We start from the raw sequence: 72089 nt of genomic DNA, 5'->3' as shown, positions 1-72089 counted from the left end.
ATTGGTCATTCAAAATTAATGTTTAGCAAAACTCTTAACATAAATCATTCTAAATTAATGCTTAGCAAAACTCTTTGCCTACCCACAATCGAGCATAACCCAAATTGAACTCCAATTGGCTATGGGACACACTCTGAGGCTTGATCAACCACGGGAGGGCCTTCCTCAGGCGAGGGTGTCTAGTGATAATGGTCAAACACCCCATGGTCCTGGGGTCCACTACTGATGATGTGTCCCAAAAATTCAGACCCAATCCTGATACAGAAATACAGTTTCAAAACTGATTTAAAAGCCAGATTAAAAAAATCAGTTCCAATACAAACACAGAAATACAGTTAAAAACCAACTTAAAAGCCATACTAAAAAATTTAGATGCAACCAAAACACGGTTGTTCTGCCTCCCGGTGCGCCCCCCGCGCAGTCAGTATTGCAACATCATAACATTTGGATGATAGTATAATAATATAATAGTAAAATCAGAACAGGCATAAACAGATCAAGGCACACTCAGCCAATCTGATCATGTCCCAGACCCGGATTAACATCTCTTCCATCAGCCTCTTCACTGCCCTTGAGAAAGCACAATTTGTGAGATAATTCATGTTATTGTTGTATGTATACAATGTGGGAGCTATGACAACGTATTAACACGTTATCTACATCTGCATAGAGATTGATCGTTTATCTGCATATTTCTCTACTGTTCCACAGTTTTACACCGCTTTCATTAACGATACCAAAAGTGCGCTCCTGTCTCTGGGTACTTATTGCAAGAGTGTTTAGCTCGCTGTATAGCCAAGTACAGCTACATGTGGTGAGGGCTTAAGAGTAAAAAGATTGGCCTCACCTCAAGGCATTGCTGAGAGCAATGATGTCAGAACACCCAGGGCCCACGGAACCCTCAGACCCCTCGGAAGGCTGAGGCTCCACAGAACTCGTGGGCCCAAACAGACAGCCAGGCTTGGAGGAACAGGCAAAAGGCCTGGACCGCAGTGGCAGTACAACTTTGAGTGCGCAAAGCGGGCTTGGCAACGCATCCAGCAGGTCCTTCAAGTCGGCCAACAAGGCCATTAAGTCGGGCCAATAAGACCCTTAAATTAGCCAGCAGGTCTATCAAGTCCAGAAGGTGAAACGTCAGTGCAATCACAGTGGCATGCGCTAGAGCCGCAGTTGCACGTATGTAGGCTGTGAGAGAAAAATGCACATGATCAACTATTTGAATGAGGTTTTACATGTTTTATACAGGACAACAGCCTTTTGTATGTTACTTAGTTATAAAACTCATTGTCTATGGGTTTTTATGAGTCACTCAGAGTTAATATAAAGAGACAAAAAAATTGTCTGTGTGTGTCTGTGTGTAAAAACTGTCTAAAACATTTCAGTTGTAGTATTGGAAAAACCAGACCACATTCCATCCTTTACTTAACCTTGTGTGGAGATAAGGATAAGGACAAGAGGGACTTAAAAGAGCGTTGTGTGTTTGTTTTATGGTACAGTAGGATTGTGTCTGTGACCGAAGTTTGACTGTTAAATCACTGTTTGGGGAAACACCCAGGGATATGACTGAGGATCAGAGTTGTAAATGACACCTGACACACAACCTCTCTTTGGTATAAAGCCCTCTTCGTCAGTAATAGGGGTAGACTGATCAGAACACTGCTTTGAAGCATGACGGTATCTTTCTCTTTATTTTGCAGAATAAATATCTTTAATACTCTCAGTTTTGTTTTCCTGTAGCGGGCAGATTAACCTCACCGACCACCTAGGATAATTTATCCAACAATCTGGCGACGATGATGAGACTCTCTTCATGTCCAGGTTGTGTGCCCAGCGGCAGTCAGAGACCGGCCGTAAGATATCCAACAAGGAGTCGTCTGGACAGGTCCAGCAAAGGCAACACAAGATTCCCGAAAAGTGAAGGTGACGACTCACTGAGATATTGTTCCGATCAGGGAAGATCTGAGTAAGCTTAAAGATTGAATCAATCTAGAGCAGGGGTCGGGAACCTATGGCTCGCGAGCCAATTACGGCTCTTTTGATGACGGTATATGGCTCGCATACAATTTTGAGCTAAAATTTTTCATCACAATTAACAAGTAATAAATTATTATTCTGTGTCATTTTAAAGTAAAACAGGTAAGAGAAATTACAACTTGAAAATAAAATTCAAAATATAAATGTGGCGGACAAAGTAGTCAAGCACCGGCTGCGGACAACATAAAGACTCCGGGGCGCCATTTACTCGGCGCCCTGCCCCTACCGGGTCTCTGCTCAGGCGCAACTTGTGGAAGTCTCTGCCCACAGGTAAGGGCTTAGGGAAGGAGATGGCTGTGGTGCGCCGACATGGCGAAAGTTTTACTGTTCATTTCAACTTGCGGCACGCAGGCCACAATTATATGTATCACTGAGGATCATTATAATAATTGTGGATAATAATGATCCTCTTGGGAGCAGGAGGAATGGCGTTCCACTGCTGGACTGCTTACGAGCCCATGCGCCGATCCCCTCTGTAAGACAGACAAACATTAAGAAAACTCCCTGCCTCGAGTCGGACCAATCAGCTGAACAAAAGTGGACAGAAGTCGAAAAAACTTCAATATGTATGTGACAAATAATCTCTTGAACTTGAACTTGAACTTGAAACTGAAGACCAGCTGATTCTTAAAACTTGGAACGAGCGTCCCGTCACACAGCACACAATGCAGCGTGTGAGTAATGCTGTATTGACCATGTTTGGCTTTACAAATGCATGTGAGCAGTCTTTCTCGCATCTGAGAAACATTAAGACCATCCTACGCTTAAGTTTAACTGATGGAAGCCTCAACGCCTGCATTAAGCTTAACCTCACAACGTATGATCCAGACTAGAAGGCCATCAGCAAAACGAAGGAGCACCAGAAGTTGCATTAATGGTAAAAAGTATTTCATTTATTATTGGTTAGCTACAGTATAAGAACAATATTATGAAGAAGAATAAAGAGAAATGTATTATATAGAGGGCTTTTTTAAGTACTCAGAGATGTGTTGTACATTAAAAATGTATGCCTTACTTATGAAGTAGCCAATTTTGCATTGATCAAGAGAATCGTGGTTTTTGTCTGTTTATTTGCTTTATGTTATCCAATAATAAAATCGACATTATTAAATACATGATTATTATAGATTATTCTTGACCCATCCTAGCAAAAGCGTTGAATGAATGAATCCTTGGGTGATTGAAATGGTGTTTGAGGCGTGTGACCGCCTGGCCGATGGATCACTCTGGAGCACGTATGGATGAGATGAGTTCGGAGACATTTTATCAGTGTCTCGGGGTATGTTTAGCTACAAGGCTGATGAAAATCGCGATTAAAAACAAGCAAATGTATAAATGTGAGATACAGTAAGCATAGTATGTGTGTTGTACACAACATGTCAAACTAGTTTCCCACATGAGTCCTTGGTTTAAAAGTAGCGTTATAATCTAAATATCTGGTAGGATTTCTGGAAAGGATACTGTAAGGCTTTAAATTTATTTGAAAAAAATATAACAAGGCGAGAGAGCTGTAAAGTTAGTTGACAGGCTGAAATGATTATGGAAGTTGATGTGAAAGACAATGAAAGTGGGAAAGTTAGCAAATGATGCATTTGGGATTCTTTGTTAAGGATGGAAGTTGGAGCAAAGAGAGTTGTAAAAGTCATTTTAGTAAAATATTGGTTCAGCAGAGGAAGCTAGCTAACTTATGAGTTAACCCGGACTAACTTCCGGGTGCGCCGTAGTATGGACACACCGGCTCTGCATTCAACTCTTAGTTTTGTGTTTATTACTATTTGTATTGTTCTTATTTTTGCATGCAGTGCACTGTCGCTATTACAATATGAACGACAAGCACTCCTGGACGTCTGTTCGACACCTCATACGGACTTTTTCGCAACTTACCGGAGTACGTACTAAGATCTCTTTGTCCTGCCGCCACTGTGTTTACCAATACGCCGACGGAGGAGAAAGACAAGAGGAAAACCTGCCGGAATTCTATGCAGATCTCGGAGGAGATACTAAAAAAGTGAATAGGTTTGATCTTGAGTGTGTAAAGTTTTGTGATTTTTCGAGTTTCTTAAGGCCCCAAAAGTCAGGTTAACACTTCAATTCAACACAGTGCCATGCCCACATTGTGTGACGAAAACCCAATGTTTTAATAAATTTAATCCCCAAAGTGTCTTGTAGACACTCACAAACTTTGAAGTCGATCTGATGAATCCCCTAGGAGTTTGCGCACATTAAATCCAATATGGCCACCTTCCTGTTGGTTGGGTGTCGGTCATGGCGGCAATATAATTTTTTTTGAGTCTAGTGATGTTACATTAATATACCCAATTTCATGTTAAAAAGTGAATAGGTTTGATGTTTTGAAATTTTCAACAGGGCGTGTCCGGTCATTTTGCCATGCCCAAGCACGGAACCCATAGAATATCAATTGCCACACTGGGACTGACGAGTGCACAAAGTTTCGTGAATTTCCAAGTCTCTTTTGGAACATGAAATTGAACGTGTTGCCACGCCCACACCGTGTGCCAAAAAATATATATATTTTGATAATGTTAAGCTGTGAAGGTGTCTTGTAGACACTCGTCAAGTTTGAAGCCGATCCGATAAATCGCCAAGGAGGAGTTTCGCTAAAGTACAAAACATAAATATGACTAAAAAGTCAGGAAAATTAAAAATGGCCGACTTCCTGTTGGGTTTTGTGAGAAAAAAAAAAAAATATATATATATATACATATACTATAACTATTACGTACTACATATAACTATACTACTATAACTATAACATTACAGATTGAACTAATCCTCGATAGCAAAACTATATGTGTGTATACTACAGTATACATTACATAAATTTATTCATGTACATTACTATCATTCATATAGTGGGTAATTATGAAATACAGTTTTATTGATCAGTCAGAGCCAAAATTAAAACATGTCTAAAGACACTGGGTGTAACTACGCAACCAGTTAGAAACCAGCACTGAAACGGTTAATCTGGCGCACACACAGCGGGGAGTCTGAAACTAGATACTCGGGAGATGGGAAATAACAAAGGCGGGACCGCCTCGCAAAGGGGGGTCTGTCGTTTGTAACAAAGTGACGAGGAAACAAAGTTTCTGCAGACTCCTGGGTGAAATGTATGCTAGATGAGACACGCAGCTTAGGACTAACCACGTCGACGTAAAACGTTTTTTATTTTTTGGTAGATTCTCAAACCGTCCTATAAACTCTCCGTAGCTCAAAGTTCCAGTTTCATCCCATCATTCCGGATTTGGGAATTTTGAACACAACAAATTGGTGACCCCGACGTGATCCCATTACAAGACTGCAGAGGAGTTCCGAAAGCCTGAACGGTTGCGATACTTCCATGGGTACCCGCTAAAAGGTGAGCAGAGCCATTTCATGAAGTCTGCATAGATTAGATAGGAATATTTTAGGTGGAAGTGTTGTACTGTTTAAGGCTGGACGAACAACTTTGTGGTTTTGGGGATGTATTGTTGAATGATGCATGAATAATTAAAAAAAAAAAAAAAAAATTAGTCATTTAGCAGACGCTTTTATCCAAAGCGACTTACAATTGTTCAAACACCGACGGACGCAGCCATCAGGAGCAATTAGGGGTTAAGTGTCTTGCTCAAGGACACTACAGCATGCTAGCAGGAGGAGCCTGGGATCGAACCAGCAACCTTTAGATCACTAGACCACCAGCTCTACCGCCTGAGCTACCATCCCCATCCCCAGCCCCTGAGCTACCATCCCCATCCCCATCGCCATTATTTAACAATAATAATTGTTAAATATTGTGGAGAGGAGAAATTGGATTGTTTGATGAGAACGGTAGTAAGGTAAGTCAAGGGAACGGGTTAGGAAACCCCCCTTCGAAGCGGCTGTGTGTTTAAATTGCGTAGTAATTCCACGTAACGTTTGGGCCCGTGTGTAGAGAATACATCCAGTATGCCTAAACTGAGCGACGTTTTGGTGATGAACAATGTTTAACTCGTGAAGTAATTCCGAATCCCGTTTAGGCCCGGTTGTTGAAAAGACCTCCGAAATGCCTAAACTAAGTGATGTCTGGCGATGAAAAATGTTAAACTCAGCCTTCAGAAGGGTAGTCGATAGTCGGTAATTTCATTTAAGGGTGAAAGGCCCGGAATCATTTTTAAAGTAAAAAGGAAGCCAAGCATTTAGGGGTTAAAGGCCCGGTTCTTAGAGAAACCAAATATTAAAGGGTTAAAGGCCCAATTCACGTGACTTAGCGTAAAATTGTATTGCCGGCTGTGTGAGTGAGAGTGTGCGCAACGAGGTACCTTGTGTGTGTGGAAAGAGAGGTACCATGCGTGTGTGTGAATGTGAGAGAGACCGCGGGCGTGTGTGTGTTTGAGACAGTCTTTGTGTTTAAGAGAGTGTGTGTTTGATAGAGTCTGTGCATGTGTGCTAGAGGTTTTGTGTGTGTATGTGTATGAACAACCTCCTCAAATTGCCCTAGATAAAAGGGCAATATATAAAAAAAAAATACAAATAAAAAAAAAAGTTGACCTGTAATAACCTAAAAGACCACTAGTGGCGTAGCTGCACCAGAAACACATTGAGATCCGAACATTTGAGGTTTCCCCCTCCCACTTCTTCCCATGTCTTTTGTTCTCCTGCCATTCAAAAACATAATGGAAAAGACCCCATCCCCCAGACCCGGCACCAGTGAGATTCGTATTGAAGCTGTAGCTGAGCTCAAGAACAGAACAGAGCCAAAGTTCCATGCTTGAGAAACTTGGAAATTCCATAAATATGAACAAAAATGGATCAAAGCAGGGTGGTGGTCGAAAGACACTACCCCGACAGCAGAAAACCGCACCAAGGTGATAGAGGAAGAAAAAAGACTGCTGGCTGAAGCAGGAGTGGATGCAAAAAACAACCCTGGATTAATGGGGGCTTGAAAGCGCAAGTTAAACAAGCAACGTGCACAATGGGCGCTGGTTCAGCACATAATGACGGCATGGATTAGAGCGGAAATGATTGTCGAACGTCGCAATAAAATCAGAAATGCCGCAACCAAGGCAGTGGTAGAAGCCCAGAAGGAACCCTACCCCCCACAAGAAGACAAGTTACAACCCCTCCCCGAACCCATCCACCAAGGTCACACCCCACTCCAACCACACACCACCCCATCCCTCTACCCCTCCCTGCTGGCCGATGAAGAAACACATCGGCACCCCCCCTCTCTGTACAACCCTAAGACCGAGCACACACCTGAAGCAACAGCGCCCCCTGTGCTGAGCAACCAGAAAATAGCCACCCCACCCCCGCCAGAAATACAAGCACCCGTATTAGTAATGGAAGGCCCGATCCAAATCCATTTCCGAGTACAGCCCTCCCCAAAGCCATCTGACAGTGAGAACAAGGACAATGATCAGACATCGCCCCCTAACGATCAAACAGACACAAAGAGTTTCTCTCCTCTAATACAGAGGACGACGAATGCACTTGCCAGTCCTACAAACCACAAAAAGACATCAAGAAAGGAAAAAGAAATGTACCACAAGGGTTAGCCACGCAACTGTCACACTGACTGGACAATGTGGCCCACTACCAGAGGATGCCAACACAACCCATGTTCATCTCATAGCACCTCCTGCAGACGCTACAGCCAAACAACAACCCAAAGAAAAACAAAAGACCCGAAGCCAGCCCACACCTTCACCTACCCCTGTAGTCCCCAAATACACCTTTAAGAAAACAAAACAAAGACACCCCACCCCCCTCCGCTCCTGGGAAGAAGAATCCATGTCAGACCACGAGACTAAGACAAAAAAGTGGTCATTCAAAAACAGTGGCAGCTCCCGGGGAGAGTACACAAACGACAACAGAAGAAAAGGAACCCTTATAGCATCATCCAAAAGCCAGGCCAGAAGATCGTCAGCAATAGGGATAGTTACCCGCTCGAAAATTAGACAACGAGAGGAGGAACAAAAGCAGTCCGCCAAAAGAGAAACATTTGTTCCCTGGTACCACCGCGACATGCAGGCCCTCAAAGGCAACCTATCAGCGTTGGACAAAGGAGCTGCAGCATGGATCCGAATCTTCGAAAAACCACACAGCGGCTGACACACTAGCCCTAAGAGATGTGCGAGCCATTCTCCGCGCCACAGCAGGAAACATCACCCTGACCTCCCTGGAAAGAGAAGTTAGAACCCTCACCATGGCACACGAGCACCCATTCGACCACATGCGGAATGACATATGGACAGCCATGAGAGAAACCTGGCCGACCAGACGCAACACAGTGGCCCTGGCAGGCCTGAGATTTAAAAATGGGGAAGAACCACACGCCTATCTCACATGAGCAAAGGAGCTCTGGAGTGATAGCACTGTAGAACGTCATGACCCCTGCCTAGTGGGTCTCCCCATGTACATGCAGATGCCAAATGCCAAAATGGCCTCCCAGGAGATGTCAGGCTGTAGCTCGCAGACACAGTTTGACTGTCAGACATGACCGAGAGACAGTGGGAGAGCCATCTCATCCATCACCTGGAAAGACACATCAAAAAGCAAGAAGACGAATTCCTGGAGAAAGATTCCATACAAACCAGACTACTAAAAATGCAGGTAAAAAAACTGGAAGATGAAGTCAATACGGACAAAAAGAAGAAAGCAACTGTGCAAGCAGTAGTCACCACCCCTGAAGCACAGGCCCCGCCCCAAACCGCGCCACTACAATGGACAGGACCACAGCCCCTAACTGTAACCCCCGCCTACCCACCAGCCCAGCACCTACCCCAATGGCAGCAGGCCTGGACTCCCTATGAATATCCCCAGCGGCAGTATCCCGGGGCCCCCGCACCCTCATACCCCCAAGGCCCCCCCCAATGGCAGCAACTGAGAGGGAGAGGACAATTCCAATCCTCTAGAGGATGGGGAGGACCCGAGAAAACTACAGGATGTTTCATCTGTGGCCAAAGTGACCACTGGGCAAGGGAATGCCCCCAGAACCAACAACCCCAGCAATTATATAGAGGATCCTACCGCCCCCCTCAGAGAGGAAGAGGAGCTTCCTCGAGAGGAAAGGGAGGACCCCGCATGGACACCCCGCCATGGCATGGAGCATAGAGGCGCCCAGGGGACATGGAAGTGGTGGTACAGACAAAAATAAATGCCGAACCAGTAGTGCCATGTACAATCCAAGGAATCACTGTCAATCCAAGGAATTACTGTCACTGTCACTGTCACGTGTCTTGCTTGAAGAACCTGGCCGCCAACATACTACGTACTACATACAACTATCCACTCGGAAATTACGGACTGTTGGATTCTCTGGGACGACACAAGTCCAACCCTTCACCGCACCCCTCCCTACCAAGATAGGTCCTCACAAAGTCAGACACCAATACCTCTACTCACCAAGCTGCCCCACCAACCTAATGGGAAGGGACCTTCTCCGAAGAACAGGGGCATCTGTGATATGTAACCTCCACGGTCTGGAAGTTAGTTTCTCTGAGCCAAAAGAAGAGCTAATACCCCTCGAACGTATACTCGTCTTAGGTGGAACTCCTGATACCACCCCCGACCCCACACTCACCGGCTGGTGGCATTTTGTAAACCTACCAACTCTGGAAAAAGTCGATGCTGGACCCGTACACTGCACTCTCTGTTTCACACGCCACCGTGATGACATCTATGACGAAGGCTGGGAAGCGAAAAAGGAGGGACGACAAGAACGACTCCAGACAACAGACTTCTATCTGGGCCACGAAGGAGTTGCAGCAGCGGTCCGCCTGACACCAGACCAACAATCCTGGTATCTACTTCACGACACCGCAGTTCCACATGTGACCCTAGCCGTAGAAGCCAACCATGCAGCCAAACAATTGGGCCCCATGGTCAAAAGAGCCCTCGCCAACCCACCTGGGTCCCCACAACGAACCCCCTGTTGCAACACACGCCAGACAAATCGGTTTGGAGAATAGGACACAACAGCTACGAACAAGGCATATATGAAAGAAATGTCCTGGAAAGAACTTATCAAGGAACCATCGAAGAACAACCCCTGGCAGCAGAAATGTTCGCCCAACTACCGCCAACCCTCTGGACCACCGGCCCCTATCACGTTGGCTGCACACCACACCACAATATACACATCAAAGTGAAAGCCCACGCTGTGCCCATTTGGCAAGGTCAGTACAAGGTCAAGCCCGAGGCAGCTGCTCGAATAGACTCCAGCATTGAAGGCCTCTTACAAGCAGGAGTTCTACGACCAGCGGATTCACCGTGGAACACACAAATTCTACCAGTACCCAAGGCTGGAGGACACTCATGGCGCCTGGTCCACGATCTGCGACGTATCAACCAGGTGGTCCAACCCATTACTGAAAAAGTGCCCAACCCCCATGTCGCCCTGCATGCAGGCTCCCCGAGTCATCAATTTTTCACCGTCATCGACCTGGCCAACGCATTTTTTTGCCTCCCCTTGGCCAAAGAAAGTCAAGATATGTTTGCATTCACATTTAAAAAATGCTCTTAGACCTACACAAGAATGCTACGAGGATTCACATGCACGCCAACCATATTCAACGCCTGCCTGAAGGCAGATCTCAAGGAACTCCTACTCATCCAGTATGTCGACGACATCCTCATGGACATCACCACAGTAGAAAATTGCCTCACGGCCACCAAATCCCTGCTACGGCGCATCGCAAAATGTGGCTACAAAATCAGGAAGGAAAAAGCACAGGTCTGCCGCACAGAAGTGGTATTCCTGGGAAAAAGGATCACGGGAGATAAGAGATACATCAACCCGGAAAGACAACAGGCAATGCTCCAGTACCCTAAACCCACCACCGTGCAGCAAATGCTAGCATTCCTGGGACTCACTGGCTATAGCAGACACCACATAGCTGATTATGTGGACCACACTGTTCCCCCACGCGAACCCATTGCGGAAGCTGGCCATCGGAACGTCAAGGCACCACTCAACTGGACCACAAGTGCGGAGGAAGCGTTCATAAGATTGAAACAACTCATGGGGAAGGCCGAACACCTATGCACCCCAGACATCTCTTCCTCGTTCCATTTGGACGTTACTGAAAAGCACGGAATTGTCAAGCTGTGCTCTGGCAGCCTCGACACGGTGAGCACGCGATCCTGGCTCACCACAGTTGCAAACTCGACACAGTGGAACATGGACTCTCCGGATGTGGACGACACACGGCTGCCATCGCACACGCCCTACGAGAACCGACCACATTACTTTCTACCACCCCACCATCGTGCATACCACTCATGGAGTCAAATCCTATCTCGATCAAACGGATTTCACCTTTACCACACCAAAACACAAGATGCGCTTGCATGTCACCCTGGAAAGAGACAATGTCTTGTACACAGCCGATGGAATCAACTTGGCCGGCGGACTACAGTATGCAGATGGCACCCATGACTGCGTACAGCTCATGAAACTGGAAGCAAAGGGCCGCACAGACTTGGATGGAACATCTGACCCCGATGCAGAAATTGTCCTGTTTATAGATGGTTGTTGTTTCAAAGAAGAAGAGGGAAATAGAGCATCATACGCAGCCATTCAACAAATTAATGGACACCACGTCACCCTAAGAAGTGGGATGATAGAACAACCAGCATCAGCACAAAAAGCAGAACTCGACGCCTCGGTGAAAGCATTAAAAATCTCAAAAAACAAAAATGCAAACATATTCACCGACTCAGCATACGCACACGCTGCAGCTCACGTGGATGTAGCCATATGGATGAAAAGAGGACTCCAAACGTCAGCAGGAGCCCCGGTAAAACACAAAGACCTCATACTCGCCCTCCTGGAAGCTATACATCTCCCCCGAAAAATCCAGATCATCAAATGCAAAGGACACTCCAAAGGAAATTCAAACGCAGCCGACACAGCAGCAAAAGAAGCAGGAGGGAACCTAAAAGAAAGCGCAGCAATGATGATTGTATTTACTGAAGACAACGCCCTCAATTTGTCAGAGGAACATCTGAAAGAAGTGCAGAAAGAAGCGAAATGGAACGAACACTCGCAGTGGCAGAAGAAAGGAGCCACATTCACCAGCGGCCAATGGAGAAGCCACGATGGGCGCCCAGTAGCACCAGCCGCACTCCTGGTCTACCTCATCAAGGATGCACATGGACAGACTCATGAAGGACCCAAAAGAACCACCAACAGGCTCAAACAGGACTGGTGGCATCCCTACCTGGAGGAAATGGTGGCCAACCATATTGCAGAATGCGTCGTCTGTCACGAGCTAAATAAGAAGACAGTCTACCAAAGACCTTTGGGAACATTCTCAGTGCCCCCCTACCCCTTCAGAGAAATATGCATAGATTACACCGGCATGGGCAGGGACAACAGAGTACAAGGGTACAGATACCTACTCGTGATGGTAGATCGATTCTCCAAATGGGTAGAAGCAGTCCCTTGCAAAAGAGAGGATGCAGTATCTGTGATTAAATGGTTATGGAAAAAACGCATTCCTCGGTGGGGTTACCCCACAGTTATCTGCTCGGACAATGGATCTCATTTTACCAGCGATAAAAAACTCAGCCAGGTAGAACAGGCATTAGGTATCTCCCATAGATCTGGTTCAGTCTATCACCCCCAGTCAAAAGGCCTAGTTGAAAGTGCAAACCAGACGTTGAAAGAAAAAATGGCCAAGGTGCTGATAGAGACAAAACAGCAACTCAGTATGTCTCTACAGAACATCACAAAAAAGACTAAACTAACGTGGGTAGATGCCCTACCCCTAGCATTAATGTCCATGCGAGACCTCTCCCCATAGTCAAACACATCTTAGCCCACACGAGATATTAACAGGCCGCCCCATGCCAGGTCCTCACAACCTACCAGCTAAATCACCCGCTTTTGATGATTTCCAGGAAGGTTTACCTGAATATGTCAAAGCACTAACCGCAGTATCTCGAGTTTTGTATTCACAGGTCAAGAACACTGCCCCAGACTGCCCCACACCCTGGTGGTCAGCCCCGGAGACTGGGTCCACATCAAGGTCCACAAACAGAAGTGGCCTGAGCCAAGGTGGACTGGACCTTGGGAGGTAGTGTTGGCCACCTCACATGCAGTAAAGCTCAAAAATAAAACTGGTGCTCCCTGTCACCACCTCTCCCACTGCGCCCCTGTCACCCCACCCGCAAGAACTCTCACAGAAACAAGGATCCAGCTGAAAGACGTAAGCATTCTGTAATTAACCATGTAAAAAAAAAATAATATTTTTTTTGTTTACCCTAGGAGAAGTCCTGGACCCTACACAGTATACATATTCTTACCAAGTGGGACCCCAATTATCGTATGACCAGTATATGACAAAGGTCAAAGAGTGGGGCCGAATGAAAGAAACAGTTCTTGTCATTTATGCCTATGAAGGACAAATCCTGGCATTCAATGTTGATTTCTGTTCCATAATAAAGTGTGATTCCACAGGGTAGGAGCAGTACCAGTGGAATGAGAAATATGCGTGGTCCACCAACCCTAGACTAACAAGTGACTGGTGGCTGGACGAGGTTTAAGGTACCCATATTGATTGTGGGGCATGGAGTAATGTGCTTATAAACACAGGAACCAGTAGGAGGAATTGCTACTCCACTCACGGAGCGTAGAACTAAAAGAAAATGCAGGAATGGATGATCACATCACTGGTTGGTTGGACTCTATGTTTTCCAAATGAAAAGGCCTCATTTTATCATGCATAATCAACGTTGCTATCATTGCTGCTCTGTTAATTGTATGTGGATGTTGTTGTATACCATGCATTTGTACTCTAGTGAAAAATGCATCATGACTACGTTGGGAAAACCAGAAATACAAGCGTACATGGCATTGAGACAGAAGGAATGTGGCGACACCTATGTTGCTATAGGTATGGGCCTCCTTTCCCCAGCACCAGGACCCCGACATCCTCATCCACGACAACTGCATCTAGTTGATCATTTTGACACGCCCATGTATAGGACCCATAGAATATTAAATGCCACACTGGGACTGAAGAGTGTGCAAAGTTTTGCAATAATTTTGTAGTTTCTCAAGGCCCCAAAAGTCACGTAAACTGTTTTTTTGAACATAAAATTCAACGCGTTGCCACACCCGCATCGTGACGAAAAAAAAATGTTTCAATAACTTTTAATCCCCAATGAGTCTCAATCCAAAAAATCCCCCAGGAGAAGTTCACGAAAGTACAAAGCATAAAAAGTGGATAAAATATTACAAAAACACACCTTTTTTTGGAACACGAAATCCAACGCTTTGCCACGGCCACATCGTGTGACAATTATTATTTTTTTTAATATCTTTTAATCGTGAAGGTGTCTTGTAGACACTCGCCAAGTTTGAAGCCAGATAAATGGCCTCGGAGGAGTTTACGAAAGTACAAAGCGAGAAAATGAACGGAAAGTGACTAAAATTACACATTTAATCCAAGAAGTTACAAAAGTGTCCCGAATTTTGTGAATTTCATGGTAAAAAGTGAATAGGTTTGATGTTTTGAAATTTTCAACAGGGTGTGTCGGGCCATTTTGCCACGCCCATGCAGGCAACTCATACAATATCAATTGCCACACTGGGACTAACAAGTGCGCAAAGTTTCGTGAATAAGTATCTTTGGAACATGAAATTTTACGTGTTGCCACGCCACCCTAGAAAATAAAATAATAATTTTCTGACCTATTCACCTTTTTCCACGTAAACTCCCAAAATTCGGTACACATTTGTAACCTCTCTAGACTTGGAAAAAATATATATTTCCGCCATGACGGAAACCCAACAGGAAGTCGGCCATTTTGAATTTTCCTGACTTTTTAGTCATATTTATGCTTTGTACTTTCGCGAAACTCCTCCTTGGCGATTTATCGGATCGACTTCAAACTTGACGAGTGTCTACAAGACACCTTCACAGCTAAAACTTATTAAAATACATATATATTTTGGCACACGGTGTGGGCGTGGCAACACGTACAATTTCATGTTCCAAAAGATACTTGGAAATTCACAAATCTTTGCACACTCGTCAGTCCCAGTGTGTCATTTGATATTCTAGTGGTGCCATGCATGGGCGTGTCAAAATGGCCGCCTATTATCTCCTACATATTAGACATTGTGATAATATTATTCTGTTGTTACACGAGTGTGCATACATTCATTTTTGTACTGAGCCTGTAGTCTGCTATTCAACTATTTAACGCCCATTTAACAATCTTGGACCTATACCAAACAATGTTGTCAAAATGTGTCTCTCACCCAAGTGTTTAAGTCTATGTGCCCAGGTCAAAGCAGCCCTACCCGTCCCACTTGAAGGACCTCTACACGGCCGCTGACCAGGTGAATGGGTGGTGATCGCGACTTACAGAGGAAAAGCTGGAACTCTGCCAGATTCCTAGGACCTTTCCAGCAGGGTTAGGGACCACTGCAGCAGCAGTTAAGGTGGTAGAACGACCAATATGGATACACGTATCTCATCGCAAGAAAGTTCCTACTCCCCTCTAGGTACTCGTTGAGGAGACAACGTGAGTGTACGCTGAACGCTGCTCACCCTGCAACTGCGATGGATCCACTTCAACCATACCTACATAGGCTACTTGGGTTACTGCCATTCCCCTTACCACAGCCGAAGAAATGTGTGTTTTGGAAGCAGTTATCGAAGGGGCTTTCTACACCAACATTGGCGCCCCACAGACGGCTCCACCGCTGGACTTCTGCTTCACATTTGATTACACCTGGCCACTTCCCACCTTGTTATATGGTCATCATTTTCCTTGGCCCCTCCATCAAAAGGACACAGATAAAACAATATCTCTGTATAAATGTATTGTACTCAATTTATACATCATTTTCTGATCCCTTTGCCTCAATTATATTATACTTAAGCATTATTGCATTTTCCTTTTGTATCATTCCACTGGGAACAACAGAAGGGAGTGTGAGAGAAAAATGATGATCAATGTTAATGAATGATATAATTCTACCACCAAGTGATGTCTGAATGCTGAGGCATATGTTTGTTTGGTGACGCCCGACTCTTTCACAGGAGATCTTACATTCCTGTATATCACTGTCACGAAAGTTTTAGTCGTTATCTCAGTTTTTCTAGATCGTAAAAGGACCATTTGTGTAAACACTCAACGTATGCTTTCCCGGCACTGAAAGTGTTCTACGTTTTTCTTTGTTAAAAAATGTTCTCAGCTATCACCTGTTCCGCTGATAGAAGTGACATCAATTGTTCCCATGACAGAACTGCTAGCGTCAAGCTCTGCTGCAACATCAGAAAACACTGTAGCACTCTCCATATCAGGATAATAAGGAGCAGCATCACTCTGACCTTTGACAAATGTTTGAGAGCGCTGCTATTCCTTCACAAGAACTGGCACATCACTGGCAGGTGTGGCTTTGAAGACACCTCCACAACGGTTGGTGCTGCCTTCCCCTAAAAAAAAGCAAGAGAATGAAATGCATGGACAAAATAAAACTAAAATGAAGTACTACTATCAAAAATGTCATTGAAAAAAGAAGAAAAACAACGAACAAAGCAAACCTGCTCCGTTCCCAGTGTCCTCTTGGAGGCAGTAGCTTTCTGCCAATGTCCCACCGTGGCTTTCCCATGTAAGCAAAGCAAAATTTTCTTGATATAAAATTGATATACAATTGTTGATATAAAAACAATATAAAATTCTCCACACTGGACAGCGCTAGAAAGATGCGATGGAACAAGTTGATAACGGGATGGATCATTCCGGCGACGCTACTGGTGTTGTGTCCACCTGTGAAATCATAGAGCAAAATGTCGATTTAAGACAATGTCTTGACAAAAGGCCAACTACACACATAACAAACATATTAAAATTGTTTAATGAAAATTGGTACACTTTGAGTGAATATCAGAGACTATCACAGTTTCCAGAGGGTCTTACCCCAACAATAACAGTGTGCAACTGATTATCTTTCTGCCCCTTCCAACCAGTCTCCACTCAAAAGGGTTAGGTGAAGGATGAGGCACGATGAGCTCTCCCTTCACAACCACTTTTGGAGAGAATGTTGGAAGTGACCTGCCGGGAGAAACCTTTGACTTTCGTGCTGTTGGCGGCGCTGTTGTCTCCAGTTGGCGATAAGCAGCATTTCACAGCAATGTCACAGGGCCATGGTTTCACAACATAGCAAAGTTATTCATAAAATAGCCATCACGTGACATGACAACAAATTGTACAATTGTACTTACACCATCTCTGCTTCACAGCTCTGGGTGGTTCAATGGGAAGTGGTTGGCTGCAGAAAAGTACTTGATGCCTTAAAACAACGATTAGGACGAATAGAAATATGCATACATAGATGTCAACTTTGTTCATTAGAAATATTTATTGAATTGGTTTGTCTAAAAATATATACTCCGTTATACATTTAACTGTACTAAAATTAAAATATGCTTCCCATGCATGCCGCCACAGGATGGTATTCCTCACGGAGCAAATAGTCAGACGCGGAAGGAAGTCCAGGACAAACACCTATACAAACACACAAAAAAAAAAAGGTGTTTATTACAGTACATTTGTTTTCAAAATGTAAAATATGTTCTGCAGAGCTCACAAAGCAAAAGTATTAATAGTACCAATACTACCAAAAATGTACTAAACATGAAGCGTAACTTTGGCCAGCGACTGCAGACACTGACCAGGAGGCTGCGAAAGTCTACTGCTGCCTCGTCGATGGTCCTGCTGGCCGTCAAGTCGCTGCTAGGGGCTACAACACAAACTGCGTCAGGTCTCCGAGACAAAAAAGCATTCAGTACCTCGGTCCCCTGGCATCTTCACAAATCCATCCACAATGCTCCGTAGATGGGAGTCACCAACAAGAAGTACAAACTAGAAACATAGAAAGTCTTTTTTTTTCATGAAAATCACAACTTTTGTCTTCAAGTATTGTTCATAAATAATCAAACAAAAATACCTTCTTATCTGGAGACTCTGCTGTAATGACCAGCTTGTGGCTTCGTCCAGTCACGGTGGAAATTGGCTACAGGCGCACTTTCTGGTGATCACCTGTTTCTTAACAGACAAAAACCCAAAATAAATACTACTGACTTTCCACGAGGCTTCTAAAAGTGTTGAGGCACAATAGATAAATAAGAACAGCACAAGACACTAATTCGACAATAACATTTTGAAATGGCTCCATAACTTAGAAACTGATCATTTTCTAGAACAAGTGTACTGCAATTTAAAGCATCCAAAAACCTTACTGCTGGCTGTAAAGGTGAAACTATTTTTTCTATTGATTGGTCTATAGACCATCATATCGGTTAGTCAATTAACTCTACAAGTACCAGCAGAATGTAGAGAAATAGCTGTAGCTTGAATGTTATTCTCCCTTGTAAGTCGCTTTGGATAAAAGCATCTGCTAAATGACTAAATGTAAATGTAAATGTAAATAACAAGAATATAAACAATTAACAAAATGCGGACAAATAATAGACAGGAATACGAAGGTACGCCCCCCATTGCATGCTGGGGTTTTCACGTGGCATAGCCCATGCTAACGCGTCCTTGTGTCTCGTAAAATGTTTAGTGTTGAGTACATAAATCACGGATCATTTTTTGATGATACAAAAACTACTTTAAAAAATGATAACCCTCAAAAAGATTTTAGACCTGAATTTTTGAGCCTCATGGGAACCCCACCTGACTTTTTGATTACACAGGGGACCCACCATGTTATGGTCTATTGACATGCAAACTTTGACACTGAACACTTTTTTTAATCAATAGGTCAGATTCTGATTGAAAAATATAAACCTTCCAAAAGTATAATTATTAATTTGAAAGGATATACAACCAATTTAAGAAATCAGGCCTCAGGCCAACACCACTTAAACATATCAAAAATTGGAAAGTAAAGATTATTTTTCTACCTAAGCACGCTGTAAGTAAATGTAGTAAATTTGAGCATATTATGCAGATCATTTTCGACTTAAATACCGGTTCATCAATTGATTTCCAGATAAGTATGACAAATACCACATATACTTTAAAAGAGAGCACAGAATCAATTGTTATTGAATTTGATGGTTTTGACAGTATAATATTTTCTTCCAAACTTAATCGAACGGGGAATAAACCTACACCCACTGTACAAAAGGTAGATAAAAAATTACAATTATTTATTATAAAATAAAAAGGAGCAGATGGCACAAGAAAACAAACAAGGGCTCACACAGGGCTTAGTAAGTCTCCTGATATGCTTTGTAACAAAGAAAAAGTGCAATGTATTCACGCGGGGGAAGAGTAGTATGGTGGTAAACCCTGACCTTTGGCCTTTGCCTGCACCTAACTATCCATTTTCAATTAATCTGCTGATAAAAACCTACCCAACGGTGGTCGGCACGAAAACTCAAATCCATTTCCGAGTACAGCCCTCCCCAAAGCCATCTGACAGTGAGAACAAGGACAATGATCAGACATCGCCCCCTAACGATCAAACAGACACAAAGAGTTTCTCTCCTCTAATACAGAGGACGACGAATGCACTTGCCAGTCCTACAAACCACAAAAAGACATCAAGAAAGGAAAAAGAAATGTACCACAAGGGTTAGCCACGCAACTGTCACACTGACTGGACAATGTGGCCCACTACCAGAGGATGCCAACACAACCCATGTTCATCTCATAGCACCTCCTGCAGACGCTACAGCCAAACAACAACCCAAAGAAAAACAAAAGACCCGAAGCCAGCCCACACCTTCACCTACCCCTGTAGTCCCCAAATACACCTTTAAGAAAACAAAACAAAGACACCCCACCCCCCTCCGCTCCTGGGAAGAAGAACCCATGTCAGACCACGAGACTAAGACAAAAAAGTGGTCATTCAAAAACAGTGGCAGCTCCCGGGGAGAGTACACAAACGACAACAGAAGAAAAGGAACCCTTATAGCATCATCCAAAAGCCAGGCCAGAAGATCGTCAGCAATAGGGATAGTTACCCGCTCGAAAATTAGACAACGAGAGGAGGAACAAAAGCAGTCCGCCAAAAGAGAAACATTTGTTCCCTGGTACCACCGCGACATGCAGGCCCTCAAAGGCAACCTATCAGCGTTGGACAAAGGAGCTGCAGCATGGATCCGAATCTTCGAAAACCACACAGCGGCTGACACACTAGCCCTAAGAGATGTGCGAGCCATTCTCCGCGCCACAGCAGGAAACATCACCCTGACCTCCCTGGAAAGAGAAGTTAGAACCCTCACCATGGCACACGAGCACCCATTCGACCACATGCGGAATGACATATGGACAGCCATGAGAGAAACCTGGCCGACCAGACGCAACACAGTGGCCCTGGCAGGCCTGAGATTTAAAAATGGGGAAGAACCACCCGCCTATCTCACATGAGCAAAGGAGCTCTGGAGTGATAGCACTGTAGAACGTCATGACCCCTGCCTAGTGGGTCTCCCCATGTACATGCAGATGCCAAATGCCAAAATGGCCTCCCAGGAGATGTCAGGCTGTAGCTCGCAGACACAGTTTGACTGTCAGACATGACCGAGAGACAGTGGGAGAGCCATCTCATCCATCACCTGGAAAGACACATCAAAAAGCAAGAAGACGAATTCCTGGAGAAAGATTCCATACAAACCAGACTACTAAAAATGCAGGTAAAAAAACTGGAAGATGAAGTCAATACGGACAAAAAGAAGAAAGCAACTGTGCAAGCAGTAGTCACCACCCCTGAAGCACAGGCCCCGCCCCAAACCGCGCCACTACAATGGACAGGACCACAGCCCCTAACTGTAACCCCCGCCTACCCACCAGCTCAGCACCTACCCCAATGGCAGCAGGCCTGGACTCCCTATGAATATCCCCAGCGGCAGTATCCCGGGGCCCCCGCACCCTCATACCCCCAAGGCCCCCCCCAATGGCAGCAACTGAGAGGGAGAGGACAATTCCAATCCTCTAGAGGATGGGGAGGACCCGAGAAAACTACAGGATGTTTCATCTGTGGCCAAAGTGACCACTGGGCAAGGGAATGCCCCCAGAACCAACAACCCCAGCAATTATATAGAGGATCCTACCGCCCCCCTCAGAGAGGAAGAGGAGCTTCCTCGAGAGGAAAGGGAGGACCCCGCATGGACACCCCGCCATGGCATGGAGCATAGAGGCGCCCAGGGGACATGGAAGTGGTGGTACAGACAAAAATAAATGCCGAACCAGTAGTGCCATGTACAATCCAAGGAATCACTGTCAATCCAAGGAATTACTGTCACTGTCACTGTCACGTGTCTTGCTTGAAGAACCTGGCCGCCAACATACTACGTACTACATACAACTATCCACTCGGAAATTACGGACTGTTGGATTCTCTGGGACGACACAAGTCCAACCCTTCACCGCACCCCTCCCTACCAAGATAGGTCCTCACAAAGTCAGACACCAATACCTCTACTCACCAAGCTGCCCCACCAACCTAATGGGAAGGGACCTTCTCCGAAGAACAGGGGCATCTGTGATATGTAACCTCCACGGTCTGGAAGTTAGTTTCTCTGAGCCAAAAGAAGAGCTAATACCCCTCGAACGTATACTCGTCTTAGGTGGAACTCCTGATACCACCCCCGACCCCACACTCACCGGCTGGTGGCATTTTGTAAACCTACCAACTCTGGAAAAAGTCGATGCTGGACCCGCACACTGCACTCTCTGTTTCACACGCCACCGTGATGACATCTATGACGAAGGCTGGGAAGCGAAAAAGGAGGGACGACAAGAACGACTCCAGACAACAGACTTCTATCTGGGCCACGAAGGAGTTGCAGCAGCGGTCCGCCTGACACCAGACCAACAATCCTGGTATCTACTTCACGACACCGCAGTTCCACATGTGACCCTAGCCGTAGAAGCCAACCATGCAGCCAAACAATTGGGCCCCATGGTCAAAAGAGCCCTCGCCAACCCACCTGGGTCCCCACAACGAACCCCCTGTTGCAACACACGCCAGACAAATCGGTTTGGAGAATAGGACACAACAGCTACGAACAAGGCATATATGAAAGAAATGTCCTGGAAAGAACTTATCAAGGAAGCATCGAAGAACACCCCCTGGCAGCGGAAATGTTCGCCCAACTACCGCCAACCCTCTGGACCACCGGCCCCTATCACGTTGGCTGCACACCACACCACAATATACACATCAAAGTGAAAGCCCACGCTGTGCCCATTTGGCAAGGTCAGTACAAGGTCAAGCCCGAGGCAGCTGCTCGAATAGCCTCCACCATTGAAGGCCTCTTACAAGCAGGAGTTCTACGACCAGCGGATTCACCGTGGAACACACAAATTCTACCAGTACCCAAGGCTAGAGGACACTCATGGCGCCTGGTCCACGATCTGCGACGTATAAACCAGGTGGTCCAACCCATTACTGAAAAAGTGCCCAACCCCCATGTCGCCCTGCATGCAGGCTCCCCGAGTCATCAATTTTTCACCGTCATCGACCTGGCCAACGCATTTTTTTGCCTCCCCTTGGCCAAAGAAAGTCAAGATATGTTTGCATTCACATTTAAAAAATGCTCTTAGACCTACACAAGAATGCTACGAGGATTCACATGCACGCCAACCATATTCAACGCCTGCCTGAAGGCAGATCTCAAGGAACTCCTACTCATCCAGTATGTCGACGACATCCTCATGGACATCACCACAGTAGAAAATTGCCTCACGGCCACCAAATCCCTGCTACGGCGCATCGCAAAATGTGGCTACAAAATCAGGAAGGAAAAAGCACAGGTCTGCCGCACAGAAGTGGTATTCCTGGGAAAAAGGATCACGGGAGATAAGAGATACATCAACCCGGAAAGACAACAGGCAATGCTCCAGTACCCTAAACCCACCACCGTGCAGCAAATGCTAGCATTCCTGGGACTCACTGGCTATAGCAGACACCACATAGCTGATTATGTGGACCACACTGTTCCCCCACGCGAACCCATTGCGGAAGCTGGCCATCGGAACGTCAAGGCACCACTCAACTGGACCACAAGTGCGGAGGAAGCGTTCATAAGATTGAAACAACTCATGGGGAAGGCCGAACACCTATGCACCCCAGACATCTCTTCCTCGTTCCATTTGGACGTTACTGAAAAGCACGGAATTGTCAAGCTGTGCTCTGGCAGCCTCGACACGGTGAGCGCGCGATCCTGGCTCACCACAGTTGCAAACTCGACACAGTGGAACATGGACTCTCCGGATGTGGACGACACACGGCTGCCATCGCACACGCCCTACGAGAACCGACCACATTACTTTCTACCACCCCACCATCGTGCATACCACTCATGGAGTCAAATCCTACCTCGATCAAACGGATTTCACCTTTACCACACCAAAACACAAGATGCGCTTGCATGTCACCCTGGAAAGAGACAATGTCTTGTACACAGCCGATGGAATCAACTTGGCCGGCGGACTACAGTATGCAGATGGCACCCATGACTGCGTACAGCTCATGAAACTGGAAGCAAAGGGCCGCACAGACTTGGATGGAACATCTGACCCCGATGCAGAAATTGTCCTGTTTATAGATGGTTGTTGTTTCAAAGAAGAAGAGGGAAATAGAGCATCATACGCAGCCATTCAACAAATTAATGGACACCACGTCACCCTAAGAAGTGGGATGATAGAACAACCAGCATCAGCACAAAAAGCAGAACTCGACGCCTCGGTGAAAGCATTAAAAATCTCAAAAAACAAAAATGCAAACATATTCACCGACTCAGCATACGCACACGCTGCAGCTCACGTGGATGTAGCCATATGGATGAAAAGAGGACTCCAAACGTCAGCAGGAGCCCCGGTAAAACACAAAGACCTCATACTCGCCCTCCTGGAAGCTATACATCTCCCCCGAAAAATCCAGATCATCAAATGCAAAGGACACTCCAAAGGAAATTCAAACGCAGCCGACACAGCAGCAAAAGAAGCAGGAGGGAACCTAAAAGAAAGCGCAGCAATGATGATTGTATTTACTGAAGACAACGCCCTCAATTTGTCAGAGGAACATCTGAAAGAAGTGCAGAAAGAAGCGAAATGGAACGAACACTCGCAGTGGCAGAAGAAAGGAGCCACATGCACCAGCGGCCTATGGAGAAGCCACGATGGGCGCCCAGTAGCACCAGCCGCACTCCTGGTCTACCTCATCAAGGATGCACATGGACAGACTCATGAAGGACCCAAAAGAACCACCAACAGGCTCAAACAGGACTGGTGGCATCCCTACCTGGAGGAAATGGTGGCCAACCATATTGCAGAATGCGTCGTCTGTCACGAGCTAAATAAGAAGACAGTCTACCAAAGACCTTTGGGAACATTCTCAGTGCCCCCCTACCCCTTCAGAGAAATATGCATAGATTACACCGGCATGGGCAGGGACAACAGAGTACAAGGGTACAGATACCTACTCGTGATGGTAGATCGATTCTCCAAATGGGTAGAAGCAGTCCCTTGCAAAAGAGAGGATGCAGTATCTGTGATTAAATGGTTATGGAAAAAACGCATTCCTCGGTGGGGTTACCCCACAGTTATCTGCTCGGACAATGGATCTTATTTTACCAGCGATAAAAAACTCAGCCAGGTAGAACAGGCATTAGGTATCTCCCATAGATCTGGTTCAGTCTATCACCCCCAGTCAAAAGGCCTAGTTGAAAGTGCAAACCAGACGTTGAAAGAAAAAATGGCCAAGGTGCTGATAGAGACAAAACAGCAACTCAGTATGTCTCTACAGAACATCACAAAAACGACTAAACTAACGTGGGTAGATGCCCTACCCCTAGCATTAATGTCCATGCGAGACCTCTCCCCATAGTCAAACACATCTTAGCCCACACGAGATATTAACAGGCCGCCCCATGCCAGGTCCTCACAACCTACCAGCTAAATCACCCGCTTTTGATGATTTCCAGGAAGGTTTACCTGAATATGTCAAAGCACTAACCGCAGTATCTCGAGTTTTGTATTCACAGGTCAAGAACACTGCCCCAGACTGCCCCACACCCTGGTGGTCAGCCCCGGAGACTGGGTCCACATCAAGGTCCACAAACAGAAGTGGCCTGAGCCAAGGTGGACTGGACCTTGGGAGGTAGTGTTGGCCACCTCACATGCAGTAAAGCTCAAAAATAAAACTGGTGCTCCCTGTCACCACCTCTCCCACTGCGCCCCTGTCACCCCACCCGCAAGAACTCTCACAGAAACAAGGATCCAGCTGAAAGACGTAAGCATTCTGTAATTAACCATGTAAAAAAAAAATAATATTTTTTTTGTTTACCCTAGGAGAAGTCCTGGACCCTACACAGTATACATATTCTTACCAAGTGGGACCCCAATTATCGTATGACCAGTATATGACAGGTCAAAGAGTGGGGCCGAATGAAAGAAACAGTTCTTGTCATTTATGCCTATGAAGGACAAATCCTGGCATTCAATGTTGATTTCTGTTCCATAATAAAGTGTGATTCCACAGGGTAGGAGCAGTACCAGTGGAATGAGAAATATGCGTGGTCCACCAACCCTAGACTAACAAGTGACTGGTGGCTGGACGAGGTTTAAGGTACCCATATTGATTGTGGGGCATGGAGTAATGTGCTTATAAACACAGGAACCAGTAGAAGGAATTGCTACTCCACTCACGGAGCGTAGAACTAAAAGAAAATGCAGGAATGGATTATCACATCACTGGTTGGTTGGACTCTATGTTTTCCAAATGAAAAGGCCTCATTTTATCATGCATAATCAACGTTGCTATCATTGCTGCTCTGTTAATTGTATGTGGATGTTGTTGTATACCATGCATTTGTACTCTAGTGAAAAATGCATCATGACTGCGTTGGGAAAACCAGAAATACAAGCGTACATGGCATTGAGACAGAAGGAATGTGGCGACACCTATGTTGCTATAGGTATGGGCCTCCTTTCCCCAGCACCAGGACCCCGACATCCTCATCCACGATAACTGCATCTAGTTGATCATTTTGACACGCCCATGTATAGGACCCATAGAATATTGAATGCCACACTGGGACTGAAGAGTGTGCAAAGTTTTGCAATAATTTTGTAGTTTCTCAAGGCCCCAAAAGTCACGTAAACAGTTTTTTTTAACATAAAATTCAACGCGTTGCCACACCCGCATCGTGACGAAAAAAAAATGTTTTAATAACTTTTAATCCCCAATGAGTCTCAATCCAAAAAATCCCCCAGGAGAAGTTCACAAAAGTACAAAGCATAAAAAGTGGATAAAATATTACAAAAACACAGCTTTTTTTGGAACACGAAATCCAACGCTTTGCCACGGCCACATCGTGTGACAATTATAATTTTTTTTAATATCTTTTAATCGTGAAGGTGTCTTGTAGACACTCGCCAAGTTTGAAGCCAGATAAATGGCCTCGGAGGAGTTTACAGAAGTACAATGCGAGAAAATGAACGGAAAGTGACTAAAATTACACATTTAATCCAAGAAGTTACAAAAGTGTCCCGAATTTTGTGAATTTCATGGTAAAAAGTGAATAGGTTTGATGTTTTGAAATTTTCAACAGGGTGTGTCGGGCCATTTTGCCACGCCCATGCAGGCAACTCATACAATATCAATTGCCACACTGGGACTAACAAGTGCGCAAAGTTTCGTGAATTAGTATCTTTGGAACATGAAATTTTACGTGTTGCCACGCCACCCTAGAAAATAAAATAATAATTTTCTGACCTATTCACCTTTTTCCACGTAAACTCCCAAAATTCGGTACACATTTGTAACCTCTCTAGACTTGGAAAAAATATATATTTCCGCCATGACGGAAACCCAACAGGAAGTCGGCCATTTTGAATTTTCCTGACTTTTTAGTCATATTTATGCTTTGTACTTTCGCGAAACTCCTCCTTGGCGATTTATCGGATCGACTTCAAACTTGACGAGTGTCTACAAGACACCTTCACAGCTAAAACTTATTAAAATACATATATATTTTGGCACACGGTGTGGGCGTGGCAACACGTACAATTTCATGTTCCAAAAGATACTTGGAAATTCACAAATCTTTGCACACTCGTCAGTCCCAGTGTGTCATTTGATATTCTAGTGGTGCCATGCATGGGCGTGTCAAAATGGCCGCCTATTATCTCCTACATATTAGACATTGTGATAATATTATTCTGTTGTTACACGAGTGTGCATACATTCATTTTTGTACTGAGCCTGTAGTCTGCTATTCAACTATTTAACGCCCATTTAACAATCTTGGACCTATACCAAACAATGTTGTCAAAATGTGTGTCTCTCACCCAAGTGTTTAAGTCTATGTGCCCAGGTCAAAGCAGCCCTACCCGTCCCACTTGAAGGACCTCTACACGGCCGCTGACCAGGTGAATGGGTGGTGATCGCGACTTACAGAGGAAAAGCTGGAACTCTGCCAGATTCCTAGGACCTTTCCAGCAGGGTTAGGGACCACTGCAGCAGCAGTTAAGGTGGTAGAACGACCAATATGGATACACGTATCTCATCGCAAGAAAGTTCCTACTCCCCTCTAGGTACTCGTTGAGGAGACAACGTGAGTGTACGCTGAACGCTGCTCACCCTGCAACTGCGATGGAACCACTTCAACCATACCTACATGGGCTACTTGGGTTACTGCCATTCCCCTTACCACAGCCGAAGAAATGTGTGTTTTGGAAGCAGTTATCGAAGGGGCTTTCTACACCAACATTGGCGCCCCACAGACGGCTCCACCGCTGGACTTCTGCTTCACATTTGATTACACCTGGCCACTTCCCACCTTGTTATATGGTCATCATTTTCCTTGGCCCCTCCATCAAAAGGACACAGATAAAACAATATCTCTGTATAAATGTATTGAACTCAATTTATACATCATTTTCTGATCCCTTTGCCTCAATTATATTATACTTAAGCATTATTGCATTTTCCTTTTGTATCATTCCACTGGGAACAACAGAAGGGAGTGTGAGAGAAAAATGATGATCAATGTTAATGAATGATATAATTCTACCACCAAGTGATGTCTGAATGCTGAGGCATATGTTTGTTTGGTGACGCCCGACTCTTTCACAGGAGATCTTACATTCCTGTATATCACTGTCACAAAAGTTTTAGTCGTTATCTCAGTTTTTCTAGATCGTAAAAGGACCATTTGTGTAAACACTCAACGTATGCTTTCCCGGCACTGAAAGTGTTCTACGTTTTTCTTTGTTAAAAAATGTTCTCAGCTATCACCTGTTCCGCTGATAGAAGTGACATCAATTGTTCCCATGACAGAACTGCTAGCGTCAAGCTCTGCTGCAACATCAGAAAACACTGTAGCACTCTCCATATCAGGATAATAAGGAGCAGCATCACTCTGACCTTTGACAAATGTTTGAGAGCGCTGCTATTCCTTCACAAGAACTGGCACATCACTGGCAGGTGTGGCTTTGAAGACACCTCCACAACGGTTGGTGCTGCCTTCCCCTAAAAAAAAGCAAGAGAATGAAATGCATGGACAAAATAAAACTAAAATGAAGTACTACTATCAAAAATGTCATTGAAAAAAGAAGAAAAACAACGAACAAAGCAAACCTGCTCCGTTCCCAGTGTCCTCTTGGAGGCAGTAGCTTTCTGCCAATGTCCCACCGTGGCTTTCCCATGTAAGCAAAGCAAAATTTTCTTGATATAAAATTGATATACAATTGTTGATATAAAAACAATATAAAATTCTCCACACTGGACAGCGCTAGAAAGATGCGATGGAACAAGTTGATAACGGGATGGATCATTCCGGCGACGCTACTGGTGTTGTGTCCACCTGTGAAATCATAGAGCAAAATGTCGATTTAAGACAATGTCTTGACAAAAGGCCAACTACACACATAACAAACATATTAAAATTGTTTAATGAAAATTGGTACACTTTGAGTGAATATCAGAGACTATCACAGTTTCCAGAGGGTCTTACCCCAACAATAACAGTGTGCAACCGATTATCTTTCTGCCCCTTCCAACCAGTCTCCACTCAAAAGGGTTAGGTGAAGGATGAGGCACGATGAGCTCTCCCTTCACAACCACTTTTGGAGAGAATGTTGGAAGTGACCTGCCGGGAGAAACCTTTGACTTTCGTGCTGTTGGCGGCGCTGTTGTCTCCAGTTGGCGATAAGCAGCATTTCACAGCAATGTCACAGGGCCATGGTTTCACAACATAGCAAAGTTATTCATAAAATAGCCATCACGTGACATGACAACAAATTGTACAATTGTACTTACACCATCTCTGCTTCACAGCTCTGGGTGGTTCAATGGGAAGTGGTTGGCTGCAGAAAAGTACTTGATGCCTTAAAACAACGATTAGGACGAATAGAAATATGCATACATAGATGTCAACTTTGTTCATTAGAAATATTTATTGAATTGGTTTGTCTAAAAATATATACTCCGTTATACATTTAACTGTACTAAAATTAAAATATGCTTCCCATGCATGCCGCCACAGGATGGTATTCCTCACGGAGCAAATAGTCAGACGCGGAAGGAAGTCCAGGACAAACACCTATACAAACACACAAAAAAAAAAAGGTGTTTATTACAGTACATTTGTTTTCAAAATGTAAAATATGTTCTGCAGAGCTCACAAAGCAAAAGTATTAATAGTACCAATACTACCAAAAATGTACTAAACATGAAGCGTAACTTTGGCCAGCGACTGCAGACACTGACCAGGAGGCTGCGAAAGTCTACTGCTGCCTCGTCGATGGTCCTGCTGGCCGTCAAGTCGCTGCTAGGGGCTACAACACAAACTGCGTCAGGTCTCCGAGACAAAAAAGCATTCAGTACCTCGGTCCCCTGGCATCTTCACAAATCCATCCACAATGCTCCGTAGATGGGAGTCACCAACAAGAAGTACAAACTAGAAACATAGAAAGTCTTTTTTTTTCATGAAAATCACAACTTTTGTCTTCAAGTATTGTTCATAAATAATCAAACAAAAATACCTTCTTATCTGGAGACTCTGCTGTAATGACCAGCTTGTGGCTTCGTCCAGTCACGGTGGAAATTGGCTACAGGCGCACTTTCTGGTGATCACCTGTTTCTTAACAGACAAAAACCCAAAATAAATACTACTGACTTTCCACGAGGCTTCTAAAAGTGTTGAGGCACAATAGATAAATAAGAACAGCACAAGACACTAATTCGACAATAACATTTTGAAATGGCTCCATAACTTAGAAACTGATCATTTTCTAGAACAAGTGTACTGCAATTTAAAGCATCCAAAAACCTTACTGCTGGCTGTAAAGGTGAAACTATTTTTTCTATTGATTGGTCTATAGACCATCATATCGGTTAGTCAATTAACTCTACAAGTACCAGCAGAATGTAGAGAAATAGCTGATGCTTGAATGTTATTCTCCCTTGTAAGTCGCTTTGGATAAAAGCATCTGCTAAATGACTAAATGTAAATGTAAATGTAAATAACAAGAATATAAACAATTAACAAAATGCGGACAAATAATAGACAGGAATACGAAGGTACGCCCCCCATTGCATGCTGGGGTTTTCACGTGGCATAGCCCATGCTAACGCGTCCTTGTGTCTCGTAAAATGTTTAGTGTTGAGTACATAAATCACGGATCATTTTTTGATGATACAAAAACTACTTTAAAAAATGATAACCCTCAAAAAGATTTTAGACCTGAATTTTTGAGCCTCATGGGAACCCCACCTGACTTTTTGATTACACAGGGGACCCACCATGTTATGGTCTATTGACATGCAAACTTTGACACTGAACACTTTTTTTAATCAATAGGTCAGATTCTGATTGAAAAATATAAACCTTCCAAAAGTATAATTATTAATTTGAAAGGATATACAACCAATTTAAGAAATCAGGCCTCAGGCCAACACCACTTAAACATATCAAAAATTGGAAAGTAAAGATTATTTTTCTACCTAAGCACGCTGTAAGTAAATGTAGTAAATTTGAGCATATTATGCAGATCATTTTCGACTTAAATACCGGTTCATCAATTGATTTCCAGATAAGTATGACAAATACCACATATACTTTAAAAGAGAGCACAGAATCAATTGTTATTTAATTTCATGGTTTTGACAGTATAATATTTTCTTCCAAACTTAATCGAACGGGGAATAAACCTACACCCACTGTACAAAATGTAGATAAAAAATTACAATTATTTATTATAAAATAAAAAGGAGCAGATGGCACAAGAAAACAAACAAGGGCTCACACAGGGCTCAGTAAGTCTCCTGATATGCTTTGTAACAAAGAAAAAGTGCAATGTATTCACGCGGGGGAAGAGTAGTATGGTGGTAAACCCTGACCTTTGGCCTTTGCCTGCACCTAACTATCCATTTTCAATTAATCTGCTGATAAAAACCTACCCTACGGTGGTCGGCAGGAAAACTCACTGCAAATAGACAAAACACAAGCAAATTCAGAAAACATCATCATCAATTTGACAACACAGGCAAGAGATGCAAAACAATGGAAACATTTGCACAGAAACAAACTTAAAAGCAATTCACCACGGACACTTCATTTGGGGAATATATCAGATATGATACACAAACATTTCTTGATGTTTTTATTTTAAGTTTGTTCCTTCGTGAACTTTTCCATTGTGTTGTTGCCTGTGTTGTCAAATTGATGATGACATTTTCTAAATTTGCTTGCGTTTTGTCTATTTACATGTATTTTCTTTAGTTGCAGAGTTTTCCCGTTGGCCACCGTAGAGTCAGTTGTTATCAGCAGATGAATTGACTTGCGGCCTTTGACTGCACCTAACTACTAATTATCAATGTTTTCGCCTGATAAAATCAATAACTAGTTGAACTCCAGTGTATACCTGGGTACTCAGGATGCCAACGAACAACACAAACATCATCAAAAATGAAGTTGCATCAAATGAACCAACATTTTTGAGCAACGTGAACCAACATGTTTGAGCAAATGCTTTAACAACTCTATTAATAAATTCTTCTCGCACTTTCGCATTGGATGGCAGTGATACGATTTTTTACATAGTACTTCAATGCAGTCCAGCTTCGCTGGTTTAGAGCTTCAGGTGAAGCTCTAATACATGCATCACACTCAGTCCTTCCCGGCACTTTACCACTTTCAATGAAAGCCTTCAGGTTCTTTTCCACCGCATGGACCTCCTCAGGTAACCACCTCCTTCTCTCAGAGATTTCTAAGATAGAAATAGAAATGTAAAAGGACAAATACAATTAGGAGTGTAGACCAGGTCTTTCAATCGCTGTATCTTTTGGTTACTCTATTCTCAATTCAGAATCACAAATGGAAAAAATGGGGTATGAGTGGTTTTCAAATTTTGCTTTTTTGGAGATACAAAAATCAAAATTGAAAAATTATTTTTCCATTTCATGACCAAAGGATGAGTGAAATTTAAAATCAGGTTTGACTTTCATTTTTTTTTATTTCAATAGGAAAAAATAAAATCACAACAACATCATACAACAACATACACACCGATCAGCCACAACATTAGAACCAGTTACAACTATTTAGGACTCCAAAATTCAGTGGTACATTTCTCATGCTGCTAAATCACCTCCATACAGCAATGTGTATGAACCAGCAAAATGGGATGCTGTGATTGTTCCAGATGTCCCACATGATCGCGACTTTATAAATGTTATCTTTTACTGTTTATCCTTAAAGTCAGGCACTGCCCGAGGATAACAGATATCATTGCAGAAAATATTCTATTTCAGCAGGCAACCACTTGTACAGCCGGCCCACCCAAATGACAGAGAGCACATATCGCTTTCATAAGTTAAAAAACAAAAAAACAAAATGCACAGCACAAACACAGTAAATATGAAAAAAAAATCGATAAGCCACGAACAACGTGCACACACGATGTAGGTCGCCCGCTGACTGACGCCGACGCGCCAACTACAAATTTCCACGGTCGTATCTTGGAGCAGTCAGTCGTAAGACGATGCTAATTTTCGCGACTATCGTATCTTGGATTAGTAAGTAGATGCAGTCATAAGTCGAGGTACCATTGTACCTTCAAATAAAGTCTAAACTGGCAAAAAACAGTCCGGACTCTCTCAGCACGCTTTGGTGGAGAACCGATCAAGTGAAACTTAGCTAGCGGGTCCGTCTGTCTGTTTGAAAACCGTCTCTCTCTCACAGTACCGTCTCCCTGCACCAACACACAGTAAACTAAATCTAAATGCTAGTTAACACTCCACTCCAACACACATTTAACTAAAGCTAGATACTGTGCATGTTAAAAACGGCTTTATAAAATAAAACAAAGTCATTAACTTTTGCATGCATAATCTCTCCGTGTTATATCGTGTTATAACACAAAACTGCTAGCATTTAACAGCAAAAACGTGTAACAATTGAAAAGTTAACTTTCTAAAACTTTTTTTTTTCGTGCACTTACTCTATATCCATTTTATTGCCCCCGTTCTTCTTCTGCTGTTTCAATATTGGGCACAGTCACGGCATGAGGAGATAGGGTAAATATAGTGTGCTTCTCTCAGACGTTCTCCTCCCGCAATGCGGAAGCTTCTCCAAAAAATTACTCCATCCAAATAAATTATTTTAATACATTTTAATAATGCATTCCCAAAATTATTATTACATCATGCTAATGTGATCGTACAAAATATACCATTAAGATATTAAAAAAAAACGTCTATAATGACGCATTTTGATAACCAAATTATTATTTATTATTATGAATACGTGGATTATTCTTTGTAAAGAAGAACGATTGGGCATTAATTTAATGAGATTAAGTTTATCGCTGTTCGGCATAATTATTAAAATTACTACTATTCATTGTAGGATAAGATAGTAATCTTTATTAATGAGGGCATCAGACTCCCTGGACTCCTGCCGAAACGCTGACGGAGGGAGAGCGAGGGGTAACGCAGGTAGCCGAGCTCGCTAATGATCCTTCCCCGTAAACACCCCGTGGAGGTGATTTAGCTACGTCGCCTTCAGCCGTGCGCCACATTTCCCGGCCCCGCTCCTTGTAAAGCTCTGAGTCTGCCTACCCCCACCACCCGACTCCACTACCGCCGCCAAGCTTGCACGTCAATGCCGGGCTTCGTCATCGTCGACAGGTGAACCCAACTTGGCCCCTGTAACCCGTGAGATTGTTCCGCCACACACACACTTTGTTTATCCCCCCTATTATAAAAAAAAAAACAACACAACGGGCCGTGTCGGCCAGGGGATGTGTGCAGCGGTGGACTCTGGCCACACACAGAAGCAGGATGGCAAGCTCCCTGCTAAAGGGGGGGGGGGGGGGGTCAGAAGGACCCTGGATGGCAGGGGAGCTCGGAGGGTGGGGGCAAACGAGCGTCCGCCCGCTGAACGTTGACAGCCTTTAGCAGCAGAACAACTGCACGGCAGCTCTGCTGGGACACGAGGAGCTGCTGGAGAGCTACTGGAGAGCTGAAGGCTGCGGCATGAGAGGAATTCATAACACAAGGCGGCTTCAGCTGTGTTGATATGACTTGCATCATTGTGTGTGTGTGTGTGTGTGTGTGTGTGCCGGGACGGTTTGTTATGTGAATGTGTGTGGTGGTAGAGGATATACACAGTGCTGTGAGTGCATATGGGTAGTACGTAGTCCTGTTTAAACCACAGTGTATAGGTTAACATGACTGTGTGTGTATACATACTGGATGTACTGTCACGACCAGAACAGGGAGGAACCCAAACGCACGACACAGGGACACGGGAGGCAGGCAAATAATAAAGTGATGTTTATTAACCGGGACGGTGGAGCTGGCCGGGGGGACCTGGTCGGGGGGGGATGGAGCAGGGCAGGACAGGGACGATGATGACCAGGAGATGGGGTCCAGGATCCGGGTGGAGAGACGGGGAACCAGGCTGGGTGGAGAGTCCTGGTCGACCAGCGGAGACAGACAGGTGAAGGGAAGGCGAGACAACAAGACATAAACTAGGAACTTGGAACTTGGAACTGGGAACTAGGAACTAGGAAGGGAGCCAATCGCTGACGCGGCTGACACGGCTGACGCGGCGATGCAACTCGGGGAAAGCTAGTTGCTAACCTCCCGTTAATTAGGGCCTGGAAGACCGCTGGGGCATTTGACAGCCCAAAGGGCATAACAAGGTACTCAAAGTGACCGAGCGGGGTGTAAAGGCAGTCTTCCACTCGTCCCCTTTGCGGATGCGGACCAGGTGGTAAGCGTTGCGGAGGTCCAGCTTGGAAAAGTGGGTGGCCCCCTGGATGGGGACGAAGACTGAATCCATCAGGGGCAAGGGGTACTTGTCTTTGATCGTGATATCGTTCAGTCCCCTGAAATCGACGCAAGGACGGAGGGTCTTGTCCTTCTCCGCAACAAAGAAGAACCCTGCGCCTAGCGGAGAAAACGAGGGACGAGTAATCCTGGCAGCGAGAGAGTCGCGGATGTGAGTCTCCATGGCCTCCTGTTCAGACCGGGAGACGTTATACAGGCGACTGCAGGGGAGGGGGGCGCCTGGCAGGAGGTTGATTGCGCAGTCATAGGGGCGATGACGTGGTAAGGAGCGGCCGGAGCGTAGCCCTACCGAGGAGTCGCCCTCTCGTGGCCGGACCGGGCAGGTGGCTCAGAGGTGTCCCAGCCGACCGCAATACAGAGAGGCACCGGTCTGTAGGCGGCGTGCTCGCTCCTCTGGGTAGATCCGGGAGCGACCAAGCTGCATTGGCTCGGCATCGGAGAGAGTCGGGGGACTTGTGCGGCGCCCAAGAGTAGCGGGCGCTGGAGACTGGGGCGTGGCCGCCCAGGCGGGAGGCACGGACTGGAGGCTCGCCCCCTCCCTCTCGCGATGGCGCTCCCGTAGCCGGTTGTCCAGGCGGATTGAGGTCTCCACTAGTTGGTCCAGGTCCGTGGGCTCGTCCCGCCGTGCCAGCTCGTCCCGCAACTCGTCGTTCAGGGCACGCTGGAACACGTCCTGCAGGGCTCCGTCATTCCAGCCGCTTTCCGCGGCTAGAGTCCGGAACTCGACGACGAGGGAGGCGACGCTACGGGAACCCTGGCGGAGGGAGAGGAGTCTTCTGGCGGCCTCCTTGCCGCAAACTGGGTGGTCGAAGACTCTCCTCATTTCGCGGGTAAACAGATCGTAGGAGAGACTCACGGGACCCCCCTGACTCCAAACCGCGGAACCCCAGCCGAGAGCCGCCCCTCTCAGGCAGGAGATGAGGAACGCGATGTGGGCACTATCGGAGTCGTACGACGACAGCCGCTGTTGGAAAACCACCGCGCACTGCACAAGGAAGGCGCGGCAGGTGCCGAAATCGCCGTCGTAAGGCGCTGGAGCCGGAAGGTGGGGCTCAGGGGGAACGAGAGAGGCGCTGGGAGCCCTGGTGGGGGAAGGAGGGCAGGTCGGAGGAGCAGGGGAGGCCACGGGGGCCGGAGGGCCCTGCAGGCTGCTGACGGCCGCAGAGATGGTCCGGAGGTGTTCCGCGATGTCCCGGAGGACCCGGTCATGTTGCCCAAGCAACACTCCTCTGTCCCGGAGTGCGCGGCGGAGCCCTTCTGTGTCGGCTGGGTCCATGTTTTCCTGGCCAGACCGTACTGTCACGACCCGAACAGGGAGGAACCCAAACGCACGACACAGGGACACGGGAGGCAGGCAAGGGATGTTTATTAACTGGGACGGTGGAGCTGGCCGGGGGGACCTGGTCGGGAGGGGATGGAGCAGGGCAGGGCAGGGACGATGATGACCAGGAGATGGGGTCCAGGATCCGGGTGGAGAGACGGGGAACTAGGCTGGGTGGAGAGTCCTGGTCGACAAGCGGAGACAGACAGGTGAAGGGAAGGCGAGACAACAAGACATAAACTAGGAACTTGGAACTGGGAACTGGGAACTAGGAACTAGGAACTAGGAACTAGGAAGGGAGCCAATCGCGATGCAACTCGGGGAAAGCTAGTTGACGGTCTGGCAAGGAATGGCTAGGAAGCTGGGGCTAAATACAGTGCGGGTAATTGATCCCAGGTGTGTGCAATTGGGTCTGAGTAGGGAGCTGCAGATGGGGCAAGGGCGGCCTCTAGTGGCGCTGGGAGGCCGTGGGCCTAACATGTACGGGTACATTTATTCCTGTGCTAGTGTGTGTGTGTGTGTGTGTGTGTGTGTGTGTGCATGTACGCATGTGTGTGTGGGTGTTGGGAGGATTGGTCATGTGAATGTGTGTGGGGTGGGAGGGGAGAGATGCAAGTGTGTATGGCATTTAATCCATAGGACAAATGATTTTTTAAAAGTGACTAGTACTCATTTTTTTTAAATCTTTCTTTCAATCTTTGTTTCTTTCAATCTTATTTTCAATCTTTCTTTCAATCTTATCATAGAACAATAAACACAATGGGGTTGTGCTGATGTTAATGGATCAACCTTTCTTTCGTTCTCCTTTATTTCAATCGTTCTTTCAATCTTTCTTTCAATCTTTCAATCTTTCTTTCAATTTTTCTTTCTTTCTTTCAATCTTTCTTTCAATCTTTCTTTCATTCTTTCTTTCAGTCTTTCAATATTTCTTTCAATCTCTCTTTCAATCTATCTTTCAATCTTTCTTTCATTCTTTCTTTCAGTCGTTCAAGCTTTCTTTCAATCTTTCTTTCAATCTTTCTTTTTTCAATCTTTCTTTCAATCTTTCAATCTTTCTTTCATTCTTTCTTTCAATCTTTCTTACTTTCAATCTTTCTTTCTTTCAATATTTCTTTCAATCTTTCTTTCAATCTTTCTTTCATTCTTTCTTTCATTCTTTCATTCCTTCTTTCAATCTTTCATTCTTTCTTTCAATCTTTCTTTCTTTCAATCTTTCTTTCAATCTTTCAATCATTCAATCTTCTTTCATTCTTTCTTTCAATCTTTCTTACTTTTAATCTTTCTCTCTTTCAATATTTCTTTCAATATTTCAATCTTTCTTTCAATCTTTCATTCTTTCTTTCAATCTTTCAATCGTTCTTTCTTTCAATATTTCTTTCAATCTTTCAATCTTTCTTTCATTCTTTCATTCCTTCCTTTAATCTTTCTTTCATTCTTTCTTTCAATCTTTCAATCGTTCTTTCAATCTTTCTTTTATTCTTTCTTTCAATCTTTCATTTTTTCAATCTTTCTTTCAATCTTTCAATCTTTCTTTCAATCTTTCATTCTTTCTTTCAATCTTTCAATTGTTCTTTCTTTCAATATTTCTTTCAATCTTTCAATCTTTCTTTCATTCTTTCATTCCTTCTTTCAATCTTTCTTTCATTATTTATTTCAATCTTTCTTTCTTTCTTTAAAACTTTCTTTCAATCTTTCTTTCAAACTTTCATTCTTTATTTCAATATTTCAATCGTTCAATCTTTCTTTCATTCTTTCTTTCAATCTTTCTTTCAATCTTTCAATCTTTCTTTCAATATTTCTTTCAATCTTTCTTTCTTTAAATCTTTCTTTCAATCTTTCTTTCAAACTTTCAATCTTTCTTTCAATCTCTCTTTCTTTCAATATTTCTTTCAATCTTTCAATCTTCTTTCATTCTTTCTTTCAATATTTCAATCTTTCAATCTTTCAATCTTTCTTTTATTCTTTCTTTCAATCCTTCAATCTTTCTTTAATTCTTTTTTTCAATCTTTCTTTCTTTCAATTTTTCTATCTTTCAATATTTCTTCCAATCTTTCAATCTTTCTTTCATTCTTTCTTTCAATCTTTCAATCTTTCTTTCATTATTTCTTTCAATCTTTCTTACTTTCAATTTTTCTATCTTTCAATATTTCTTCCAATCGTTCAATCTTTCTTTCATTATTTCTTTCAATCTTTCTTTTTTCAATCTTTCTTGCAATCTTTCTTTCAATTGTTTAATCTTTCAATCTTTCTTTCATTCTTTCTTTCAATATTTCTTTCAATCTTTCTTTAATTCTTTTATTCTTTCTTTCAAACTTTCAATCTTTCTTTCATTCTTTCTTTCAGTCTTTCAATCTTTCTTTCAATCTTTCTTTCAAACTTTCAATCTTTCTTTCAATCTCTCTTTCTTTCAATATTTCTTTCAATCTTTCAATCTTTCTTTCATTCTTTCTTTCAATATTTCAATCTTTCAATCTTTCAATCTTTCTTTCATTCTTTCTTTCAATCTTTCAATCTTTCTTTAATTCTTTTTTCAATCTTTCTTTCTTTCAATTTTTCTATCTTTCAATATTTCTTCCAATCTTTCAATCTTTCTTTCATTCTTTCTTTCAATCTTTCAATCTTTCTTTCATTATTTCTTTCAATCTTTCTTACTTTCAATTTTTCTATCTTTCAATATTTCTTCCAATCGTTCAATCTATCTTTCATTATTTCTTTCAATCTTTCTTTTTTCAATCTTTCTTGCAATCTTTCTTTCAATTGTTTAATCTTTCAATCTTTCTTTCATTCTTTCTTTCAATATTTCTTTCAATCTTTCTTTAATTCTTTTATTCTTTCTTTCAAACTTTCAATCTTTCTTTAATTCTTTCTTTCAGTCTTTCAATCTTTCTTTCAATCTTTCTTTCAATCTTTCTTTCTTTCTTTATTTCAATCTTTGTTTCATTCTTTCTTACAATCTTTCTTTCTTTCAATCTTTCTTTCAATCTTTCTTTCAATCGTTCTTTCTTTCTTTTAGTCTTTCTTTCAATCTTTCAATTTTTCAATCTTTCTTTCATTCTTTCTTTTAATCTTTCAATCTTTCTTTCATTGAATCTTTCAATCTTTCTTTCTTTTTTCAATCTTTCTTGCAATCTTTCTTTCAGTCTTTCAATATTTCTTTCAAACTTTCAATCTTTCTTTCAATCTTTCAATCTTTCAATCTTTCTTTCAATTTTTCTTTCAATCTTTCACTCTTTCTTTCATTCTTTCTTTCAATCTTTCAATCTTTCAATCTTTCTTTCATTCTTTCTTTCATTCTTTCTTTCAATCTTTCAATCTTTCTTTCAATATTTCTTTCAATCTTTCTTACTTTCAATCTTTCTTTCATTCAATCTTTCTTTCCATCTTTCTTTCATTCTTTCCTTCAGTCTTTCAATATTTCTTTCAATCTTTCTTTCAATTTTTCTTTTTTTCAATCTTTTTTCAATCTTTCTTTCATTCTTTCTTTCAATCTTTCAATATTTCTTTCAATCTTTCTTTCTTTTTTCAATCTTTCTTTCATTCTTTCTATAAATCTTTCTTTCTTTCAACCTTTCTTTCAATCTTTCAATCTTTCAATCTTTCTTTAATTCTTTTATTCATTCTTTCTTTCAGTCTTTCAATCTTTCTTTCAATCTTTCTTTCAATCTTTCTTTCAATCTATCAATCTTTCAATTTTTCTTTCATTCTTTCTTTCAATCTTTATTACTTTCAATCTTTCTTTCAATCTTTCTTACTTTCATTCTCTCTTTCTTTCAATATTTTTTTCAATCTTTCAATCTTTCTTTCATTCTTTCATTCCTTCCTTTAATCTTTCTTTCATTCTTTCTTTCAATCTTTCAATCGTTCTTTCAATCTTTCTTTTATTCTTTCTTTCAATCTTTCATTTTTTCAATCTTTCTTTCAATCTTTCAATCTTTCTTTCAATCTTTCATTCTTTCTTTCAATCTTTCAATCGTTCTTTCTTTCAATATTTCTTTCAATCTTTCAATCTTTCTTTCATTCTTTCATTCCTTCTTTCAATCTTTCTTTCATTATTTATTTCAATCTTTCTTTCATTCTTTCAATCTTTCTTTTATTCTTTTTTTCAATCTTTCAATCTTTCTTTCAATATTTCTTTCAATCTTTTTTACTTTCAATCTTTCTGTCTTTAAAACTTTCTTTCAATCTTTCTTTCAAACTTTCATTCTTTATTTCAATATTTCAATCGTTCAATCTTTCTTTCATTCTTTCTTTCAATCTTTCTTTCAATCTTTCAATCTTTCTTTCAATATTTCTTTCAATCTTTCTTTCTTTAAATCTTTCTTTCAATCTTTCTTTCAAACTTTCAATCTTTATTTCAATCTTTCAATCTTTCTTTCATTCTTTCTTTCAATATTTCAATCTTTCAATCTTTCAATCTTTCTTTCATTCTTTCTTTCAATCTTTCAATCTTTCTTTAATTCTTTTTTTCAATCTTTCTTTCTTTCAATTTTTCTATCTTTCAATATTTCTTCCAATCTTTCAATCTTTCTTTTGTTATTCTTTCAATCTTTCTTTCTTTCAATCTTTCTTTCCATCTATCTTTCAATCTTTCTTTCATTCTTTCTTTCAATCTTTCTTTCTTTAAATCTTTCTTTCAATCTTTCTTTCAAACATTCAATCTTTCAATTTTTCTTTCATTCTTTCTTTCAATCTTTCTTACTTTCATTCTCTCTTTCTTTCAATATTTCTTTCAAGCTTTCAATCTTTCTTTCATTCTTTCAATCTTTCTTTCAATCTTTCAATCTTTCTTTCATTCTATCTTTCAATATTTCAATCTTTCAATCTTTCTTTCATTCTTTCTTTCAATCTTTCAATCTTTCTTTCATTATTTCTTTCAATCTTTCTTACTTTTAATCTTTCTCTCTTTCAATATTTCTTTCAATATTTCAATCTTTCTTTCAATCTTTCATTCTTTCTTTCAATCTTTCAATCGTTCTTTCTTTCAATATTTCTTTCAATCTTTCAATCTTTCTTTCATTCTTTCATTCCTTCCTTTAATCTTTCTTTCATTCTTTCTTTCAATCTTTCAATCGTTCTTTCAATCTTTCTTTTATTCTTTCTTTCAATCTTTCATTTTTTCAATCTTTCTTTCAATCTTTCAATCTTTCTTTCAATCTTTCATTCTTTCTTTCAATCTTTCAATTGTTCTTTCTTTCAATATTTCTTTCAATCTTTCAATCTTTCTTTTATTCTTTCATTCCTTCTTTCAATCTTTCTTTCATTATTTATTTCAATCTTTCTTTCTTTCTTTAAAACTTTCTTTCAATCTTTCTTTCAAACTTTCATTCTTTATTTCAATATTTCAATCGTTCAATCTTTCTTTCATTCTTTCTTTCAATCTTTCTTTCAATCTTTCAATCTTTCTTTCAATATTTCTTTCAATCTTTCTTTCTTTAAATCTTTCTTTCAATCTTTCTTTCAAACTTTCAATCTTTCTTTCAATCTCTCTTTCTTTAAATCTTTCAATCTTTCTTTCATTCTTTCTTTCAATATTTCAATCTTTCAATCTTTCAATCTTTCTTTCATTCTTTCTTTCAATCCTTCAATCTTTCTTTAATTCTTTTTTTCAATCTTTCTTTCTTTCAATTTTTCTATCTTTCAATATTTCTTCCAATCTTTCAATCTTTCTTTCATTCTTTCTTTCAATCTTTCAATCTTTCTTTCATTATTTCTTTCAATCTTTCTTACTTTCAATTTTTCTATCTTTCAATATTTCTTCCAATCGTTCAATCTTTCTTTCATTATTTCTTTCAATCTTTCTTTTTTCAATCTTTCTTGCAATCTTTTGTTTCAATTGTTTAATCTTTCAATCTTTCTTTCATTCTTTCTTTCAATATTTCTTTCAATCTTTCTTTAATTCTTTTATTCTTTCTTTCAAACTTTCAATCTTTCTTTCATTCTTTCTTTCAGTCTTTCAATCTTTCTTTCAATCTTTCTTCCAAACTTTCAATCTTTCTTTCAATCTCTCTTTCTTTCAATATTTCTTTCAATCTTTCAATCTTTCTTTCATTCTTTCTTTCAATATTTCAATCTTTCAATCTTTCAATCTTTCTTTCATTCTTTCTTTCAATCTTTCAATTTTTCTTTAATTCTTTTTTCAATCTTTCTTTCTTTCAATTTTTCTATCTTTCAATATTTCTTCCAATCTTTCAATCTTTCTTTCATTCTTTCTTTCAATCTTTCAATCTTTCTTTCATTATTTCTTTCAATCTTTCTTACTTTCAATTTTTCTATCTTTCAATATTTCTTCCAATCGTTCAATCTATCTTTCATTATTTCTTTCAATCTTTCTTTTTTCAATCTTTCTTGCAATCTTTCTTTCAATTGTTTAATCTTTCAATCTTTCTTTCATTCTTTCTTTCAATATTTCTTTCAATCTTTCTTTAATTCTTTTATTCTTTCTTTCAAACTTTCAATCTTTCTTTAATTCTTTCTTTCAGTCTTTCAATCTTTCTTTCAATCTTTCTTTCAATCTTTCTTTCTTTCTTTATTTCAATCTTTGTTTCATTCTTTCTTACAATCTTTCTTTCTTTCAATCTTTCTTTCAATCTTTCTTTCAATCGTTCTTTCTTTCTTTTAGTCTTTCTTTCAATCTTTCAATTTTTCAATCTTTCTTTCATTCTTTCTTTTAATCTTTCAATCTTTCTTTCATTGAATCTTTCAATCTTTCTTTCTTTTTTCAATCTTTCTTGCAATCTTTCTTTCAGTCTTTCAATATTTCTTTCAAACTTTCAATCTTTCTTTCAATCTTTCAATCTTTCAATCTTTCTTTCAATTTTTCTTTCAATCTTTCACTCTTTCTTTCATTCTTTCTTTCAATCTTTCAATCTTTCAATCTTTCTTTCATTCTTTCTTTCATTCTTTCTTTCAATCTTTCAATCTTTCTTTCAATATTTCTTTCAATCTTTCTTACTTTCAATCTTTCTTTCATTCAATCTTTCCTTCCATCTTTCTTTCATTCTTTCCTTCAGTCTTTCAATATTTCTTTCAATCTTTCTTTCAATTTTTCTTTTTTTCAATCTTTTTTCAATCTTTCTTTCATTCTTTCTTTCAATCTTTCAATATTTCTTTCAATCTTTCTTTCTTTTTTCAATCTTTCTTTCATTCTTTCTATAAATCTTTCTTTCTTTCAACCTTTCTTTCAATCTTTCAATCTTTCAATCTTTCTTTAATTCTTTTATTCATTCTTTCTTTCAGTCTTTCAATCTTTCTTTCAATCTTTCTTTCAATCTATCAATCTTTCAATTTTTCTTTCATTCTTTCTTTCAATCTTTATTACTTTCAATCTTTCTTTCAATCTTTCTTACTTTCATTCTCTCTTTCTTTCAATATTTCTTTCAATCTTTCAATCTTTCTTTCATTCTTTCATTCCTTCCTTTAATCTTTCTTTCATTCTTTCTTTCAATCTTTCAATCGTTCTTTCAATCTTTCTTTTATTCTTTCTTTCAATCTTTCATTTTTTCAATCTTTCTTTCAATCTTTCAATCTTTCTTTCAATCTTTCATTCTTTCTTTCAATCTTTCAATCGTTCTTTCTTTCAATATTTCTTTCAATCTTTCAATCTTTCTTTCATTCTTTCATTCCTTCTTTCAATCTTTCTTTCATTATTTATTTCAATCTTTCTTTCATTCTTTCAATCTTTCTTTTATTCTTTTTTTCAATCTTTCAATCTTTCTTTCAATATTTCTTTCAATCTTTTTTACTTTCAATCTTTCTGTCTTTAAAACTTTCTTTCAATCTTTCTTTCAAACTTTCATTCTTTATTTCAATATTTAAATCGTTCAATCTTTCTTTCATTCTTTCTTTCAATCTTTCTTTCAATCTTTCAATCTTTCTTTCAATATTTCTTTCAATCTTTCTTTCTTTAAATCTTTCTTTCAATCTTTCTTTCAAACTTTCAATCTTTATTTCAATCTTTCAATCTTTCTTTCATTCTTTCTTTCAATATTTCAATCTTTCAATCTTTCAATCTTTCTTTCATATTTTCTTTCAATCTTTCAATCTTTCTTTAATTCTTTTTTTCAATCTTTCTTTCTTTCAATTTTTCTATCTTTCAATATTTCTTCCAATCTTTCAATCTTTCTTTTGTTATTCTTTCAATCTTTCTTTCTTTCAATCTTTCTTTCCATCTATCTTTCAATCTTTCTTTCATTCTTTCTTTCAATCTTTCTTTCTTTAAATCTTTCTTTCAATCTTTCTTTCAAACATTCAATCTTTCTTTTAATCTTTCAATCTTTCAATCTTTCTTTCAATCTTTCTTTCAATCTTTCAATCTTTCTTTCATTCTATCTTTCAATATTTCAATCTTTCAATCTTTCTTTCATTCTTTCTTTCAATCTTTCAATCTTTCTTTCATTATTTCTTTCAATCTTTCTTACTTTCAATTTTTCTATCTTTCAATATTTCTTCCAATCGTTCAATCTTTCTTTCATTATTTCTTTCAATCTTTCTTTTTTCAATCTTTCTTGCAATCTTTCTTTCAATTGTTTAATCTTTCAATCTTTCTTTCATTCTTCCTTTCAATATTTCTTTCAATCTTTCTTTAATTCTTTCATTCTTTCTTTCAAACTTTCAATCTTTCTTTCATTCTTTCTTTCAGTCTTTCAATCTTTCTTTCAATATTTCTTTCAATCTTTCTTTCTTTCTTTATTTCAATCTTTGTTTTATTCTTTCTTACAATCTTTCTTTCTTTCAATCTTTCTTTCAATCTTTCTTTCAATCGTTCTTTCTTTCTTTTAGTCTTTCTTTCAATCTTTCAATTTTTCAATCTTTCTTTCATTCTTTCTTTTAATCTTTCAATCTTTCTTTCATTGAATCTTTCAATCTTTCTTTCTTTTTTCAATCTTTCTTGCAATCTTTCTTTCAGTCTTTCAATATTTCTTTCAAACTTTCAATCTTTCTTTCAATCTTTCAGTCTTTCAATCTTTCTTTCAATTTTTCTTTCAATCTTTCACTCTTTCTTTCATTCTTTCTTTCAATCTTTCAATCTTTCAATCTTTCAATCTTTCTTTCATTCTTTCTTTCAATCTTTCAATCTTTCTTTCAATATTTCTTTCAATCTTTATTACTTTCAATCTATCTTTCATTCAATCTTTCTTTCCATCTTTCTTTCATTCTTTCCTTCAGTCTTTCAATATTTCTTTCAATCTTTCTTTCAATTTTTCTTTTTTTCAATCTTTTTTCAATCTTTCTTTCATTCTTTCTATAAATCTTTCTTTCTTTCAATCTTTCTTTCAATCTTTCAATCTTTCAATCTTTCTTTAATTCTTTTATTCATTCTTTCTTTCAGTCTTTCAATCTTTCTTTATATCTTTCTTTCAATCTTTCTTTCAATCTATCAATCTTTCAATTTTTCTTTCATTCTTTCTTTCGATCTTTATTACTTTCAATCTTTCTTTCAATCTTTCTTACTTTCATTCTCTCTTTCTTTCAATATTTCTTTCAATCTTTCAATCTTTCTTTCATTCTTTCATTCTTTCTTTCAATCGTTCTTTCATTCCTTCTTTCAATTTTTCATTATTTCTTTCAATCTTTCAATCTTTCAATCTTTCTTTCATTCTTTCTTTCAAACTTCAATCATTATTTCAATATTTAATTCTTTCAATCTTTCTTTCAATATTTCTTTCAATCTTTCAATCTTTCTTTCATTCTTTCATTCTTTCTTTCAATCTTTCTTTCATCCTTTCTTTCAATCTTTCGTTCAATATTTCTTTCAATCTTTCTTACTTTCAATCTATCTTTGTTTAAATCTTTCTTTCATCCTTTCTTTCAATCTTTCGTTCAATATTTCTATCAATCTTTCTTACTTTCAATCTATCTTTGTTTAAATCTTTCTTTCAATCTTTCTTTCAAACTTCAATCATTATTTCAATATTTAATTCTTTCAATCTTTCTTTCAATCTTTCTTTCAATCTTTCAATCTTTCTTTCAATCTTTCTTTCATCCTTTCTTTCAATCTTTCGTTCAATATGTCTTTCAATCTTTCTTACGTTCAATCTTTCTTTGTTTAAATCTTTCTTTCAATCTTTCTTTCAATCTTTCTTTCATTCTTTCCTTCAGTCGTTCAATCTTTCTTTCAATGTTTCTTTTTTTCAATCTTTCTTTCAATCTTTCTTTCATCCTTTCTTTCAATCTTTCGTTCAATATTTCTTTCAATCTTTCTTACTTTCAATCTTTCTTTGTTTAAATCATTCTTTCAATCTTTCTTTCAATCTTTCTTTCAATCTTTCAATCTTTCTTTCAATCTTTCTTTCATCCTTTCTTTCAATCTTTCGTTCAATATTTCTTTCAATCTTTCTTACTTTCAATCTTTCTTTGTTATAAATCTTTCTTTCAATCTTTCTTTCAAACTTTCAATCATTATTTCAATCTTTCATTCTTTCCATCTTTCTTGCAATCTTTCTTTCAATCTTTCTGTCCGTCATTCTTTCTTTCAGTCTTTCTTTCAATCATTCAATCTTTCAATCTTTCTTTCTTTCAATCTTTCTTTCAATCTTTCTTTCATTCTTTTTTTCAATATTTCTTTCAATCTTTCTTTAATTCTTTTATTCTTTCTTTCAAACTTTCAATCTTTCTTTCATTCTTTCTTTCAGTCTTTCAATCTTTCTTTCAATCTTTCTTTCAAACTTTCAATCTTTCTTTCAATCTCTCTTTCTTTCAATATTTCTTTCAATCTTTCAATCTTTCTTTCATTCTTTCTTTCAATATTTCAATCTTTCAATCTTTCAATCTTTCTTTCATTCTTTCTTTCAATCTTTCAATCTTTCTTTAATTCTTTTTTTCAATCTTTCTTTCTTTCAATTTTTCTATCTTTCAATATTTCTTCCAATCTTTCAATCTTTCTTTCATTCTTTCTTTCAATCTTTCAATCTTTCTTTCATTATTTCTTTCAATCTTTCTTACTTTCAATTTTTCTATCTTTCAATATTTCTTCCAATCGTTCAATCTATCTTTCATTATTTCTTTCAATCTTTCTTTTTTCAATCTTTCTTGCAATCTTTCTTTCAATTGTTTAATCTTTCAATCTTTCTTTCATTCTTTCTTTCAATATTTCTTTCAATCTTTCTTTAATTCTTTTATTCTTTCTTTCAAACTTTCAATCTTTCTTTAATTCTTTCTTTCAGTCTTTCAATCTTTCTTTCAATCTTTCTTTCAATCTTTCTTTCTTTCTTTATTTCAATCTTTGTTTCATTCTTTCTTACAATCTTTCTTTCTTTCAATCTTTCTTTCAATCTTTCTTTCAATCGTTCTTTCTTTCTTTTAGTCTTTCTTTCAATCTTTCAATTTTTCAATCTTTCTTTCATTCTTTCTTTTAATCTTTCAATCTTTCTTTCATTGAATCTTTCAATCTTTCTTTCTTTTTTCAATCTTTCTTGCAATCTTTCTTTCAGTCTTTCAATATTTCTTTCAAACTTTCAATCTTTCTTTCAATCTTTCAATCTTTCAATCTTTCTTTCAATTTTTCTTTCAATCTTTCACTCTTTCTTTCATTCTTTCTTTCAATCTTTCAATCTTTCAATCTTTCTTTCATTCTTTCTTTCATTCTTTCTTTCAATCTTTCAATCTTTCTTTCAATATTTCTTTCAATCTTTCTTACTTTCAATCTTTCTTTCATTCAATCTTTCTTTCCATCTTTCTTTCATTCTTTCCTTCAGTCTTTCAATATTTCTTTCAATCTTTCTTTCAATTTTTCTTTTTTTCAATTTTTTTTCAATCTTTCTTTCATTCTTTCTTTCAATCTTTCAATATTTCTTTCAATCTTTCTTTCTTTTTTCAATCTTTCTTTCATTCTTTCTATAAATCTTTCTTTCTTTCAACCTTTCTTTCAATCTTTCAATCTTTCAATCTTTCTTTAATTCTTTTATTCATTCTTTCTTTCAGTCTTTCAATCTTTCTTTCAATCTTTCTTTCAATCTTTCTTTCAATCTATCAATCTTTCAATTTTTCTTTCATTCTTTCTTTCAATCTTTATTTCAATCTTTATTACTTTCATTCTCTCTTTCTTTCAATATTTCTTTCAATCTTTCAATCTTTCTTTCATTCTTTCATTCCTTCCTTTAATCTTTCGTTCATTCTTTCTTGCAATCTTTCAATCGTTCTTTCAATCTTTCTTTTATTCTTTCTTTCAATCTTTCATTTTTTCAATCTTTCTTTCAATCTTTCAATCTTTCTTTCAATCTTTCATTCTTTCTTTCAATCTTTCAATCGTTCTTTCTTTCAATATTTCTTTCAATCTTTCAATCTTTCTTTTATTCTTTTTTTCAATCTTTCAATCTTTCTTTCAATATTTCTTTCAATCTTTTTTACTTTCAATCTTTCTGTCTTTAAAACTTTCTTTCAATCTTTCTTTCAAACTTTCATTCTTTATTTCAATATTTCAATCGTTCAATCTTTCTTTCTTTCTTTATTTCAATCTTTGTTTCATTCTTTCTTACAATCTTTCTTTCTTTCAATCTTTCTTTCAATCTTTCTTTCAATCGTTCTTTCTTTCTTTTAGTCTTTCTTTCATTCTTTCTTTCAATCTTTCTTTCATTCTTTCTTTTAATCTTTCAATCTTTCTTTCATTGAATCTTTCAATCTTTCTTTCTTTTTTCAATCTTTCTTGCAATCTTTCTTTCAGTCTTTCAATATTTCTTTCAAACTTTCAATCTTTCTTTCAATCTTTCAATCTTTCAATCTTTCTTTCAATTTTTCTTTCAATCTTTCACTCTTTCTTTCATTCTTTCTTTCAATCTTTCAATCTTTCAATCTTTCTTTCATTCTTTCTTTCATTCTTTCTTTCAATCTTTCAATCTTTCTTTCAATATTTCTTTCAATCTTTCTTACTTTCAATCTTTCTTTCATTCAATCTTTCTTTCCATCTTTCTTTCATTCTTTCCTTCAGTCTTTCAATATTTCTTTCAATCTTTCTTTCAATTTTTCTTTTTTTCAATTTTTTTTAAATCTTTCTTTCATTCTTTCTTTCAATCTTTCAATATTTCTTTCAATCTTTCTTTCTTTTTTCAATCTTTCTTTCATTCTTTCTATAAATCTTTCTTTCTTTCAACCTTTCTTTCAATCTTTCAATCTTTCAATCTTTCTTTAATTCTTTTATTCATTCTTTCTTTCAGTCTTTCAATCTTTCTTTCAATCTTTCTTTCAATCTTTCTTTCAATCTATCAATCTTTCAATTTTTCTTTCATTCTTTCTTTCAATCTTTATTTCAATCTTTATTACTTTCATTCTCTCTTTCTTTCAATATTTCTTTCAATCTTTCAATCTTTCTTTCATTCTTTCATTCCTTCCTTTAATCTTTCGTTCATTCTTTCTTGCAATCTTTCAATCGTTCTTTCAATCTTTCTTTTATTCTTTCTTTCAATCTTTCATTTTTTCAATCTTTCTTTCAATCTTTCAATCTTTCTTTCAATCTTTCATTCTTTCTTTCAATCTTTCAATCGTTCTTTCTTTCAATATTTCTTTCAATCTTTCAATCTTTCTTTTATTCTTTTTTTCAATCTTTCAATCTTTCTTTCAATATTTCTTTCAATCTTTTTTACTTTCAATCTTTCTGTCTTTAAAACTTTCTTTCAATCTTTCTTTCAAACTTTCATTCTTTATTTCAATATTTCAATCGTTCAATCTTTCTTTCATTCTTTCTTTCAATCTTTCTTTCAATCTTTCAATCTTTCTTTCAATATTTCTTTCAATCTTTCTTTCTTTAAATCTTTCTTTCAATCTTTCTTTCAAACATTCAATCTTTATTTCAATCTTTCAATCTTTCAATCTTTCTTTCATTCTTTCTTTCAATATTTCAATCTTTCAATCTTTCAATCTTTCTTTCATTCTTTCTTTCAATCTTTCAATCTTTCTTTAATTCTTTTTTTCAATCTTTCTTTCTTTCAATTTTTCTATCTTTCAATATTTCTTCCAATCTTTCAATCTTTCTTTTGTTATTCTTTCAATCTTTCTTTCTTTCAATCTTTCTTTCCATCTATCTTTCAATCTTTCTTTCATTCTTTCTTTCAATCTTTCTTTCTTTAAATCTTTCTTTCAATCTTTCTTTCAAACATTCAATCTTTCTTTTAATCTTTCAATCTTTCAATCTTTCTTTCAATATTTCTTTCAATCTTTCTTTCTTTAAATCTTTCTTTCAATCTTTCTTTCAAACTTTCAATCTTTATTTCAATCTTTCAATCTTTCAATCTTTCTTTCATTCTTTCTTTCAATATTTCAATCTTTCAATCTTTCAATCTTTCTTTCATTCTTTCTTTCAATCTTTCAATCTTTCTTTAATTCTTTTTTTCAATCTTTCTTTCTTTCAATTTTTCTATCTTTCAATATTTCTTCCAATCTTTCAATCTTTCTTTTGTTATTCTTTCAATCTTTCTTTCTTTCAATCTTTCTTTCCATCTATCTTTCAATCTTTCTTTCATTCTTTCTTTCAATCTTTCTTTCTTTAAATCTTTCTTTCAATCTTTCTTTCAAACATCAATCTTTCTTTTAATCTTTCAATCTTTCAATCTTTCTTTCAATCTTTCTTTCAATCTTTCAATCTTTCTTTCATTCTATCTTTCAATATTTCAATCTTTCAATCTTTCTTTCATTCTTTCTTTCAATCTTTCAATCTTTCTTTCATTATTTCTTTCAATCTTTCTTACTTTCAATTTTTCTATCTTTCAATATTTCTTCCAATCGTTCAATCTTTCTTTCATTATTTCTTTCAATCTTTCTTTCATTATTTCTTTCAATCTTTCTTTTTTCAATCTTTCTTGCAATCTTTCTTTCAATTGTTTAATCTTTCAATCTTTCTTTCATTCTTTCTTTCAATATTTCTTTCAATCTTTCTTTAATTCTTTCATTCTTTCTTTCAAACTTTCAATCTTTCTTTCATTCTTTCTTTCAGTCTTTCAATCTTTCTTTCAATATTTCTTTCAATCTTTCTTTCTTTCTTTCTTTCAATCTTTGTTTTATTCTTTCTTACAATCTTTCTTTCTTTCAATCTTTCTTTCAATCTTTCTTGCAATCGTTCTTTCTTTCTTTTAGTCTTTCTTTCAATCTTTCAATTTTTCAATCTTTCTTTCATTCTTTCTTTTAATCTTTCAATCTTTCTTTCATTGAATCTTTCAATCTTTCTTTCTTTTTTCAATCTTTCTTGCAATCTTTCTTTCAGTCTTTCAATATTTCTTTCAAACTTTCAATCTTTCTTACAATCTTTCAATCTTTCAATCTTTCTTTCAATTTTTCTTTCAATCTTTCACTCTTTCTTTCATTCTTTCTTTCAATCTTTCATTCTTTCAATCTTTCAATCTTTCTTTCATTCTTTCTTTCAATCTTTCAATCTTTCTTTCAATATTTCTTTCAATCTTTCTTACTTTCAATCTTTCTTTCATTCAATCTTTCTTTCCATCTTTCTTTCATTCTTTCCTTCAGTCTTTCAATATTTCTTTCAATCTTTCTTTCAATTTTTCTTTTTTTCAATCTTTTTTCAATCTTTCTTTCATTCTTTCTATAAATCTTTCTTTCTTTCAATCTTTCTTTCAATCTTTCGATCTTTCAATCTTTCTTTAATTCTTTTATTCATTCTTTCTTTCAGTCTTTCAATCTTTCTTTATATCTTTCTTTCAATCTTTCTTTCAATCTATCAATCTTTCAATTTTTCTTTCATTCTTTCTTTCAATCTTTATTACTTTCAATCTTTATTACTTTCAATCTTTCTTTCAATCTTTCTTACTTTCATTCTCTCTTTCTTTCAATATTTCTTTCAATCTTTCAATCTTTCTTTTATTCTTTCATTCTTTCTTTCAATCGTTCTTTCATTCCTTCTTTCAATTTTTCATTATTTCTTTCAATCTTTCAATCTTTCAATCTTTCTTTCATTCTTTCTTTCAAACTTCAATCATTATTTCAATATTTAATTCTTTCAATCTTTCTTTCAATCTTTCTTTCAATCTTTCTTTTTTCAATCTTTCTTTCAATCTTTCTTTCATCCTTTCTTTCAATCTTTCGTTCAATATTTCTTTCAATCTTTCTTTTTTTCAATCTTTCTTTCAATCTTTCTTTCATCCTTTCTTTCAATCTTTCGTTCAATATTTCTATCAATCTTTCTTACTTTCAATCTATCTTTGTTTAAATCTTTCTTTCAATCTTTCTTTCAAACTTCAATTATTATTTCAATATTTAATTCTTTCAATCTTTCTTTCAATCTTTCTTTCAATCTTTCAATCTTTCTTTCAATCTTTCTTTCATCCTTTCTTTCAATCTTTCGTTCAATATGTCTTTCAATCTTTCTTACGTTCAATCTTTCTTTGTTTAAATCTTTCTTTCAATCTTTCTTTCAATCTTTCTTTCATTCTTTCCTTCAGTCGTTCAATCTTTCTTTCAATGTTTCTTTTTTTCAATCTTTCTTTCAATCTTTCTTTCATCCTTTCTTTCAATCTTTCGTTCAATATTTCTTTCAATCTTTCTTACTTTCAATCTTTCTTTGTTTAAATCATTCTTTCAATCTTTCTTTCAATCTTTCCTTCAATCTTTCAATCTTTCTTTCAATCTTTCTTTCATCCTTTCTTTCAATCTTTCGTTCAATATTTCTTTCAATCTTTCTTACTTTCAATCTTTCTTTGTTTAAATCTTTCTTTCAATCTTTCTTTCAAACTTTCAATCATTATTTCAATCTTTCATTCTTTCCATCTTTCTTGCAATCTTTCTTTCAATTGTTTAATCTTTCAATCTTTTTTTCAATCTTTCTTTCATTCTTTCTTTCAATCTTTCTGTCCGTCATTCTTTCTTTCAGTCTTTCTTTCAATCATTCAATCTTTCAATCTTTCTTTCTTTCAATCTTTCTTTCAATCTTTCTTTCATTGTTTATTTCAATCTTTGTTTCATTCTTTCTTTCAATCTTTCTTTCAATCTTTCTTTCAATCTTTCTTTCTTTCTTTCAAACTTTCAATCTTTATTTCAATCTTTCTTTCAATCTTTCTTTCAATCTTTCAATCTTTCTTTCAAACTTTCAATCTTTATTTCAATCTTTCAATCTTTCAATCTTTCTTTCAATCTTTCAATCTTTCTTTCATTCTTTCTTTCAATATTTCAATCTTTCAATATTTCTTTCATTCTTTCTTGCAATCTTTCAATCTTTCTTTCAATCTGCCTTTCATTTTTTCTTTCAGTCTTTCAATCTTTCTTTAAATCTTTCTTTCAATCTTTCTTTCAAACTTTCAATTTTTATTTCAATCTTTCAATCTTTCAATCTTTCTTTCAATCTTTCAATCTTTCTTTCATTCTTTCTTTCAATATTTCAATCTTTCAATCTTTCTTTCAATCTTTCTTTCATCCTTTCTTTCAATGACCTTGTTTCTTTCATTCATTCTTTCAATTTTTCTTACTTTCAATCTTTCTTTTTTTCAATATTTCTTTCAATCTTTTAATCTTTCATTCATTCTTTCATTCTTTCTTTCAATCTTTCATTCTTTCTTTCAATCTTTCAATCTTTCAATCTCTCTTTTAATCTTTCTTTCATTTTTTCTTTCAGTCTTTCAATCTTTCTTTCAATCTTTCTTTCAATCTTTCTTTCAAACTTTCATTCTTTCTTTCAATCTTTCTTTCAATCTTTCTTTCAATCTTTCTTTCTTTTTTCAATCTTTCTTTCAATCTTTTTTTTCATTCTTACTTTTAGTCTTTCAATCTTTCTTTAAATCTTTTTTTCTTTAAATCTTTCTTTCTTCAATCTTTCTTTCAATCTTTCTTTCAATCTTTCAATCATTCAATCTTTCTTTAATTCTTTCTTTCAATCTTTCAATCTTTCAATTTTTCTTTCCATCTTTCTTACTTTCATTCTCTCTTTCTTTCAATATTTCTTTCAATCTTTCAATCTTTCTTTCATTCTTTCATTCTTTCTTTCAATCGTTCTTTCATTCTTTCTTTCAATCTTTCATTCTTTCTTTCAATCTTTCAATCTTTTAATCTTTCTTTCATTCTTTTTTTTCATTCTTACTTTTAGTCTTTCAATCTTTCTTTAAATCTTTCATTCTTTAAATCTTTCTTTCTTTCAATCATTCTTTTTTCAATCTTTCTTTCAATCTTTCAATCTTTCGATCTTTCAATCTTTCTTTAATTCTTTTATTCATTCTTTCTTTCAGTCTTTCAATCTTTCTTTAAATCTTTCTTTAAATCTTTCTTTCAATCTTTCAATCTTTCAATTTTTCTTTCATTCTTTCTTTCAATCTTTTTTACTTTCAATCTTTCTTTCAATCTTTCTTACTTTCATTCTCTCTTTCTTTCAATATTCTTTCAATCTTTCAATCTTTCTTTAATTCTTTCATTCTTTCTTTCGCACTTTCAATCTTTCTTTCATTCTTTCATTCAGTCTTTCAATCTTTATTTCATTCTTTCTTTCAATCTTTCAATCTTTCAATCTTTCTTTCATTCTATCTTTCAATCTTTCAATATTTCTTTCAATATTTTTTTCAGTCTTTCAATCTTTCTTTCATTCTTTCTTTCAATCTTTCAATCTTTCAATCTTTCTTTCATTCTATCTTTCAATCTTTCAATCTTTCTTTCAATATTTTTTTCAGTCTTTAATACTTTCAATCTTTTTTTCTTTTAATCTTTCTTTCAATCTTTCACTCATTCTTTCCTTCAGTCTTTCAATCTTTCTTTCAATTTTTCTTTCAATCTTTCTTTCAAACTTTCAATCTTACTTTCAATCTTTCTTTCAATCGTTCTTATATTCTTTCTTTCAATCTTTCATTATTTCTTTCAATCTTTCAATCATTCTTTCTTTCATTCTTTCTTTCTGTCTTTCAACCTTTCTTAAAATCTTTCTTTCAATCTTTCTTTCAAGCTTTCTTTCATTCATTCTTTCAGTCTTTCAAACATTCAATTTTTCCTTCATTCCTTCTTTCAATCTTTATTACTTTCATTCTTTCTTTCAATCTTTCATTCTTTCTTTCAATATTTCTTTCAATCTTTCTTTAATTCTTTCATTCTTTCTTTCGCACTTTCAATCTTTCTTTCATTCTTTCTTTCAGTCTTTCAATCTTTCTTTCATTCTTTCTTTCAATCTTTCAATCTTTCTTTCATTCTATCTTTCAATCTTTCAATCTTTCTTTCAATATTTTTTTCATTCTTTCTTTCAATCTTTCAATCTTTCAATCTTTCTTTCATTTTATCTTTCAGTCTTTAAATCTTTCTTTCAATATTTTTTTCAGTCTTTAATACTTTCAATCTTTTTTCTTTTAATCTTTCTTTCAATCTTTCACTCATTCTTTCCTTCAGTCTTTCAATCTTTCTTTCAATTTTTCTTTCAATCTTTCTTTCAAACTTTCAACCTTACTTTCAATCTTTCTTTCAATCGTTCTTATATTCTTTCTTTCAATCTTTCATTCTTTCTTTCAATCTTTCAATCATTCTTTCTTTCATTCTTTCTTTCAGTCTTTCAACCTTTCTTAAAATCTTTCTTTCAATCTTTCATTCATTCTTTCAGTCTTTCAAACATTCAATTTTTCCTTCATTCCTTCTTTCAATCTTTATTACTTTCAATCTTTCTTTCAATCTTTCAATCTTTCTTTCATTCTTTCATTCTTTCTTTCAATCGTTCTTTCAATCTTTCCTTCAATCTTTCAATCTTTCTTTCATACTTTCATTCTTTCTTCCAATCTTTCTTTCAATCTTTCAATGTTTCTTTCATTCTTTCATTTTTTCTTTCAACCTTTCAATCTTTCTTTCATTCTTTTTTTTAGTCTTTCAATCTTTCTTTAAATCTTTCTTTCAATCTTTCTTTACAACTTTTAATCTTTCAATCTTTCTTTCATTCTATCTTTCAACCTTTCTTTCAATCTTTCTTTAATTCTTTAATTCAGTCTTAAAATCTTTCTTTCAATCTTTTTTTCTTTAAATATTTTGATCTCTCAAACATTCTTTCTTTTTATCAGTCTTTTTTTGTTTCTTTCATTCATTCTTTCAATTTTTCTTACTTTCAATCCTTCTTTTTTTCAATATTTCTTTCAATCTTTTAATCTTTCATTCATTCTTTCATTCTTTCTTTCAATCTTTCATTCTTTCTTTCAATCTTTCAATCTTTCAATCTCTCTTTTAATCTTTCTTTCATTTTTTCTTTCAGTCTTTCAATCTTTCTTTCAATCTTTCTTTCAATCTTTCTTTCAAACTTTCATTCTTTCTTTCAATCTTTCTTTCAATCTTTCTTTCAATCTTTCTTTCTTTTTTCAATCTTTCTTTCAATCTTTCTTTCAATCTTTCAATCATTCAATCTTTCTTTAATTCTTTCTTTCAATCTTTCAATCTTTCAATTTTTCTTTCCATCTTTCTTACTTTCATTCACTCTTTCTTTCAATATTTCTTTCAATCTTTCAATCTTTCTTTCATTCTTTCATTCTTTCTTTCAATCGTTCTTTCATTCTTTCTTTCAATCTTTCATTCTTTCTTTCAATCTTTCAATCTTTCAATCTTTCTTTCATTCTTTTTTTTCATTCTTACTTTCATTCTTTAAATCTTTCTTTCTTTCAATCATTCTTTTTTCAATCTTTCTTTCAATCTTTCAATCTTTCGATCTTTCAATCTTTCTTTAATTCTTTTATTCATTCTTTCTTTCAGTCTTTCAATCTTTCTTTAAATCTTTCTTTAAATCTTTCTTTCAATCTTTCAATCTTTCAATTTTTCTTTCATTCTTTCTTTCAATCTTTTTTACTTTCAATCTTTCTTTCAATCTTTCTTACTTTCATTCTCTCTTTCTTTCAATATTCTTTCAATCTTTCAATCTTTCTTTCATTCTTTCATTCTTTCTTTCAATCGTTCTTTTATTCTTTCTTTCAATCTTTCAATCTTTCTTTCAATCTTTCAATCATTCAATCTTTCTTTAATTCTTTCTTTCAATCTTTCAATCTTTCAATTTTTCTTTCCATCTTTCTTACTTTCATTCTCTCTTTCTTTCAATATTTCTTTCAATCTTTCAATCTTTCTTTCATTCTTTCATTCTTTCTTTCAATCGTTCTTTCATTCTTTCTTTCAATCTTTCATTCTTTCTTTCAATCTTTCAATCTTTTAATCTTTCTTTCATTCTTTTTTTTCATTCTTACTTTTAGTCTTTCAATCTTTCTTTAAATCTTTCATTCTTTAAATCTTTCTTTCTTTCAATCATTCTTTTTTCAATCTTTCTTTCAATCTTTCAATCTTTCGATCTTTCAATCTTTCTTTAATTCTTTTATTCATTCTTTCTTTCAGTCTTTCAATCTTTCTTTAAATCTTTCTTTAAATCTTTCTTTCAATCTTTCAATCTTTCAATTTTTCTTTCATTCTTTCTTTCAATCTTTTTTACTTTCAATCTTTCTTTCAATCTTTCTTACTTTCATTCTCTCTTTCTTTCAATATTCTTTCAATCTTTCAATCTTTCTTTAATTCTTTCATTCTTTCTTTCGCACTTTCAATCTTTCTTTCATTCTTTCATTCAGTCTTTCAATCTTTATTTCATTCTTTCTTTCAATCTTTCAATCTTTCAATCTTTCTTTCATTCTATCTTTCAATCTTTCAATATTTCTTTCAATATTTTTTTCAGTCTTTCAATCTTTCTTTCATTCTTTCTTTCAATCTTTCAATCTTTCAATCTTTCTTTCATTCTATCTTTCAATCTTTCAATCTTTCTTTCAATATTTTTTTCAGTCTTTAATACTTTCAATCTTTTTTTCTTTTAATCTTTCTTTCAATCTTTCACTCATTCTTTCCTTCAGTCTTTCAATCTTTCTTTCAATTTTTCTTTCAATCTTTCTTTCAAACTTTCAATCTTACTTTCAATCTTTCTTTCAATCGTTCTTATATTCTTTCTTTCAATCTTTCATTATTTCTTTCAATCTTTCAATCATTCTTTCTTTCATTCTTTCTTTCTGTCTTTCAACCTTTCTTAAAATCTTTCTTTCAATCTTTCTTTCAAGCTTTCTTTCATTCATTCTTTCAGTCTTTCAAACATTCAATTTTTCCTTCATTCCTTCTTTCAATCTTTATTACTTTCATTCTTTCTTTCAATCTTTCATTCTTTCTTTCAATATTTCTTTCAATCTTTCTTTAATTCTTTCATTCTTTCTTTCGCACTTTCAATCTTTCTTTCATTCTTTCTTTCAGTCTTTCAATCTTTCTTTCATTCTTTCTTTCAATCTTTCAATCTTTCTTTCATTCTATCTTTCAATCTTTCAATCTTTCTTTCAATATTTTTTTCATTCTTTCTTTCAATCTTTCAATCTTTCAATCTTTCTTTCATTTTATCTTTCAGTCTTTAAATCTTTCTTTCAATATTTTTTTCAGTCTTTAATACTTTCAATCTTTTTTCTTTTAATCTTTCTTTCAATCTTTCACTCATTCTTTCCTTCAGTCTTTCAATCTTTCTTTCAATTTTTCTTTCAATCTTTCTTTCAAACTTTCAACCTTACTTTCAATCTTTCTTTCAATCGTTCTTATATTCTTTCTTTCAATCTTTCATTCTTTCTTTCAATCTTTCAATCATTCTTTCTTTCATTCTTTCTTTCAGTCTTTCAACCTTTCTTAAAATCTTTCTTTCAATCTTTCATTCATTCTTTCAGTCTTTCAAACATTCAATTTTTCCTTCATTCCTTCTTTCAATCTTTATTACTTTCAATCTTTCTTTCAATCTTTCAATCTTTCTTTCATTCTTTCATTCTTTCTTTCAATCGTTCTTTCAATCTTTCCTTCAATCTTTCAATCTTTCTTTCATACTTTCATTCTTTCTTCCAATCTTTCTTTCAATCTTTCAATGTTTCTTTCATTCTTTCATTTTTTCTTTCAACCTTTCAATCTTTCTTTCATTCTTTTTTTTAGTCTTTCAATCTTTCTTTAAATCTTTCTTTCAATCTTTCTTTACAACTTTTAATCTTTCAATCTTTCTTTCATTCTATCTTTCAACCTTTCTTTCAATCTTTCTTTAATTCTTTAATTCAGTCTTAAAATCTTTCTTTCAATCTTTTTTTCTTTAAATATTTTGATCTCTCAAACATTCTTTCTTTTTATCAGTCTTTTTTTGTTTCTTTCATTCATTCTTTCAATTTTTCTTACTTTCAATCCTTCTTTTTTTCAATATTTCTTTCAATCTTTTAATCTTTCATTCATTCTTTCATTCTTTCTTTCAATCTTTCATTCTTTCTTTCAATCTTTCAATCTTTCAATCTCTCTTTTAATCTTTCTTTCATTTTTTCTTTCAGTCTTTCAATCTTTCTTTCAATCTTTCTTTCAATCTTTCTTTCAAACTTTCATTCTTTCTTTCAATCTTTCTTTCAATCTTTCTTTCAATCTTTCTTTCTTTTTTCAATCTTTCTTTCAATCTTTCTTTCAATCTTTCAATCATTCAATCTTTCTTTAATTCTTTCTTTCAATCTTTCAATCTTTCAATTTTTCTTTCCATCTTTCTTACTTTCATTCACTCTTTCTTTCAATATTTCTTTCAATCTTTCAATCTTTCTTTCATTCTTTCATTCTTTCTTTCAATCGTTCTTTCATTCTTTCTTTCAATCTTTCATTCTTTCTTTCAATCTTTCAATCTTTCAATCTTTCTTTCATTCTTTTTTTTCATTCTTACTTTCATTCTTTAAATCTTTCTTTCTTTCAATCATTCTTTTTTCAATCTTTCTTTCAATCTTTCAATCTTTCGATCTTTCAATCTTTCTTTAATTCTTTTATTCATTCTTTCTTTCAGTCTTTCAATCTTTCTTTAAATCTTTCTTTAAATCTTTCTTTCAATCTTTCAATCTTTCAATTTTTCTTTCATTCTTTCTTTCAATCTTTTTTACTTTCAATCTTTCTTTCAATCTTTCTTACTTTCATTCTCTCTTTCTTTCAATATTCTTTCAATCTTTCAATCTTTCTTTCATTCTTTCATTCTTTCTTTCAATCGTTCTTTTATTCTTTCTTTCAATCTTTCATTCTTTCTTTCAATCTTTCAATCTTTCAATCTTTCTTTCATTCTTTCTTTCAATCTTTCTTTCAAGCTTTCTTTCAATCGTTCTTACTTTCAATCTTTCTTTCTTTCTTTCAGTATTTCTTTCAATCTTTCAATCTTTCTTTCATTCTTTCATTCTTTCTCTCAATCTTTCTTTCTTTCAATCTTTCAATCTTTCTTTCATTCATTCTTTCAGTCTTTCAATCTTTCTTTCTTTCAATCTTTCAATCTTTCTTTCATTCATTCTTTCAGTCTTTCAAACTTTCAATTTTTCCTTCATTCCTTCTTTCAATCTTTATTACTTTCAATCTTTCTTTCAATCTTTCAATCTTTCTTTCATTCTTTCATTCTTTCTTTCAATCTTTCTTTCAATATTTCTTTCTTTCTTTCAATCTTTCTTTCAATCTTTCTTTCAAACTTTCAATCTTTATTTCAATCTTTCAATCTTTCAATCTTTCTTTCAATCTTTCAATCTTTCATTCATTCTTTCTTTCAATATTTCAATCTTTCAATCTTTCTTTCATTCATTCTTTAAATCTTTCAATCTTTCTTTCATTCTTTCTTTCAATCTATCTTACTTTCAATCCATCTTTCTTTCAATATTTCTTCCAATCGTTCAATCTTTCTTTCAGTCTTTCTTTCAATCTTTCTTTTGTTAATTCTTTCAATCTTTCTTTCAATATTTCTTTCAATCTTTCTTTCTTTAAATCTTTCTTTCAATCTTTCTTTCAAACTTTCAATCTTTATTTCAATCTTTCAATCTTTCAATCTTTCTTACATTCGTTCTTTCAATCTTTCTTTAATTATTTCTTTCATTCTTTCTTTCAGTCTTTCAATCTTTCTTTAAATCTTTCTTTCAATCTTTCTTTCAATCTTTCAATCTTTCTTTCATTCTTTCATTCTTTCTTTCAATCGTTCTTTCATTCTTTCTATCAATTTTTCATTCTTTCTTTCAATCTTTCAATCTTTCAATCTTTCTTTCAATCTTTCTTTCTTTCAATCTTTCTTTCAATCTTTCTTTCAATCTTTCTTTCATTCTTTCCTTCAGTCTTTCAATCTTTCTTTCAATCTTTCTTTTTTTCAATCTTTCTTTCAATCTTTCTTTCATTCTTTCTTTCAATCTTTCTTTCAATCTTTCAATCTTTCTTTCAATATTTCTTTCAATCTTTCTTACTTTCAATCTTTCTTTCCTTAAATCTTTCTTTCAATCTTTCTTTCAAACTTTCAATCATTATTTCAATCTTTCAATCTTTCAATCTTTCTTTCAATCTTTCAATCTTTCTTTCAATATTTCTTTCAATCTTTCTTTCTTTAAATCTTTCTTTCAAACTTTCTTTCAAACATTCAATCTTTCTTTCAATCTTTCAATCTTTCAATCTTTCTTTCATTTTTTCTTTCAGTCTTTCAACCTTTTTTTCAATCATTCTGTCAATCTTTCAATCTTTCTTTCATTCTTTCTTTCAATCTTTCAATCTTGCTTTCATTCTTTCTTACTTTCAATTTTTCTATCTTTCAATATTGGTTCCAATCGTTCAATCTTTCTTTCATTATTTCTTTCAATCTTTCTTTCTTTCAATCTTTCTTTCCAACTTTCTTTCAATCTTTCTTTCATTCTTTCTTTCAATATTTCCTTTTTCAATCTTTCTTCCAATCTTTCTTTCAATTGTTTAATCTTTCATTCTTTCTTTCATTCATTCATTCTTTCTTTCAATCGTTCTTTCATTCTTTCTTTCAATCTTTCAATCTTTCTTTAAATATTTCTTTCGATCTTTAATACTTTCAATCTTTTTTCAAACATTCAATCTTTCTTTCAAACATTCAATCTTTCTTTCAATATTTCAATCTTTCAATCTTTCTTTCATTCTTTCTTTCAATCTTTCAATCTTTCTTTCATTAATTCTTTCAATCTTTCTTACTTTCAATCTTTCTTTGTTTAAATCTCTCTTTCAAACTTTCTTTCAATCTTTCAATCTTTCTTTCATTCTTTCATTCTTTCTTTCAACCTTTCAATCTTTCTTTCATTCTTTTTTTTAGTCTTTCAATCTTTCTTTAAATCTTTCTTTCAATCTTTCTTTACAACTTTCAATCTTTCAATCTTTCTTTCATTCTATCTTTCAACCTTTCTTTCAATCTTTCTTTAATTCTTTAATTCAGTCTTAAAATCTTTCTTTCAATCTTTCTTTCTTTAAATATTTTGATCCCTCAAACATTCTTTCTTTTTATCAGTCTTTTTTTGTTTCTTTCATTCATTCTTTCAATTTTTCTTACTTTCAATCTTTCTTTTTTTCAATATTTCTTTCAATCTTTTAATCTTTCATTCATTCTTTCATTCTTTCTTTCAATCTTTCATTCTTTCTTTCAATCTTTCAATCTTTCAATCTCTCTTTTAATCTTTCTTTCATTTTTTCTTTCAGTCTTTCAATCTTTCTTTCAATCTTTCTTTCAATCTTTCTTTCAAACTTTCATTCTTTCTTTCAATCTTTCTTTCAATCTTTCTTTGAATCTTTCTTTCTTTTTTCAATCTTTCTTTCAATCTTTTTTTTCATTCTTACTTTTAGTCTTTCAATCTTTCTTTAAATCTTTTTTTCTTTAAATCTTTCTTTCTTCAATCTTTCTTTCAATTTTTCTTTCAATCTTTCAATCATTCAATCTTTCTTTAATTCTTTCTTTCAATCTTTCAATCTTTCAATTTTTCTTTCCATCTTTCTTACTTTCATTCTCTCTTTCTTTCAATATTTCTTTCAATCTTTCAATCTTTCTTTCATTCTTTCATTCTTTCTTTAAATCTTTCTTTCAATCTTTCTTTCAAACTTTCAATCTTTATTTCAATCTTTCAATCTTTCAATCTTTCAATCTTTCAATCTTGCTTTCATTCTTTCTTTCAATATTTCAATCTTTCAATCTTTCTTTCAATCTTTCTTTCATCCTTTCTTTCAATCTTTCGTTCAATATTTCTTTCAATCTTTCTTACTTTCAATCTTTCTTTGTTTAAATCATTCTTTCAATCTTTCTTTCAATCTTTCTTTCAATCTTTCTTTCAATCTTTCAATCTTTCTTTCATTCTTTCTTTCAATATTTCAATCTTTCAATATTTCTTTCATTCTTTCTTGCAATCTTTCAATCTTTCTTTGATTCTTTCTTTCAATTTTTCTTACTTTCAATCTTTCTTTCAATCTGCCTTTCATTCTTTCTTTCAGTCTTTCAATATTTCTTTCATTATTTCTTTCAATCTTTCTTTTGTTATTTCTTTCAATCTTTATTTCTTTCAATCTTACTTTCCATCTTTCTTGCAATCTTTCTTTCAATTGTTTAATCTTTCAATGTTTCTTTCATTCTTTCTTTCAGTCTTTCAATCTTTTTTTCAATCTGTCTTTCATTCTTTCTTTCAATCTTTCTGTCCGTCATTCTTTCTTTCAGTCTTTCTTTCAATCATTCAATCTTTCAATCTTTCTTTCTTTCAATCTTTCTTTCAATCTTACTTTCATTCTTTATTTCAATCTTTGTTTCATTCTTTCTTTAAATCTTTCTTTCAATCTTTCTTTCAAACTTTCAATCTTTATTTCAATCTTTCAATCTTTCTTTCAATCTTTCTTTCAATCTTTCAATCTTTCTTTCATTCTTTCTTTCAATATTTCAATCTTTCAATATTTCTTTCATTCTTTCTTGCAATCTTTCAATCTTTCTTTCATTCTTTCTTTCAATCTTTCTTTCTTTCAATCTTTCTTTCAATCTGCCTTTCATTCTTTCTTTCAGTCTTTCAATCTTTCTATAAATCTTTCTTTCAATCTTTCTTTCAAACGTTCAATCTTTCTTTCATTCTTTCTTTCAATCTTTCTTTCATTCTTTCTTTCAATCTTTCTTTCAATCTTTCTTTCAATCTTTCAATCTTTCTTTCATTCTTTCTTTCAATATTTCAATCTTTCAATATTTCTTTCATTCTTTCTTGCAATCTTTCAATCTTTCTTTCATTCTTTGTTTCAATCTTTCTTACTTTCAATCTTTCTTTCAATCTGCCTTTCATTCTTTCTTTCAGTCTTTCAATCTTTCTTTAAATCTTTCTTTCAATCTTTCTTTCAAACTTTCAATCTTTCTTTCATTCTTTCTTTCAATCTTTCTTTCATTCTTTCTTTCAATCTTTCTGTCTGTCAATCTTTCTTTCAGTCTTTCTTTCTTTCAGTCATTCAATCTTTCAATCTTTCCTTCAATATTTTTTTCTTTCAATATTTCTTTCATTCTTTCTTTCAATCTTTCAATCTTTCAATCTTTCTTTCATTCTATCTTTCAATCTTTCAATCTTTCTTTCAATATTTTTTTCAGTCTTTAATACTTTCAATCTTTTTTTCTTTTAATCTTTCTTTCAATCTTTCACTCATTCTTTCCTTCAGTCTTTCAATCTTTCTTTCAAACTTTCAATCTTACTTTCAATCTTTCTTTCAATCGTTCTTATATTCTTTCTTTCAATCTTTCATTCTTTCTTTCAATCTTTCAATCATTCTTTCTTTCATTCTTTCTTTCAGTCTTTCAACCTTTCTTAAAATCTTTCTTTCAATCTTTCTTTCAAGCTTTCTTTCATTCATTCTTTCAGTCTTTCAAACATTCAATTTTTCCTTCATTCCTTCTTTCAATCTTTATTACTTTCAATCTTTCTTTCAATCTTTCAATCTTTCTTTCATTCTTTCATTCTTTCTTTCAATCGTTCTTTCAATCTTTCCTTCGATCTTTCAATCTTTCTTTCATACTTTCATTCTTTCTTCCAATCTTTCTTTCAATCTTTCAATCTTTCTTTCATTCTTTCATTCTTTCTTTCAACCTTTCAATCTTTCTTTCATTCATTTTTTTAGTCTTTCAATCTTTCTTTAAATCTTTCTTTCAATCTTTCTTTACAACTTTCAATCTTTCAATCTTTCTTTCATTCTATCTTTCAACCTTTCTTTCAATCTTTCTTTAATTCTTTAATTCAGTCTTAAAATCTTTCTTTCAATCTTTCTTTCTTTAAATATTTTGATCTCTCAAACATTCTTTCTTTTTATCAGTCTTTTTTGTTTCTTTCATTCATTCTTTCAATTTTTCTTACTTTCAATCTTTCTTTTTTTCAATATTTCTTTCAATCTTTTAATCTTTCATTCATTCTTTCATTCTTTCTTTCAATCTTTCATTCTTTCTTTCAATCTTTCAATCTTTCAATCTCTCTTTTAATCTTTCTTTCATTTTTTCTTTCAGTCTTTCAATCTTTCTTTCAATCTTTCTTTCAATCTTTCTTTCAAACTTTCATTCTTTCTTTCAATCTTTCTTTCAATCTTTCTTTCAATCTTTCTTTCTTTTTTCAATCTTTCTTTAAATCTTTTTTTCTTTAAATCTTTCTTTCTTCAATCTTTCTTTCAATTTTTCTTTCAATCTTTCAATCATTCAATCTTTCTTTAATTCTTTCTTTCAATCTTTCAATCTTTCAATTTTTCTTTCCATCTTTCTTACTTTCATTCTCTCTTTCTTTCAATATTTCTTTCAATCTTTCAATCTTTCTTTCATTCTTTCATTCTTTCTTTCAATCGTTCTTTCATTCTTTCTTTCAATCTTTCATTCTTTCTTTCAATCTTTCAATCTTCCACGTTGGTGGAACGAGCTGCCAAAAATGACCAGAGCGGGGACTTCCCTCTCTGTCTTTAAGAAGCACCTGAAGACCCAGCTCTTCAGTGAGTACCTCCTGTCCTAATCTACAATTACTTAGCACCACCTTGCAGAATTTATTGTTACACCAATGTTGTTGTTACACTAATCTCTGTCGCAATGTAGCTGAATGTTATTCTCCCTTGTAAGTCGCTTTGGATAAAAGCGTCTGCTAAATGACTAAATGTAAATGTAAATGTAATCTTTCTTTGTTTAAATCTTTCTTTCAATCATTCTTTCAAACTTTCAATCATTATTTCAATCTTTCATTCTTTCCATCTTTCTTGCAATCTTTCTTTCAATTGTTTAATCTTTCAATGTTTCTTTCATTCTTTCTTTCAGTCTTTCAATCTTTTTTTCAATCTTTCTTTCATTCTTTCTTTCAATCTTTCCGTCCGTCATTCTTTCTTTCAGTCTTTCTATCAATCATTCAATCTTTCAATCTTTCCTTCTTTCAATCTTTCTTTCAATCTTTCTTTCATTCTTTATTTCAATCTTTCTTTCAATCTTTCTTTCAATCTTTCTTTCAATCTTTCTTTCTTTCTTTAAATCTTTCTTTCAATCTTTCTTTCAATCTTTCTTTCTTACTTTCAATCTTTCTTTCAGTCTTTCTTTCAATATTTCAATCTTTCAATATTTCTTTCATTCTTTCTTGCAATCTTTCAATCTTTCTTTTATTCTTTCTTTCAATCTTTCTTACTTTCAATCTTTCTTTTTTTCAATATTTCTTTCAATCTTTTAATCTTTCATTCATTCTTTCATTCTTTCTTTCAATCTTTCATTCTTTCTTTCAATCTTTCAATCTTTCAATCTCTCTTTTAATCTTTCTTTCATTTTTTCTTTCAGTCTTTCAATCTTTCTTTCAATCTTTCTTTCAATCTTTCTTTCAAACTTTCATTCTTTCTTTCAATCTTTCTTTCAATCTTTCTTTCAATCTTTCTTTCTTTTTTCAATCTTTCTTTCAATCTTTTTTTTCATTCTTACTTTTAGTCTTTCAATCTTTCTTTAAATCTTTTTTTCTTTAAATCTTTCTTTCTTCAATCTTTCTTTCAATTTTTCTTTCAATCTTTCAATCATTCAATCTTTCTTTAATTCTTTCTTTCAATCTTTCAATCTTTCAATTTTTCTTTCCATCTTTCTTACTTTCATTCTCTCTTTCTTTCAATATTTCTTTCAATCTTTCAATCTTTCTTTCATTCTTTCATTCTTTCTTTCAATCGTTCTTTCATTCTTTCTTTCAATCTTTCATTCTTTCTTTCAATCTTTCAATCTTCCACGTTGGTGGAACGAGCTGCCAAAAATGACCAGAGCGGGGACCTCCCTCTCTGTCTTTAAGAAGCACCTGAAGACCCAGCTCTTCAGTGAGTACCTCCTGTCCTAATCTACAATTACTTAGCACCACCTTGCAGAATTTATTGTTACACCAATGTTGTTGTTAAACTAATCTCTGTCGCAATGTAGCTGAATGTTATTCTCCCTTGTAAGTCGCTTTGGATAAAAGCGTCTGCTAAATGACTAAATGTAAATGTAAATGTAATCTTTCTTTGTTTAAATCTTTCTTTCAATCATTCTTTCAAACTTTCAATCATTATTTCAATCTTTCATTCTTTCCATCTTTCTTGCAATCTTTCTTTCAATTGTTTAATCTTTCAATGTTTCTTTCATTCTTTCTTTCAGTCTTTCAATCTTTTTTTCAATCTTTCTTTCATTCTTTCTTTCAATCTTTCCGTCCGTCATTCTTTCTTTCAGTCTTTCTATCAATCATTCAATCTTTCAATCTTTCTTTCTTTCAATCTTTCTTTCAATCTTTCTTTCATTCTTTATTTCAATCTTTCTTTCAATCTTTCTTTCAATCTTTCTTTCTTTCTTTAAATCTTTCTTTCAATCTTTCTTTCAATCTTTCTTTCTTACTTTCAATCTTTCTTTCAGTCTTTCTTTCAATATTTCAATCTTTCAATATTTCTTTCATTCTTTCTTGCAATCTTTCAATCTTTCTTTTATTCTTTCTTTCAATCTTTCTTACTTTCAATCTTTCTTTCAATCTGCCTTTCATTCTTTCTTTCAGTCTTTCAATCTTTCTTTAAATCTTTCTTTAAATCTTTCTTTCAATCATTCTTTCAAACTTTCAATCTTTATTTCAATCTTTCAATCTTTCAATCTTTCTTTCAATCTTTCAATCTTTCTTTCATTCTTTCTTTCAATATTTCAATCTTTCAATCTTTCTTTCATTCTTTCTTTAAATCTTTCAATCTTTCTTTCATTCTTACTTTCAATCTATCTTACTTTCAATCTTTCTTTCTTTCAATATTTCTTCCAATCGTTCAATCTTTCTTTCATTCTTTCTTTCAATCTTTCTTTTGTTATTTCTTTCAATCTTTCTTTCTTTCCATCTTTCTTTCAATCTTTCTTTTATTCTTTCTTTCAATCTTTCTTTTTTCAATCTTTCTTGCAATCTTTCTTTCAATTGTTTAATCTTTCAATATTTCTTTTATTCTTTCTTTCAATCTTTCTTTCATTCTTTCTTTCAATCTTTCTGTCTGTCAATCTTTCTTTCAGTCTTTCATTCAATCATTCAATCTTTCAATCTTTCCTTCAATATTTCTTTCTTTCAATCTTTCTTTCAATCTTTCTTTCATTCTTTCCTTCAGTCGTTCAATCTTTCTTTCAATCTTTCTTTTTTTCAATCTTTCTTTCAATCTTTCTTTCATCCTTTCTTTCAATCTTTCATTCAATATTTCTTTCAATCTTTCTTACTTTCAATCTTTCTTTGTTTAAATCTTGCTTTCAATCTTTCTTTCAAACTTTGAATCATTATTTCAATCTTTCATTCTTTCAATCTTTCTTTCAATCTTTCTTTCAATCTTTCAATCTTTCTTTCATTCTTTCTTTCAATATTTCAATCTTTCAATCTTTCTTTCAATCTTTCTTTCAATCTTTCAATCTTTCTTTCAGTCTTTCTTTCAATCCTTCTTTCAAACTTTCAATCTTTATTTCAATCTTTCAATCTTTCAATCTTTCTTCCAATCTTTCTTTCATTCTTTCTTTCAATCTTTCTTTCATTCTTTCTTTCAATATTTCAATCTTTCAATCTTTCTTTCATTCTTTCTTGCAATCTTTCAATCTTTCTTTCATTCTTTCTTTCAAACCTTCTTACTTTCAATCTTTCTTTCAATCTGCCTTTCATTCTTTCTTTCAGTCTTTCAATCTTTCTTTAAATCTTTCTTTCAATCTTTCTTTCAAACTTTCAATCTTTATTTAAATCTTTCAATCTTTCAATCTTTCTTTCAATCTTTCAATCTTTCTTTCATTCTTTCTTTCAATCTTTCAATCTTTCTTTCATTCTTTCTTTCAATCTATCTTACTTTCAATCTTTCTTTCTTTCAATATTGTTTCCAATCGTTCAATCTTTCTTTCATTCTTTCTTTCAATCTTTCTTTTGTTATTTCTTTCAATCTTTCTTTCTTTCCATCTTTCTTTCAATCTTTCTTTTATTATTTCTTTCAATCTTTCTTTTTTCAATCTTTCTTGCAATCTTTCTTTCAATTGTTTAATCTTTCAATCTTTCTTTCATTCTTTCTTTCAATCTTTCTTTCATTCTTTCTTTCAATCTTTCTGTCCGTCAATCTTTCTTTCAGTCTTTCTTTCAATCATTCAATCTTTCAATCTTTCCTTCAATATTTCTTTCTTTCAATCTTTCTTTCAATCTTTATTTCATTCTTTCCATCAGTCTTTCAATCTTTCTTTCAATCTTTCTTTCAATCTTTCTTTTTTCAATCTTTCTTTCAATATTTCTTTCAATCTTTCTTACTTTCAATCTTTCTTTCTTTAAATCTTTCTTTCAAACTTTCTTTCAAACTTTTAATCTTTATTTCAATCTTTCAATCTTTCAATCTTTCAATCTTTCTTTCATCTTTCAATCTTTCTTTCATTCTTTCTTTCAATATTTCAATCTTTCAATCTTTCTTTCATTCTTTCTTACTTTCAATTTTTCTATCTTTATTTCTTTCAATCTTTCTTTCCATCTATCTTTCAATCTTTCTTTCATTCTTTCTTTCAATCTTTCTTTTGTTATTTCTTTCAATCTTTCTTTCTTTCAATATTTCTTTCATTCTTTCTTTCAATCTTTCTTTTTTCAATCTTTCTTGCAATCTTTCTTTCAATTTTTGAATCTTTCAATCTTTCTTTCATTCTTTCTTTCAGTCTTTCAGTCTGTCAATCTTTCTTTCAGTCTTTCTTTCAATCATTCAATCTTTCAATCTTTCTTTCTTTCAATCTTTCAATCTTTCTTTCATTCTTTCATTCTTTCTTTCAATCTTTCTTTTTTAAATCTTACTTGCAATCTTTCTTTCAATTGTTGAATCTTTCAATCTTTCTTTCATTCTTTCTTTCAATCTTTCTGTCTTTCAATTTTTCATTCAATCTTTCTTTCATTCCTTCTTCAATCATACTTTCAAATTTTCTTTCAATCTTTCTTTTTTTAATCTTTCTTGCAATCATTCTTTCATTTGTTGAATCTTTCAATCTTTCTTTCATTCTTTCTTCCAGTCTTTCAATCTTTTTTTCAATCTTTCTTTCATTCTTTCTTTTAATCTTTCAATCTTTCTTTCATTGTTTCTTTCAATCTTTCTGTCTTTCAATATTTCATTCAATCTTACTTTCATTCCTTCTTTCAATCTTTCTTTCAAATTTTCTTTCAATCTTTCTTTTTTCAATATTTCTTTCAATCTTTCTTTCATTCTTTCTTTCAGTCTTTGAAAATTTGTTTCAAACTTTCAATCTTTCTTTCAATCTTTCAGTCGTTCAATCTTTCTTTCAATCTTTCTTTCAATCTTTCAATCTTCAATCTTTCAATCTATCTTTCAGTCTTTCTTTCAATCTTTCAATCTTTCAATCTTACTTTCAATATTTCTTTCTTTCAATCTTTCTTTCAATCTTTCTTTCATTCTTTCCTTCAGTCTTTCAATCTTTCTTTCAATCTTTCTTTCAATCTTTCTTTCAATCTTTCTTTCATTCTTTCTTTCAATCTTTCTTTCAATCTTTCAATCTTTCTTTCAATATTTCTTTCAATCTTTCTTTTTTCAATCTTTCTTTCAATCTTTCTTTCATTCTTTCTTTCAGTCTTTGAAAATTTGTTTCAAACTTTCAATCTTTCTTTCAATCTTTCAGTCGTTCAATCTTTCTTTCAATCTTTCTTTCAATCTTTCATTCTTTCTTTCAATCTTTCCGTCCGTCATTCTTTCTTTCAGTCTTTCTATCAATCATTCAATCTTTCAATCTTTCTTTCTTTCAATCTTTCTTTCAATCTTTCTTTCATTCTTTATTTCAATCTTTCTTTCAATCTTTCTTTCAATCTTTCTTTCTTTCTTTAAATCTTTCTTTCAATCTTTCTTTCAATCTTTCTTTCTTACTTTCAATCTTTCTTTCAGTCTTTCTTTCAATATTTCAATCTTTCAATATTTCTTTCATTCTTTCTTGCAATCTTTCAATCTTTCTTTTATTCTTTCTTTCAATCTTTCTTACTTTCAATCTTTCTTTCAATCTGCCTTTCATTCTTTCTTTCAGTCTTTCAATCTTTCTTTAAATCTTTCTTTAAATCTTTCTTTCAATCATTCTTTCAAACTTTCAATCTTTATTTCAATCTTTCAATCTTTCAATCTTTCTTTCAATCTTTCAATCTTTCTTTCATTCTTTCTTTCAATATTTCAATCTTTCAATCTTTCTTTCATTCTTTCTTTAAATCTTTCAATCTTTCTTTCATTCTTACTTTCAATCTATCTTAC

This window comes from Zeus faber (assembly GCF_960531495.2).
Source record: "Zeus faber genome assembly, chromosome: 14".
Classification (NCBI taxonomy): Eukaryota; Metazoa; Chordata; class Actinopteri; order Zeiformes; family Zeidae; genus Zeus; species Zeus faber.
This window is presented reverse-complemented; position numbering follows the sequence as displayed.